Source organism: Diospyros lotus, chromosome 5 (genome assembly GCF_014633365.1).
Source record: "Diospyros lotus cultivar Yz01 chromosome 5, ASM1463336v1, whole genome shotgun sequence".
NCBI classification, from domain to species: domain Eukaryota; kingdom Viridiplantae; phylum Streptophyta; class Magnoliopsida; order Ericales; family Ebenaceae; genus Diospyros; species Diospyros lotus.
In genome coordinates, this window is record NC_068342.1 from 37815460 (window position 1) to 37886873 (window position 71414).

At 37.6% G+C, this 71414-nt stretch overlaps 4 protein-coding genes across 8 annotated transcripts; 3 read left to right on the plus strand and 1 right to left on the minus strand.

Moving 5' to 3' along the window:
* The first annotated feature begins 6012 nt into the window (after nucleotides 1–6012).
* LOC127802647 (kinesin-like protein KIN-12D) lies at nucleotides 6013–21180 on the plus strand. The gene is made up of 38 exons (XM_052338582.1): nucleotides 6013–6256; nucleotides 6372–7071; nucleotides 7152–7307; nucleotides 7396–7479; nucleotides 8511–8630; nucleotides 8728–8841; nucleotides 9026–9118; nucleotides 9251–9411; nucleotides 9505–9579; nucleotides 9676–9763; nucleotides 9846–9904; nucleotides 10027–10090; nucleotides 10172–10237; nucleotides 10318–10509; nucleotides 10696–10800; nucleotides 10952–11187; nucleotides 11267–11336; nucleotides 11417–11482; nucleotides 11578–11625; nucleotides 11711–11790; nucleotides 11890–11971; nucleotides 12289–13950; nucleotides 14064–14528; nucleotides 14758–17517; nucleotides 17648–17755; nucleotides 17847–17968; nucleotides 18058–18145; nucleotides 18286–18360; nucleotides 18431–18676; nucleotides 18765–18863; nucleotides 19059–19133; nucleotides 19272–19330; nucleotides 19405–19516; nucleotides 19635–19745; nucleotides 19944–20114; nucleotides 20218–20283; nucleotides 20394–20513; nucleotides 20689–21180. The coding sequence occupies exons 2-38, from the start codon at nucleotides 6373–6375 to the stop codon at nucleotides 20824–20826; spliced, it is 9135 nt and encodes a 3044-aa protein (XP_052194542.1). The 5' UTR covers nucleotides 6013–6256; nucleotide 6372; the 3' UTR covers nucleotides 20827–21180.
* A 2440-nt stretch (nucleotides 21181–23620) lies between these two features.
* On the plus strand, nucleotides 23621–26921 carry LOC127801251 (uncharacterized). Its single transcript, XM_052336188.1, has 4 exons — nucleotides 23621–23848; nucleotides 24957–25382; nucleotides 26018–26255; nucleotides 26468–26921. Exons 1-3 carry the CDS (start codon nucleotides 23804–23806, stop codon nucleotides 26249–26251), a joined length of 705 nt encoding a protein of 234 aa, XP_052192148.1. The 5' UTR covers nucleotides 23621–23803; the 3' UTR covers nucleotides 26252–26255; nucleotides 26468–26921.
* A 1232-nt stretch (nucleotides 26922–28153) lies between these two features.
* On the minus strand, nucleotides 28154–55190 carry LOC127801216 (serine/threonine-protein kinase SAPK10-like). 5 transcript variants are annotated; one of them, XR_008022985.1, is made up of 10 exons: nucleotides 54632–55190; nucleotides 53381–53455; nucleotides 53163–53264; nucleotides 53028–53081; nucleotides 52830–52922; nucleotides 34582–34674; nucleotides 31704–31808; nucleotides 31523–31621; nucleotides 28782–29104; nucleotides 28522–28668 (listed from the first exon to the last, which is right to left on the minus strand). XR_008022985.1 is itself a non-coding variant. In XM_052336132.1 (9 exons), the coding sequence occupies exons 1-9, from the start codon at nucleotides 54812–54814 to the stop codon at nucleotides 28378–28380; spliced, it is 1095 nt and encodes a 364-aa protein (XP_052192092.1). In that variant the 5' UTR covers nucleotides 54815–55188; the 3' UTR covers nucleotides 28154–28377. The 5 variants fall into 5 exon arrangements, 4 of the variants coding, with proteins under 4 accessions (XP_052192092.1, XP_052192095.1, XP_052192094.1 ...); XM_052336132.1 differs by lacking the exon at nucleotides 28782–29104 and having other exon boundaries at nucleotides 28154–28668; nucleotides 54632–55188; XM_052336135.1 differs by lacking the exon at nucleotides 28782–29104 and having other exon boundaries at nucleotides 28154–28668; nucleotides 54640–54780.
* Nucleotides 55191–56350: 1160 nt separating this feature from the next.
* LOC127800971 (pentatricopeptide repeat-containing protein At2g15820, chloroplastic) lies at nucleotides 56351–59873 on the plus strand. The gene is made up of 2 exons (XM_052335689.1): nucleotides 56351–56991; nucleotides 57798–59873. The coding sequence occupies exons 1-2, from the start codon at nucleotides 56392–56394 to the stop codon at nucleotides 59670–59672; spliced, it is 2475 nt and encodes an 824-aa protein (XP_052191649.1). The 5' UTR covers nucleotides 56351–56391; the 3' UTR covers nucleotides 59673–59873.
* Nucleotides 59874–71414: the final 11541 nt, after the last annotated feature.

The window sequence follows — 71414 nt, forward strand, 5'->3', positions numbered from 1 at the left end:
TGCTATAACTGCAATATGTGTTTTCTCTTAATATTTACTTTAACATGCTTCAGATTAATGCTTACTTTAACCTACTTCAGAAAAGAAAAATTCAAATTAAATATTTGAAAAATATACATAAAAAAGAGTATATGACACTAAATTCATAAAAGAAACTTTTAAAAATTATTGAGAAACCATACCACGGGATGGACATTTTTCTTCCCTTTACTGGAAGGGATAGCCTTTTTTCTTTTTCCTTTGGCTTTGCCTATAATAATAAAAAATAAGTTGACTATATTTATGAAAAAAAAATTAAATGATAAGAAAATGCATGTCCAATGTTGAAGTGACTTTTAGACTTACCTCGCGAATGCAAATAGTATTAAGGTCACGCTCATTGTGAATAACAACATTAATAATTTTTTCTTGAAGAAATCGAATCTATATATGTAAATATTTTAGAGTGATAAATAAAACTTGATACACATAAATAAAAAAATTAGTAAACGGAGTCGATATTACGGTTCGATGTAAATCTCCATCCACCTATAAAGTATGAGAAAAAAAGTATTTTATTAGAAAAAAATTAAATATGATAAGTATTTTTTTAAAAAACAAAATAGGCATTACATTAAATTTATATGAAGAAAAAAAAACTTACATGACCAAAAATAGTAATATTGTCCATAACTGTTGCATTTCAACCTAAAAAACAAATTAGTTGCTACCAAATCAGATAATAAAATTTAATATTTTATTTAAATAAATAATTGTCATGGATATAATAGATGATGAGAAGACGAAAAAAAAAAAAAACCAAAATGATAAAAGGCTAACCTAATGTTTAGAATAGATGTATTTTAACAATCACATTAAAATGATAAAATTAAAATCGAAACACAATTTTATAGAAATCGGAGCATAATTTTTCTAGAGACTTAAATAAGTTATAATTTTGCAATTTGAGAGTGGGACCTATATAAATACATATATTTGGGACCTATATAAACACATTAAATTTTGTAAGATTACATAAACACATATAATTGTATAAAGACATAATTTTATAAGAATGGGACCCACATAAATACATATGGGACCCACATAAATACATATGAAAAAAATAAAAAATAAAATTATAATTCATTTTCGTCCCATAAAATTTTTAAAAAATAAAATTGTATATTGATATTTTATTCTTAGTAAAATGGTTTTGATAATGACTATATGAAAATCAATCTCTATGGATTATATGAATGAGAAAATGAATTTGTAATATAAAATCAATCTCTATGGATTATATGAATGAGAAAACAAATTTGTAATATATGAATTTTGAAGCAATGTATGAAATCATATGGAAGAAATATTGAGTATGGTTGAGTGAGGTTTTATTTCAAAATATATTTTTGATAATCCCAACTTACTTTCAAAAGAATCAAAATGAGGTTTTGTTAAGTTTTGTTAACTAAGAGTGTTAACTCTTAGATTCTCTCTTTACATTTATATCATTCTTATTTTCCTAGCTTTGTGCTAGAGGACTTGCTCGTTGAAGCAAGGGGCTGTTTTCCTAGCTTGTGTAGTTAGAGGGCCTACTTGGTTTAAGTAGGAGGTTATATTTCCTAGCTTGTGTAGCTAGAGAGCCTACTTGTGTAAGTAGGAGATTTTAGTGAATTGGTTCAAAATTCTTAGTGGGAGCTAAGGTAATGGATTAGGCTTGCTTTTACATTCATTGAGCTTTATATTTGTCATTTCATATGTTTAATGTTTTAAATCACTAAAACCTCAATTGGGTCAAAAAGATTTCAAGTCCTATCAAGATTTTTAAAATAGCCAATTCACCCCCCCTCTTGGTGTGTGCCATAGCACCTCTCATTCTAACATATATTTGGGTCTAACTTAATTGTACCCAATGTTAAAAATTGAATAAAATTTTTAAGAAAATATTTGGATAAAATTTTATTAGAGTGAGTCCAATTCAATTTTTTTCTTTTGTTATATTTTTTGGTGCTTCTAATACTAAATGTAAAAAATGTACGCAACACACACAAAATGTAAAAATCTATATACATACACACGCACACACACTGTTTGCAATGAATATATACATAAAATATAGTATCATTCACTGTATGTACATATTTATTCTATACATAGAATGGAGTAATTTGTTGAAACTCACTGCATCCTGCTAATGATATCCATCAACCAAGCTAATTGAATCAAATGATGCTATCAAATATTTTATTATATCAAATTTGATGTTATTTTTTTTTTATCAGAGTAGAAGAGTACAACAACTTGAAGCAGAGCCTGAATACAAATATAGTATCATTCACTCTCTCTCTCTCTTTCGCTCTGGGTGTACAAAACCTGCATCCAAGTATACAACCCAAATGTCCATATCAGAAACCCATACCTGCATCAACGTATACAAAACCTATACCTACATCAACATATACAAAACCTATTGATAGCAAAAAATCAAGCAGCAGTGCAACAAAGAAAAAAAAATCTGGCCACGTAAAAGAGGAAATCCCATTTGACACTATTCTGATCACATAAAATTTCTGAAATTAATATAAATTGAACAGATTGGAAGCTAGAAACACAGAAACAGAAAGAAAATAACTTCGTATCAGAAACGACCCAAAAGCAGAGGTTTGAGACCAACTAAAGAAAACCCCAACCAACTAAACCCAAAACCTTGTTAAGCATTAAAAACAAAAACCCAGAAACTCAGGGAGCTATACTTGCCATCAGAGTTGGAAAAATAGATCATGGACACACACACAAAATACATGTATTTACAGCTCGCTTCTGCCCTTATCTTCAACAAACAAATCATGGACACACACAAAATACATACACGCACACACACAAAATGATACAAAATACACACATATACATACACACGCTCACACACAAAATGCAGAAAATACAGTTACACCCACGCACACACATATACATACACACGCACACAATAGAGCTGGAGGCATGGAGCTGGAGATGACGCGGCAGCGAGGAGGTGGTGATGGAGCTTGAGGTGATCGCGGCGATGAAGAGCTTCAGGCGAGTCGGCCGCGATGGAGAGCTGCCCGCTGCTTGATGGAGAGCTGCTCGCGATGGAGGCTGAGAGGCTGTGGGTGGGTGGGAGGGAGAGAGAGAGGCATAGTGAGTGAGGGATGCGAGTGGGTGGGAGAAAGAGAGAAGGAGAGTGGAATAGAATGAGAGAAACAGAGTGACTGGCAGGAGACAGCCGCAGAGAGAGAGAGGGAGAGAGAGAGAGAGAGAGAGGGGGGAGAAGTGACTGGGCGGGAAAAAAAATGATCTAAGCCATTCATCTGAAAAAATTAAATCTGAGCCGTTGAAGTGTATATATTTTCAAAAACCATCCTGTTTTATTATATAGATGCCTAATTAGATGATAAACTACTTACTAACACTTTAAAAATATAGTTTTCATGCATATGATTCTACATATGATATGTATTCACTATTTACACCCAATTATGAATAACATGGTGAAACTCATCATCTATTATTTATCAAGTGAACCCGTACTATTTAATTCAAAGAGAAATACCAATCACTTATTCACAGTATAATTTATAACCCTAATCACCCTTTGATGACATAATTTATCCTCTTATCTATATGCTAACTTATAATAGGTAATGATATGGTCATATATGCATGCATAAATGATGAATTGAGTTTTAATAAAATAAATATAAACTTCATATTACATAAAAATTCAAGGATGTAGTGCACTTATATGTGAATTAAGTGGTCTAATATGCAATAAAATGTAAATTGCAAGGTTTTGGTGCAATTTAAACCAAACCAAAGGGCATATGCATAATAAACTAAAAATAACAAATCTATATGTAATGACTCAAAAACTTTTTGGGGGTAGAGGTGCAAACTGTCACGTAGAAGTTTAGAGACTTTCCCAAATTACGCTTGCCTCCCATAAGGTTTATTAGAATTGCGCCTGCACCTTCTTTCTTCTCTGGCAACCACCACTATCACTGTTTGAAATTATTGTCAATTGTCAAAAACAACCCCTTATTGAGTGTAGGCCACTTTGCTACTGCCTGGTGCTAGAAAAAGCATTAAAGTTGCCTCTTTATCTTCACTGGCGACTAATTCATCGGGCTAGTTTTTTAATGACACAAAACTCTTATTTATCCCACTTCTCTTTTTTTTTTTTCTATTGTTTTCTTGCTTATGACAAGAATTGAACCTTTTTGTAGGTAAAAATAGGCACCTTTTTTTATGCACATCATGTCACTAACACTTTCATCATCACCGATCGTTACTTGATGCCTCATAGTGTCATTGGTCAACTCTTGGTCGCCACATGACACCTTTGATTCTTTCTATCAGTCATTCTAGTTTGGTCATCCTTTGATCCTCTCACAAATATAATTTTTTATATTTTTCATGTATTTTTGACTTTGATATATTACTCGTTTTAAAGTTAAAAATTTATTCTAAAAGTATCAGTACGCTTTCTTCCATGCTATCTATGGGTGTCATATGATGATTTGATTCGATTAGCAATCTTTTGCTTGAAATGTTGGTTCAAAATTACTTATTCAAGTTGTTCATTATGTCTCAACTAAGTTTTTCCAAATATTTCAAGCTTGATAATTTTCAAACCAGTCGTCGATAATGAAATCTAGTTATACTATTGCATTCTTGGTTGTGTCTATTTCAACAGCCATCTCTTTAAAACTTAAAACTATTTAGATTTGATCTAAGTTCAAAGTAATTTATCCAACCATTACGTTGTATATTCCAACTAATTTTTAGCTTAAATAACTCTTAATCCGCTTGCTTAATTTTTGTTGAACTTGACTCCACAAGTTCATTGCAATCCTTGAAATTACAATGCATGGTATTAAGTTTGACCCGATTTGATTTTATTCGTTCCAATTTTGTGTCCAAAGTCAGTTTTATAACTTAGCGAAAATTGGCCTGCTATTGAAACTTTTAGCTACTTCCACTTAAATAGCTTTTAGCTACTTTCACTTAAAGCTCAACTTTCATGGAAAAATTTTTTAGAGCCAGACAGATTGACAGACAAGCTTATAGAATGTGGGCTAAAAAGACTAAAATGTCTTCGCTTACATTATATTGCACTTTTTTCAATGTAATGTAGGTGATCATATTTTAATCTTTTAGCTCATATTCTATAAACCTGTTTGTCAATTTGTCTGGCTTTGTAGAATAACTCACCTTTGTGAATCTTTATTTTGGTTTCTTGAGTTCCTCTGAAACTCAGTAATTCATCAAATTACTACTAAACTCCTATTTATTTAAAAATAATATATATCTATTGTTATTTAAGTATAGATTACTTTTCCTTTTACCCATAATTTAATAGGGGTGTATCTATGTAAACAGTTTCTTTTTTGAATAGATTAGCTAACCATCTAAGCCAAAAAAATAAAAAAAGAATTTTAGATTTTGAGAAACAACTACAAATGAGTTACTCGATTATGGAAAAAAGAATGAAAGGAGGGGCGGGGGGGACCTGACTATTGTTTGTTTGAAATGAACCAAAATCACTTTTAAAAGGCCTTGTTTAAATTAAATAGCTTTTATTGGAAATAAATTACACTACCCCACTTTTTAATTCCCAAAACTTATTAAACTCACAATGTGATTGAATTGGAACTTTTTAAGGTATTTGGGTAACCAATTTTAAAATGAAGACAAATTTTATACGTTAATGAGAAAAAAAAGGGGTTTAGATAGCCCAAACAGACCCTCTGAGAAAAGGGGGGAAAAACGAAAGCCTCTCAAGAGGGCGCCCCCATCACTTGAAAATGTAGCCGTTAATTGTCATTATTATATACTCTCTCTCTCTCTCTCTCTCTCAAAATTCTCGTCTTTTATTTTGAAAATAGTAGAAGACCCGCTGGACCCACCGGCAACAATTCAAAATGCTAAAGCGGGCCGATGATTTCAAAATCTCAGATGGAATCCGAGCCGTCCGTTTCCCATCCCTTCGTCTTCCTTAAACCTTGTCAGAGAGTTGGATCCCGGACTTCATGTAAACAGCACAGTAGAGAGAGAGAGAGAGAGAGAGAGAGAGAGAGAGAGAGAGGTTCTTAAGGATATGTTCTTGAATCAAGATCTAGGGGTTTCTTTGAATCTCGGTTCATGAATAGCACTGGAAATCCAAGAAAGAACCAGCTAAAACAGCAATTTCAGGAAGAACTCGTGAGCTCGGGATTCTATTTCTGACTTCCTCTTTCAGGTACTCTCTCTTCTTTTTCCTTTTCCTCATTTATCATTCCAAGTTTTCAAGAAATTCATGTTTTCCTAAGAAGTTCTTGGCATTTTATTTTTCTTGATGCTGTTCGGGTTTCTAGAATGTTGCGGGACTTCAAGTTCTTGCGGCGGAATTCGGCCGGAAAGAATTCGAACTCAGAGGAGATCGAGAATGTGCCCTTAAACCCTAGCAACTCGTTGGCCACTCAGACCAGCACCGACTCAACTAGGGCCCCATTGAACGCAATTCAAGAACCCATCCAGAACCATAAGACTGTTGCCAAACAAGAATTGGGGGTTAGGAGTGGCAAGATTGATAGAACGCCCACCAAGTCCAAAGGTAAAGTTTCTGATAATGCACTGATTCGCACACCGGAAAAGCCTGGGTTTTCAGCCAAGAATCGATTTGGGTTTTCAGCCAAGAATGAATCTGGTTGGGCTGCCACTGAATCACGTGATGATGACCGCAGTGATGTAAAAGGGTCTGGAATTGGGGGTTTTGCAAATTTGGCTACTCCTAGGTCCACTAGGACATTGGGTAGAGCAGTTACAAGTCATTCTGAATGCAATTCCACACAAAGTACTCCGACTAAGAGTGTTTCTAAGCCTCCAAATCCGGGATTTTTCCTGGCCAGTGGTTCTCGGCCTCCTGTAAATGGTGGGGTTCGTATTGGGAACTATGCTGCATTGTCTAAAGGGCTTCCAATTTCTTGTAGTTCAATCCCTATTGTTAATTCTGTTGAGGTGCCACATTTTGATCTTAAAGAAGATCCAGCATTCTGGATGGAGCATAATGTACAGGTGATCTTTCTACCTTTGCAATATCAGGTCTTTTAAGTCTTTTGTTGGAGCTTATGTTGGTGGTTGTCAAATGAATTTAGGTTTTGATACGTATTCGACCTCTCAATAGCATGGAGAAAAGTACGCACGGTTATAATAGGTGTTTGAAACAAGAGAGTGCACAATGCATCACTTGGATTGGGCAACCAGAAACTAGATTTACATTTGACCATATAGCATGTGAAACAGTAGATCAGGTTTGTCAATAACTTAATAAGAATGTTGTAGTTCATAATGGAGTTTTAATGTTCATTACCTGAATTTCAAATCACTGGAATTTTGCAGGGAACACTTTTTAGGATGGTGGGTCTACCAATGGTTGAGAATTGCTTATCTGGATACAACAGCTGTATATTTGCCTATGGCCAGGTACTTGAATAAATTTTCTCATTCTCAACATCATGAGTTGCCTTGAAGAATTAGCAGCACCGCTGACTACCTATAAACATGTAGGCGTGATAATTGATAGGATGAAAATGCCATGCGGAATCATAAGTAAGCAATGTTTTGATGTCAATCTTGAAAATTGTTGATATCAACTTTCTGATTCAGGTTGATGTGATGGGTTAATCAAACCTCCTTGTAGTAGAATGTTCTGTGTATTCAAGAAGCAGTTTTGAAGCATAGTTTCCATACATTTAAATATTTAATTATGTATAATATGCCCAAAAAAATGTTGTAGACATTCAAGTGGCATCTGCGTACCTGAACCTTCTCAAATTTCATAACTCAATACAGTTGAGAACTAAGGAGGATGAGGTTTCATTTTTGGTTACTACATTTCAATTCTAGCTGTAGACAAAATCAAATGTGGATTTTCAATCAAATGAAAACAATCTGAATTTCAAACGGTAGAATCTCAAAAACAAGAATAATCCCCAATTTTCTTTCATGTAGCAACTTTATTGAAAGTTGTTGAAAATTTTTTGCTCTAAGTTATATTCCACAGACACTCCTTTATACCAGTCATGGATGGATATAAAATTGTCAATTGATGAGCCCCATTTTCTAGTTGTATAAAATTATTGTTAGACAGGCATCCACATACTGTCCATGTCCTAATGCATCTGTTCAAAATATTTTTTTCAAGTTGAAACAATAAAGTTTTTTGTGTAGCATCATTAGAAATCCATCTAGATTTCTTTTATTTTGTTTGTTAATATGGTTTCTAATTTTTTGTTTATATATCTAACCTTAGAGGGCAAGCCTTGATAGTGCAACTAAGGCTGCTCCTTTGTGACTGGAAGGTCACGGTTTAAGTTGTGGAAACAACTTCTTTGCATAAAATGCAAGTGTAAGGCTCCCTCAAAGTGGGAGCCTCGTGCACTGAGGATGCTGATATTCAACTTCAATCTGATTGAATATTTTCTTATCTTAACATGGCCTGTTTAATTATGCAGACTGGAAGTGGGAAGACCTATACAATGCTTGGTGAGATTAAAGAATTAGAAGTCAAGCCCAGTGCAAATCGTGGAATGACACCGAGGATATTTGAATTCTTGTTTGCAAGAATCAGAGCTGTAAACCAAAAAGACTTGACTTGTCTTGATGATCTTTTAATCTAAGCATAATCACTGTAGCTGCAACTAATTCATGCTTTCCCTTTTTCTTCCTCAGGAAGAGGAAAGCCGAAGAGATGAGAGATTAAAATACAGTTGCAAGTGCTCTTTCTTAGAGATCTACAATGAACAAATCAGTGATCTCCTTGATCCTTCATCTACGAATTTGCTAGTAAGTTTTGTTCTTCCAATTAGCTTTCAAGTCCTTGACTAAAGTAAATTATATTTGTTGAATTGTTAACAACCATCTCATCTAAGAGCTTAAACTATTAGATAGAGGGCTAACTTTATCTTTTATATTATTATTTTTACTCTCAAAAATATTATTCTATTATGTTATCCCCTCTTGTTTGTAGTTACGGGAGGATACCAAGAAGGGTGTGTATGTTGAAAATCTCTCAGAATTTGAAGTGCAGACCGTGGGTGATATTCTTAAGCTTCTGCATGAGGTACCTAAATGCACATATCAGTATTTTAGACCAGTTTGTCTTGCTACCTCTCTTTCTCTGTTTTCCTGGCTGCATGTGCATGGGTACTTAGTGTCTTCATGAACTAATGATCCTTTGATAATTTTGCATTAGGGTTCTTTGAACAGGAAAGTTGCTGCAACTAATATGAATAGAGAGAGCAGTCGTTCCCATAGTGTCTTCACATGCATTATTGAGAGTAGATGGGAAAAAGATGCGACGTCTAACTTACGGTTTGCAAGGTTAAATCTTGTTGATCTTGCTGGCTCAGAAAGGTAATCCACCATTCCAGTCTTGTGAGTTTAATGCATCATTTCGTCTAATGTTGCACCACTGACCTTATTGCTCGCTTTATTGCTTCTTTACAGGCAAAAAAGTTCTGGTGCTGAAGGTGAACGTTTAAAGGAGGCTGCCAACATAAACAAATCATTATCCACACTGGGGTAAGTTTTCCTTATAGCTATGAAATTTGACTGGTTTTGATTCTGTTTTGCATGATCTGAACTCTTGATTTCTGGGTAATAATTTCTTTTTGCTAGTCATGTGATAATGGTGCTGATAGACTTAGCACATGGAAAGCCAAAACATGTTCCATACAGAGATTCTAGGCTTACCTTTCTTCTTCAGGTGAATTCCGATTTTGTACTTCACCTTCATTAGCTGAATGCTGTCATTTATGATTTTCCCATTAACAAAAGAGCAAATGCAGGACTCACTGGGTGGGAACTCCAAAACAATGATAATAGCTAACGTCAGTCCTTCTATCTGGTTAGTGCTTATGTCTTTCTTTGGTCCTTTCTGCATATTTAAACATGATCACTTAGTTGCCAAATCAATTATACCTTCATTCTGATAATTTTCATCCTTTTCCTTTTATTGTCTTTTTCTAGGTGTGCTGCAGAAACACTGAATACTTTAAAGTTTGCTCAGCGAGCAAAACTTATTCCTAACAATGTAAGCTTTTTCTTTTTTGTCGTTGACTTATATGGCTTGATTAAGACCATAACCATTTTTCCTTCTCTTGTTTGTATAAAGGCCATTGTGAATGAAGATTCTTCAGGAGATGTTATTGCACTACAGCACCAGATACGACTGTTAAAAGTTGGTATTGATTTTAAAATTTTATCATTGAAAATTTGTCAGCTTTTCTTAATTGAAAATAAAAATTGTCTCTGTAATAGGAGGAGCTTGCTGTGCTCAGACGTCAGAATGTATCCAGGTCTCTATCATTTGGTCCAACAACAATGGGAGATGTAACTAAACAAGAACCTGAAAGTTCTTGCGACCAAAGAACATTTGAAATGGATCAACAACAGAGTGATCTGACTGGAAGTGAACCTCCTAAGGGCATTCTTAGATTGTCTTCTAAACAGGTAAGGGTTACTAATGTTTATGTTAGACATATACATCTGCCATGTGCAAACACTGATTAACTATTATCCATCAGCCATGTGCAAGCACTGCTTACTTTGAGGTTGTGAAATTGAGTAATATTATGTTATTGAACTAAGCTTTTATTCCTCTTCTTCTTCCGCCGTCCCCCTCGGTGCGCCTTTTAGCTGAAATCATTGGAGACTACACTCGCTGGCGCCTTGAGAAGAGAACAGATGGCTGAAAGTTCTATCAAGCAACTTGAGGCTGAAATTGAACAGCTGAATCGCTTGGTAACTATATCTTGCCTAGTTTTCTTTTCTTTTAGTTAATTTATTTCCCTTTTTGGATAGGGTGGAAAAATACCAAGTCATATGGAGAGAACTGAGAATGTTATTGCCTCGTAAATAGTAATGAAATTCCTGAAGATTTACTACCTCTCAGGTTCGGCAGAGGGAGGAGGACACTAGGTGCACAAAAATGATGCTGAAGTTTCGGGAGGACAAAATTCAACGAATGGAGTCACTTGTGGGTGGCTTGCTATCTGCAGATACTTATTTATTGGAAGAGAACAGTGCACTGTCTGAAGAGATTCAGCTCCTTCAAGCTAAAATTGACAAAAACCCAGAAGTGACTCGCTTTGCTTTGGAGAATATTAGGCTTTTGGAACAAGTTAGACGGTAGTATTTTTTTCAGTATGTTAAATATGGTTCGTTGAAATTTTATTTCCATTTCAGGTCTTGATTTTTGTATTTACAGATATCAAGATTTCTATGAAGAAGGAGAGAGAGAAATGCTTATTACTGAAGTATCTGAACTCCGCAATCAGGTATATTTTGAATCAAAGTGAAAATTTATTTTCCCTCCTTTCTCTTTTCTGAAGCCTGTACAATTGAATCTTGTTTCCAGTTGGTTCATTTTCTTGATGGGAACCCAAAGCCATATAATCATCCAAAAATGGATCTGGCACATCAGGTAAACTTTATTCCGAGATCTTTTTCCAACTGATTTAGAAATTTGAGTTGTTTCTGTTTGGTTTTCCAATCTTAACAAAATGCTCTTGTCAATAGGAAGAAGCTCTACATATCAGGAAAGAGAATGATTCACTCCACTTGGAGGTTGTACATGTTCAAATTTTATTGCATAAACTTTTTGCTTCTTTGAAATGCAAGGCTCAAGTAGATTTTCTTTTTTTGGATTCAGTTGAATAAGACTCTCAATGAATTAGAAGAGTGCAGGAATAACCTAAACTCTTGCTTAGAGAAAAATGCACAGCTCAGCAGGTTGGTATCATGTTTCTTCAAGGTAATTATGTCTTCCATTCTCAACCTTATCTTGCTTATTTATAATTTATGTATTATTTTGTCTTCCTTCTTTTACAGAGAAATTGAGGATCTAAATGCTTCACTCAACAACTTGAAATATGAGACCCATGATCATGATTGCAGTATTGAAATCATAAAGGTAAGTAGTAGGCCTTTTTTTAACTTGTGTTGCAACATGATTTGAATGAGAAATGGAGGAAAATAGGATGCATAGGACATTATTGAAGGAGTCAATAAAATTTGTTCTCTGTTTGCCAAAAAATCTCCCTTTCTTGTATGCCACTCGAAAACAATTGGATTTTCTTGAAAGGCTTAGAGTCATAGGCTCATTTGTTGTATAATTTAACAAAACACTGCTAGTGTCGTGTTTCTTTGACTTTTATCCATTCCTCTTCTCTTTTGATGTATTCCTCAATTCATTTAAGTTCACTTCATGGGTTAATGACTGCTGATCAGGAGTCCATAGTGGAAGCTCCATCTTCAGGTGATCAATCATATGGGACAGTTCAAGAAAGCAGACAGATGAAGCATGAACCTTTGATACACTCAGAAGTCATGGACCTGCAACTGGAGGTGGATATTCTAAAAATCATCCTGAAAGAAGAGAGATTATCTTGTGCTGAAATACAGGAGAGGGAACAGTGCCTGAATAGAGATCTTGAGTTGACAAGTGACAAGCTTTTGCTAATAACCAAACAGTATGAAGATGTCAACGAAGAACTCAAGGAAGCAAAATCTGTCATTGAAGCTCTTGAATCTCAACAAATTCTGTCAATCAATGAAATGGAAGATCTAAGGAATAGTAACAACAATTATGCAGACCGTTTAAGTAGACAGGAGCTTGAAATTTCCACTTTAAAGGAGCAAATATTTTGTCAAGAATTAAGAGATCACCCATCCTCTGAAAATTCAGAAACTGCTGATTCTCCATTAAAAACAAAGTTAAAGAAGATGCAACATTCCCTTGAGAAGGCCAAGAAGCTGAATATGTGGTACCAAAGTGATCGTTCACTTCAGGTGATTAATGAAGAAGAAATGGACGAAGTTCGTAGGCAAGTTGAGGCCGAAACTGCTGAGGTGATAGTTTGCTTGCAGGATGAACTTGCCATTCTTCAGCAGCAAATCCAAGAAAGTAATTTAAAAGAGACAGAGTCAGAACAGAAGTTGGTGCTTATACAAACTGAAATGAAAGAGCTTCAAGAAAAAGTGCATCTATTGACCCATGATAACAAAAAATTATGCCAAGATCTAGAAGAGAGAGGCAATGAATTAAGAACTTTATCTGAAGAATGGGAGTTATTGACAGGTGAGATTGAAGTTGTCCTCGCTGATGGACATGAGGCACTCAAAGATGCATCAGATCAGCTCCAGTTCATTTCTGGGTCATTAACTCAGAAAAGAAGTTTGATCTTTGATCAAGTTGGGAGGATCAGAAAAATCATCTCTGAGAAGGAGCTGTTAATTCAGGAACTCAATCACTGTTTAGAGGATGCCGACAACAGAAGAAGTGACTTGGAGTCCATGATAAGGTCTTTGAGAGGGGCAACCCTCATAATAACTGAAGCACACCAACAAGAATGCAGTGAGAGGGAGAAAGAAATCCTCCTGTTGACCTCTCAGTCGGACTCAAAAAGTTCTACCATAGCCGAGCTGGAAAACAGAATCAGGAAGGCAGAGGAGCAAATTCAAAAGGCATCAACATCTGCAACAGTTGCTTTTGTAGTTGTGAACAGGTTGTCTGAGGTAAATTCTACTCATCTTGATGTAATAAAGCAAAAGGATGCTTCTCTACAAAATCAGGCTGCTGAAATCAATGAAGCACACAGAAAGATTCAGTCTCTTAGTAGGGAGCTGGATGTGTCAGAGGAAAATTGCGGTAAACTAAGAATGCAGCTGTCTATTGAGAGGGAACATGCTTGTGCTATGGAACAGAAGCTTGAAGAAATTCAAGAAAATGACATTTTGAAAGCAAGCGAGAAACTTAGTGAGCTAAGATCTGGTGTTTCAACTCTTAAGTTAAGCATGAACGAGTATTCAGACCAGGTTCAGGGTTCCAATAAAGTTAATGCCCCCAGAGCTTGTGTTCCTATGTCCGATGATGTGAGAAGTGAAGCACGGGTATGCTAATAATTTTACCTCATTGCTAGATTGTTGTTATATCCAATTTTTTGTTGTATCATATACTGTTAGAGGTTACTAAATTTTTCTAATTTATCTGAATACTGTCACAGACAGGCAGTGAATTGAATCAACATGAAGACAACATAGACCGGTCGTATACTGTTGATTATGTGAAAACTGAGAATCCAGTTTGTTCATTCAAGACAAGCAAGAATCTGCTGGGATATTTGTGTGATCAGCAAAACTTTTCTTCTCAAAGAGTTCATACAGATCTAAGCAATCGAGATGCTACCATTATTCTTCTGAAAAATGAAATCGAGTCTGCCCTTGACAGCTTAAAAGGAGTGCATGCAGAGATGGCCAGGCTGCGCAGTGAGAAAGAAGAGGTCAGGACGTCTGAAAAACAAAATCAAGAGAGCACTAGATGTGTTCTGAGTCAGGTGCTCTCACTACAAGAAGCTATGAGTAACTTTGAGAAGCAATGTGGACTGAAAATGGCATCTTTAGATCAGAAGCTGCAAACAGTTGAAGAAATTGTCCAAGAAGTTGACTGTTGCTGGCATCAGGAAAAAGTGGTAAGCCATTGCCATTTCTAGTTCATTTCTCAAGTAATTAATACGGTCCTTCTCCCTCATTGTGTCTGCCAGTTTTGAATTCTGTATTATGTTCTGACTGAAGCAGGCTGACAATGGTGAATGTACACTGTCACACAGTTTTAATGTCTATAGATTAACTCCTGTCATAAGTCTAACAACTGTATTTTCTTTACCCCCTGCTTGCCTTTGCCCTTCCCCATTGCCACAGTTACTCGAATCTGAACTTGGTGATGCAAAAGTAGTTGCAGCCCAAAAAACTGCTGAAGCTTCTTGCATTCTGGCTAAATTTGAGGAGGCACAAGATACTATGAAAGAAGCAGATATTATGATAAATGAACTGTTGATAACCAATGAAACCTTGAAGCTTAAGATTGAGGAGCTGAAGAAAATGGAGGTTACTTTAATTAACAAGCAGGATGTCCTAGTCGAAGAGGTGCAGAGATTGCAATCTACCAACAGTCTCTCCAAATTGAATTTTGAAAACCTTGAAAAACAGTTTAGTTCAGATTTGTCAGAAATGGAAAGGATTGTCCTAGATCTGGAGGGTATAGTTGCTGAGGTCCAGACAACTACTATGGAAGATTTTATGTCTACAGTGGGTGACTTCATGTTCATGAATTCTCAACTTCAAGACTCAATGAAGTTGATGCATTCATGGAATGAAGTCATCTGGTCTGAAATTATAGTAAAAGATTGTGCTGTCTCTGTCTTACACCTTTGTCATATTGGATTACTGTTGGAAACAGTAACTGGACTGAATGCGGAAAATGGTTTGCTTCATAATGGGCTGTCAGACTCGAACTCTGTTATCTCTGAGTTGAGGGAGTACAATTTGAGGTCAACAAGAGAACTTGAAATGTGTAGAGTCCTAAAGGGAAAATTGTTGTCTGACATCAAGAGTGGTTTTGATCGTATCTCAAGCAAAGAAAAAGAAACTGGTGAACTCCAAGACAAGCTTGCCAGTTTTGAGAGGAAAATATTGGATCTACAGTTGCAAGAGGAATTAATGTTGCAGAGGTCTAATCACTTTGGTTCTGAGCTTGTGATATTAATCAAGGAACTAAACCTGAGTAACAGGGATATGTTGGCATCTTTACTGGGCCAAGAAAAATTGCTAAAGGATCGAGAAGAAGTCTTCAAAACTCAGGAGGACAATTTCATGATGGACGTGTCTGCAAAAAACTTTGAGTTGCTTATCCTGTCATCCAAGTTTGAAGAGATGGCTCTCCAAAGTGCCAATGCGGAAAAAGAGAAGGTAAACTTTTCTACAGTTATTGAGAATTTCAAGAAGGAGATTATTTTTCTCATGTTAGATGCAGAACTGAAAGAAAGGATTTTGCTGGATAACGAAGCCAAGATTGGTCGATTGGAGAAAGAAATTGAAGTATCCAAAAGGGAGAGGCAGGATATATTATCAGACTTAAGTGAGAGAAATTTTACAATTGCTGAGATGGGTAAATCAATTGAGGCTTTTGAGCAAGATATTCAATTTCTTAAGGATACTGCTCTGTCAAATGATAGTTTGAAAGGTGAACTTAATGAAGCTACTCAAGAAAAGATAAGGCTGTTATCCGAGGTTCAGAAACTTGAATCTTCATGTGGAAAGATACTAGAAGATATAAAGGCAAAAGAAACAGCTCTAGAAATTTCTTCTAACCATATTTCTGCTCTTGATCAACAGAACAAGTTGCTGCAAGATAACATTTTCTTGCTGGAAACATCATCACAAAAACTTAAAAATGAATTGAAGATGAAAGATGAGGAGGTGACAAAAATGAATTGCCTTGCAGAGGAAAACACATCACTAGAAGATGAATTAAGGACCTTGAAGAAAGAATATTGTTCTGTTCTTCAGGGTTTGGAGGAGAAGAAATCTGAACTTGCATCATGTTTGTGCCAAATTAATTCCCTTGACAAGGAGAACCACAGAATGCTAGAAAAAATTTCTTTCTTGGAGACAAAGATAACCAATTTACAGACTGCTTCCAGTTTGGCAAATGCTGAACTGAATGAACTCAAACTTTCTCAATCAGTTGTCAAGGGTGATTTATGCTCGAAAAGCCAGGATTTGCAAATCTATATTAACAAAGTTAATGCTCTGAAGGAGGAGAACATTTCCTTAAAGAATGAACTCCAATTTCAACAGAAGGAAAGGTTTAAGTTCCTCACTACATCGAGTTTTACCATGGTGCAGAGTTTTGAAGCAGTGGAAAATGTAAACATGGTGGGTAGCAGGATATTTGATGTACTAAATGAAGGGAGTGATGCACTAGAGAGGATGTTTTTAGATATATGCAAAAAATTGGAAATCACATCTAAGTTCGTGGAAGAGGCTGAGTGCTTGGAGAATTTGGCTGGAGAGCTTATGACTGAAAATTTCTCTCTTCAGACTGAGTTGTCAAGGAAGGATGAGGTTCTAAATGGAATGCTATTTGATCTCAGATTGTTGCAAGAGTCTGCATCTAACACCAAGGACCAGAGAGATGAAATTGAAGAACTGGTAGTTTCTTTGGAGGCTTCAGAAGGAGAACTTGCATTGAGAACAAGTGAACTGGATAAAGCTATTGCTAACGTCCAAATGCTTGAAGCTCAATTGCAGGAGAAGATAGGCATTATCTTTTCCCTTCAGCTTGATATCTCAAAACTAAATGAGTCTGTAAAAACAATTTCTACCAAAAACCTTGAGCTGACTGCCAATATCAAAGATGCTGTAGAGTCAAAAAGGTCCATTGAAGAAGAGTTATCAGAAAGAAGGAAGGTAAATCAGACTCTAGAAATGGAACTTCTCGAAGTGGGTATCTCTCTTGGAGAGATGAATAATTCAATTGAGTCCTTGAAGAGTGATTTGGATGCCATTACCAGTGAGAGGAATGACCTTCACACAGAAGTTCAGTTCTTGAAGAAAAAGGCAGAGATGGCAGAAGCTCTGGCTGATGAAAAGGATGCAGTTTTCATGGAAGCTCAACAGGTACATTTCAATTTGAAATATGGACAACTCAGCAAATAACTGTCATCTGTTTTTCACTTTTTTGGCTAATATTAATCTTAATCCTGTTTTTCATGATCATTATAATTATTATTTGTTGTTTTGATGTTAGATTGCTGAAAGCACAAAGCTCTATGCTGAAGAGAAGGAAGAGGAGGTGAAGCTATTAGAGAGGTCAGTGGAAGAGCTAGAATGTACAGTGAATGTACTGGAAAACAAGGTGACCCCTCGAACAATAGGTCTTCTATTATTTTTGTTCATTGAATTTGGACCTTTCTGTCAGCATTCTGATAGCATTTCTACCTTGTAAGGTTGACATCATCAAAGGCGAAGCTGAAAGGCAACGATTGCAGAGAGAGGAGCTAGAATTGGAGCTTCACTCTGTAAAACAGCAGATGCTCAATGTTGAAAGTAGTGATACTGACATGAAAAGGTTGAAGCAGCTTTATTCATTTGAAATTTACATATAGCAGAAACACAAAGCAGTTGCATTAATAGAATAAGGTACCCTTATATATACAGGCATCTTGATGAGAAGGAAAATAATCTTCAAGAAGCTGTTCAGCGGATACAAATTCTTGAGAAAGAAATAGCCACCAAGGACGCAGAGGTGAGTGCATTCTCTTCAACTTCCATGCATATTTTACTTGTATGTTTGTACTTGTAGTGGTTTTTCCATTTATGCAATAACTTTGAAACCCAACTAATTCACTGTAGCTCCATTATGCAAGTTTTTTTCTTGTTTAACAGATTGCAAAATGCAAAGCTCATATTGAGGAGCTGAATTTGCACGCAGAGGCCCAGGCCTCTGAGTATAAGCAAAAGGTATGTCAATCCTTGTGTCTGTTGTTCTCTTTTAAATTGTTTCAACTGAGTTAACTATGTCTGTGTACAGTTCAAGGCATTGGAAGCTATGGCTGAACAAGTCAAACCTGAGGGCCCCTATGCTCCTGCTGTGGCAAATGCTTCAGGAACCAAATTAGAGAAAAATGGGTCAAAATCCAGGGGGTCTGGTTCCCCTTTCAAATGCATCGGTTTGGGATTAGTACAACAAATAAAATCTGAAAGGGATGAGGAATTAACTGCTGGAAGACTCAGGATTGAAGAGCTTGAAGCCTTAGCTGCTAGTCGACAAAAAGAGGTGGGCTTGGTGCATCGTTATGTTACTGCATATGCTTTTGAAATTCACGATGTGCATAATTTCTGTATAATTCTTGCAACATGTCCAGATATTCATGCTGAATGCGAGATTAGCTGCTGCTGAGAGCATGACCCATGATGTAATTCGTGACTTGTTGGGACTTAAGCTGGATATGACCAATTATGCAGTAAGTTTGCAAAGTTCTATCTAATTTGCTGAATTCAATTTTTTTATTTAATTTTGTTCCTGAAATATTTAATTTTTTAAGAGCGAACCGTCATAGTTAATTTTTATAGATTTCTCTACCTAGTTTGACAAACAAATACAAATTCTCTTTCATTGTATTTGTTGCTATGCTTATCCTTTTATTTGTTAATTTCAGTCATTGCTGGATAATCATCAAGTACAAAAGATAACAGAGAAGGCTCAAGTTTATAATGGTCAAGCTCAAGTTAAGGTATAATTGGCTACTTAGCTTCAGTAAGAAACTCTTTTGGACAATTTTTTTTTTTGGTCTTGAATGGTATCCTTTCTCACATAGTGGGATAAAGGTTTGGTGTGTTGTTGTTGTTCTTGAATGGAATTTTTCGTTCAGGATCAAGAGGTAATAAAGCTCAAGCAGCAGCTCAATGAGTTTATAGAGGAGAGGAAAGGGTAAGCAAATTTGAGAATTGATTTTTCCTTTTGTTTCCTGAGCATGTCTAACAGCTTTGAGGTCCTTACACCAGATGGCTAGAGGAAATAGATAGAAAACAGGCAGAGATGATTGCAGCACAAATTGCCTTGGAAAAATTTCGTCAGCGAGATAGGTTACTTACAACTGAAAAGGAAATGCTTAAGGTGAAAAGCCTTGTGATTTTTCTTATGTTGGTTCCTTGACAACAGCAATATTGCTTACCGTAAAATGCATCCTCTCGCTTATTCTGCCTGGTTTACCCTCCTGCTTTGATTTATGTAGATGGAGAATGCTAGTCATAGGAAGAAGATCATGGAACTTGAAACGGAACTAAAGAAGCTCTCTGGCCAGCAAAATCTCCATCAACGGATCCATCATCATGCCAAAATTAAGGCAAGATACCAAGGAAGGAACATATCTGAATTTGGAATTACCGGGCTCTTGGTAGCCTTGAGTGAATCCTGAATTAACTTATGGAATTTGGCTCAGAACACTTTTTGGGCATCTTTGCTTCCTAATTTTAGCAGAATGTCCTTTACTTCTTTTGATTTTGAACTAATGTTCAGCAAGTTCTATGTTTAAATTTAACAGGAGGAAAACAATTTGTTGAAAAGTCAGAATGATGAGCTTAGTGTTAAGCTTCGACGAACAGAGGCTATTCTTACACGTGTCAAGGAGGAGCTTGCTCACTTCCGCAGTACTAATGGGAGAACCCCCTATATCAATTTTGATGAGGAGGAAAGGTTGAAAAACATATTGAAGGTTATAGTTGCTGGAAGGAATTGTTTGGCCATAGCAGAATATACTTTTCCTTGTATTCATGTGTGAGGGAAAGCGAGCTAATAGTATTAAAAATTTGCAACAGGAAAATGAAGAGGAGAGGTTGCAATTAGCGCAAAAGTTAGTAGGCTTATGTACCAGCATTCTAAAGGTTTGTTGAAGTTGAATTTTGGCTTCAATATTACCTCTCAGAAATGAGAAAGTCTAGAATTCCATTAATCTTTACTTGACTTCATCCTTTTGTTTTAACTGAATCTACAGGCTGCTGGTGTAACAAGGGCAGCATCTGATACAGGCGTTTCTGTGGCCGAAGAAGCACTTGAGCAGCTCAAGAACAGAGTTAGTTCACTGGAAAGAGAACTGCAAGACGCCAGATTTAAGGTTAATGAAATTACTTCTCCTCCTCTTTGTCTAACTTGAACTGCTTGATAATCACACCCCCACCCTGTGTTAACATCAATGGTGCCACATTAATACCCATGATTTAACTTTGTTTTTCCTTTTGGGGTTACAGTTTTGTTGTAAACTAACAAAATTCTCATAATTCTTTTAACAGAACCGGCTTACTGATGAACGAATTCGACTGTCTGAGCTCAAGCCACAAGCCTCATCAATGAGCTCAAGAACAGATGAGCATCGTCGACCTTCAGATAGAGTGTCCCAGGCTCCATTTCTGTCCACCTTGGATCGTTAACACTCCAATATCCAGTACTGGAAGAGAGTTCCAGATAAATCATAAATGGTTAGCATTTTGCTAGCATCTGGGCTAATTTGAATTAGGCTATTCTTTCGTTCTGCTGTTGTTTATGAAGATTTAAATCGATTAATTTGTTGTTTGTCCATTCTTTCCACAATAATTATATGTGTATTCATAGAATCTGTTTCATCTTCATTTCCCTTCGATGCCTTGTAAATGATAAAGCATTCATATAGGGCCCACAAGGTCCTCCTGAAATTCACCATTCAAGCCTCACTGATTAATTTGTTGTTCTTTTTATCATCTTATAGTGACAATAGAGCAGTGTGGGTTCAAGCAAAAGATTGATCAGATTGGCAGCAAAGTTCAAACAGAAGATTGAATCATAACTCATAATACATAACAATAACATACAAAGCTTTAGTTTCATTTGGGGGTAATTTGAATGAATTTTATTTTTCCATTTGAATGAATTTTTATTTTCATGCTTAGTCCTTTTCTTTTGCTTTAAACTTTTTTGAACTCATACACTTCTGTTTATCAAATTGTCATAATCATATTATTTAATTATTATTAATAAAAGTTACTTTGAACTTATTATAATAGATAACCTTAATTGTAATCTTAATTTTACGAAAACAAAAACAAAAATTGGATATGATATGAAATGAAAAAAGGAAAATAACATTTTTACAAAAAATAAAAAACAAAAATGCGGGAAAAAGCGTAAATAAAAAAAAATTAGAACTTTTTCGTAAACATAATTTTAATATAAAAAATAGTTATTTAATTAAAAAATAAACATAAATTCCATAATACATTCAAATAAATTCTGAAAAAAATTAAAAATTGTGTTAGAGAAAGAAAAAAATTCCTATCTAATCTCTTCATAGATGGAAGTATATTTTGTGTTTGATATTTTTCTTGATATTACAAAATGATCCCAGAAAATTTTTAAAATTACAAAAATAACTCGAAAATATTTTTCAAAGTTTCAAAAATGCCAAAACAGCTCATCCAAGAAATTCTTGTACTTTATAGATTGTAATTATGTATTTTCTTAAATGACTATGCATCCACTATAATATTTGTAATATAGTCAAAATAACGTATATTAAATAATAAAAAAAACAAATTGTTATGTAAATACGAGACACACTAGATATTCTTCGTCAATGTGGAATTGTATTATAACTAACTTTCTTTAATTTTAAATATTCTTCTAAGATTACAATTCTTTCAAGTTAGTCTCAAAACACTTTTTTAACCCATATTCGCTTCTACATTAATGTGCTAACTCCTTTTAATTTTAAGTATTCTCATTAGATTATAATTTTATATCTTAATTTTTTTAAGTCGATCTCAAAACACTTTCTTAACTCATACTCATTAGTAATATTGGATTAACTCGAATATTATTTGTAACACTAAATAAACTTTTAATAAAAGTGTTAATTGAAACTAACTTATACTTAAAAACACCATAATATATTATCATCAGTATGGTATTACCTCGTGAACCTTCTATTATTAAAAATAATCAACTATGAACCCTATCACTTATCACAAACATACTGCTTCTCAACTATAGAAACATGTATGACAATCTTATAAGGTAAAATTTTTCTATTAACTCAAATAAAATGGCCACTGATGGGTTTCTTAATCCACTCCAGAGATGCACTGTTAACTAAGGTTTTTTTCGGGGTAAACTACAATTTCTTCAGAGTCAAAGTGTAATTTCCTCAACTAAAGTGCACCAAGATCTTTGAGAAATTCTATTCGCAGCCACGTTTTTATTTTTTGCAGTCATATTTTAATATACCTAAGATACTCTCTTTTGAAAACTCATTTTTACTCTCCCACCCACCTATTCATAAAGAAAGACGATACAACAAAAAATATTAAATCCGATACAGTGAAAAATGAAAAAATAAATAAAAATATAACAGTATAACAACACACACATATATATACAGGAAGTAGGAAGCAGTGGCCATGGGGGCAGCCATGGCCGCCGAGATTCACGGCCCCCCGAACCTTGGGGTTCGGGGCGCTTGAAGGTTCCTGAACTCCCAGGTCCAGGCGCATTGAAGGCGTCGAACACTGGGGTTCAAAGTTTAGAAACCTTCAAACCCCCGAACCCTGGCGTGATTCGTGAAGCTTGGCGGCCATGACTATTGCTTCATTCCTATATATGTATATATATATATGTGTGCGCGCGCGTATATATATATGTGTATATATATGTATGTGTCTTTGTATATATTTATATATATAATGTTTGATTATTTATTTTCATCCATTTTTTTTGTATTCATCCACTGTGAATTTTTTTTGTGTTTTGGTAATCGCGTATGGTTGTTGACGAAAGAAAAAGTGAGTGAATAGAATAATATATCTGTGTGTGTCTGCATTGTATATATGTGTTTATATATGTATATATATGTTTTTTATTTTGTAAACTTGTCTCGTGAATTTTGTATTTGTGGATCGAAATTATTGAGATTTGAAGATATGTTATAAAGATGAATGTGTGTGAATGACTATGACCACGTGGAAGAGGGTATTTTTGGAAAACATTGCCTACAAAGAATTATTAACTTGGTTGTAAAAAGTAGTAAAAATAAATTTTTAATGACTACGAATAGCCAAAAAAAAAAAAAAAGTGATTGCCAATAGAATTTGGCCTCTTGCCCTGTTAGGGTTGTTAGGGTAGGGATTTAGAAAATTCCAGATTTAGGGCCGAAGGTGGACAGACGGTTCTGATTCCAGAACAAGTGAAGGTACAGCAACTTTACGCTGTGATCGCCACCACTAAATCTAGGCTCCCTCCCCATAAGCCCTGCGAAGAAGACTGAGAAGGGTTTTGAACTGTTGATATCCTTATCTCTCTCTCTCTCTCTCTCTCTCACACACACACACACTGAGCTTCCCCATTTTCTCTTTCAAATATTCGCTCCTCCTTTCTGAAATGGCGCTCCGGATCAGTTGTCACCCTCTTCATGGACTCCACAAGGTATCTACTGCGCCGTTAGAATTCATCCTTTCACTCTCCGTTGTGTTTCTTAATTCTCCTCTCCCTGTTTGTAAAAAAATTGATTAGTAGATTCAGAAAGTGGGTTTCTGGAGAAATTCAGTCTATATTCATCTGTTAGAAATGAGGTTGTTTTGAAGTAGAGGAAATTCGAGGATGAATTCTATGCCTGTCCAGAGGAAAGTTCTTATGGTGTGATTCTGTTGATTTATTTGTTGCAATTCTTACCGGAAAGCATGTTTTGTCTTATTTTTTTTTATTTAATCAAAAGAATTGAAATTGATTTCAAGATTACATTCTGAGTCAGTTATCTGAAAATCCATGATCCCCTAGCCGTCCAGTGGAAGTAGAGTGTCTTATTGCCTCTCGGGATATGGGTTTTCTGGAGGGGTTAATCAAATGCTTTCATTGTTTGGTGGTGTGTAAATCGTTTTTCTCTTCATTTAGTTTATTTTTCAATCATTTTCCTTATTGCAGCTTGGGACGTGGTTTCTGTTTCTTTTTCACCACAAGAAACCCCATTGCCAAGAGGCAACAAAGTTTATTTTCCATAAGTGAATTAGGCTTTTACAAAGATGATCTGGGATTTTTAATATGCCTATCACACCGGTATTTGAGATATATGTTTAAAATTAAAGATGTAGATAGATGGCGAGTGTAGGCCAAGCTTTATCCTATTAGGAGATGGGAGGACCCTTTGGGATCATTATAAATGCAGGTTAGGTCCCCATTCCACTCCAATCCAAATCCTATCATAACTATAATCATATAACAAAAATGGAAACAAAATAAGATAACAAGATATAACCTAGTCTAAATCTAATTTCTAAAATCAAAATAGAAAACTATCTAAATGTTCCAATCATTATCCCTGTCAGATCCACTATACTGGGTTGACATGTGGCAAGACACCAATCTCAATTTGTTATCCATCTCTTGATTTGGGTAAAAGCAGCTGTATCTATTATTTCTTGGCCACTAGCATATCTTTAGCCCCATATGGACTACATGAATTGTGTTGTGGATATCTGATTGTTCTTTCTGTTGTATGTTTGTTTCAAATTATAATTTTCCTTTCTTATTGCTGCAGGATTGTTTCCAACTTAGAGAGACACACAGCTGCATTTTTGGTCTCACAGCCAATAAGATATGTCAGAACACTAGGCTGAAAATCATATGTGCAAAGAACATGACTGCAGGACAGTCAGATGATGGTAAAATAAATTTTGACACTATAGTAGACAAGGCAAGAAAAGTCTGGGAAAGTTCTCCCCAACCAGTCAAGACTTTCCCTTGGAACAGAGCATTGGAAAATTTTATGCAACTCATCCTGGACCTTGTCTTGGCAGTCATCAAATACTTATCTGTACCTGTACTGGCAGTCTCCTCTCTTAGTGAGATGTCATACTGTGCTCATGAGAGAAAGCTATTCTTAATACCTTTTCCATTGCTAGTTGGTGTTACTATTGCTGGAATCTTAAGAGAGACAGCTGTTGAACTTTCTCCACTCCTCAAGGTTGAATTATTAGAATGAGCTAATACCTCCATTTAATTCTCTTATCTTAATTTGTGCAGTCAAGGGGTTTCTCAGAAGACTCTTTTTTCTTCATATTTGCCATGCTTTGTACCTCTATTTCTTTCTCATTCAATTGAAGTTGACATTTAGCAACCCCCCCTCAAAAAAAAAAAAAAAAAACAACTAGGTGCTTCTAACAATCTAATCACCCCATGACAAGAGAAACGGACATTTGTTTCTTTACCCTATGTTGTTCCCCTATTCTGTTAGAAGAGTTTCCCTGGGATCCCATCAAAAAGTGCTGAAAGACAATGCATAACTTTTTTGTTTTTTAATCTTTTTGGTAATGCTAGGAGAAGGGTTATGTGCCATTTACATTATGCTTACAAAGTACTGTTTCATCTATTGCTCTTCCATTACTAGTGCCGCTGACAGGAGTTCAAGAAGTTTGACAGCCATTTTGCACAATGGCATTTGAAGGCAAATTTTTTTGCCACTACAGATTGACAAAATGTTTGGCAAAACTTCTCAAAGTTCATCATATAGTCTACTAGCATAAATATATAGTGCTTCTTTTATTTTTGAATTAATTTCTTAGTTACAAGTTTTCACTTGGAATTGTTCTGTGCTTGTAGCATCAGGATGCTGAAGTTCCGTGGCATCTGATAGCAATGGCGATTTTCTTCACATTGCTCAAATTGCCAGGGCCATATTACCCATATTGGGGGCGTATTTTTGTTCCACACATTGCAAATGGGGGCCTGTTGAGTACTCTATATTTTGCATTTCTATGGTACAGAAGGCCTGGAAAGACGTCAGAAACACCCCTACCAAAATTCTCCATGAACGAAACGAGTGCAAACATTTGAGCAGGTATGAGTTTCGGCTACCTCTTAACAAATTCTTTCATGAACAAAACGAGCTCGAACATTCGAGTGGGTGTAAGTTTCGGCTTAATTGTTCAGCCTATGAGCATGGGATGCTAGGATGAAGACCTTGACTTCCTAGAATCTTTTTTATGCTTCTCTATCATGCTGATATGGTAACTTGTTTTTGTTTATTCCTTTTCTTTCCTCAATCAATAGGTGACACTTATATGAAGGTGGTGAGGACATCTAGTCATTTGATGGATTGGTTACTGAGAGAACTTGAAGTTTTGACTCTTTCCTCGGACCCTTTGAATGCTGTTCTTGATCAGATAGAACTATGGATACAACATTGTATTGTTGGGACGGCACAGGCAGATCTAGAAGTGGTTAGAATTTGCTAACGGGTGGTTCTTCCTAGAGCTGATTGATCAGAATGAGAACACAGGAACACTGGAAATTTGCATTTTGCTTGTGCAGAGCAATTTAATGCTTGATTGTTCGGTATATACAGTTTGATTTTCGTGAATTTACTGTTTGTTGTTTGCCCGGAAATTGTCAAAAGAAACCAGAGATCCCCTTAAACAAAGCACGTCTAATGTAACTTTGATATCACAACATCATCTTGTATCCATATTCACCCACTAAATATATCACAGCATATAATTCAGTTATAGGCTAAATACATGCAGCATTTTCTTTAACAATTAAAAAAATATAACATTTGATTCATGATGTATAAAATATTATGATTTCATATCTTACGTATTAAAAATTATTATTTTAAGTATTTATTGTGATAAACATTAGTGCGTGTATGAACGCTCTCACGGGGAACATGTCACGCTCTCACGGGGAACATGTCACGTGGATGATTGGTTAATAATATTTGAATAAATTAATTACTTTGTTGTGTTTTTTTAATAATTAAAAAATATAATATAGTATTTGATTCTCGATGTATAAAATATTAAAATTTTGTATATTAACTATTAAAAATTATTATTTTAAATTTTTATCTTGACTTACAATAAACAAAGTTATTGTCTATATTACATAAAACATACGTGTAAAAAATAGAAAATGTCATGTTACAAAAAATCTACATCAATAAGATACATTACATTAAAATTTACTTAGGAAAAAAATATCAAATTACTCATAATTTAAAAAAATCTTAAATCCCAAACACTTAAATCTCTAAATCACTAACCCCCAAAAAATGCCAATTTCTTCTATTCTCAATTACAAACTATAACATAATTAATCTATATATTTTCTCTTGAACTCAATTCCAATGCTCTCTCTCTCTCTCTCTCTCTCTCTCTTATATCATTTTAGAGTTTATATCATTTTTTGTATCTTAGGGTAAGAATTTAAAATAAGAATTTTTAATTATTAAGATATAAAATTTTAACATTTTACACATCATAGATCAAACTAATTAATCTATTTAAATACTGTAACCAATCATTCATGCACGCTAACTTTTTATTATGATAAAGACAAAATAATAATTTTTAATAATTGAAATACAAAATTATGATCATCTTACACAGAACAAACGTTATATTTTTTAATTATTAAAAAAATATCTTATGTATTACACGTAAGCTTTAATACCATTTCAGTATAATGACATGGTATGGTATCGCAATTATGTTGGAATATTTTCACCACATAGTATTGAATCCTAGATTGTTAATAAATAGTCTGTGGTCCACTTTATTAAAAATGAAAACTAAGAAAAAAAAAAAAAAAACTAAAACCTTTATGAAATGACCTTTCACCACTGCCAGTAGAAGGCTGTTGTATATCATATATCTAATCTTTTCCGGTACATACAGTTAGCCAGGGGCCCAACACATTCACAACAACAAATTGCCAAAAGTGGAGAAGCACATAAGAGTGTAATGCAGCCAGTTATGAACTTCTAAGAAAGAGAGCATTTTTGGGTTATATGGTTTACACAACCGTGCCACTGGTACATAACAGTGCAAACATGCCAGCAGGAAAGGGTAACGACTTTGCTCCTACTAGCTTTCACACCCAAATATACAACACAAGATACAGGAAATAAATTCATCCGCTATGCCTGTGTTCTCAACCCTGGTAGGCATGTTTGGCTATCACATCGCATAGATAATTTCTCCGCTGCTATCTATGTCAAGGTCTGGATCAGTATCCAAGTCCTCTTCCATGTCATCGTCGATATCCAAGCTCCCAGTCAGATACTGTCTGAGACTCTGGTTCCCAGCAGCTGGTATGGTTGCCTCTGCAATTATCTGCATGATTTCATCGATACTCTGCATAGGTTGATCAGGCTCTTCATACTGGTTGCTGCTGTTTTCATCCATCAGGTCCGCCGGAAGGTTCTTTAGGAACCACTCATGGTTCCTGATCTCGGGAATGGTTATTCTCTGTTGAATTCAATAGAATTAATGAGGTTAAAACCAGGTCTTTGAAACCTAATTACTGCTTAAGAGATAAAATAGGAGGGCAAACTCAAAAAATCCATGATTCAGCACCTTACCCTGCTCCTATTGACATGCCCATCAAAAAGGCTAACGGGGAAGGGAAGTGTATCAGATAAGGGTGACTACACTTTGTCACAGCTGCTTTATTACCAAATGAGTACTTGATGAGCTATCACAGATACTTACATCCTGAAACACCTTTCCATATTAATCTGCGGAAGAGGGTTTTATTTTTTCCTGGAACTGGATTTTTTTCAGCTCACCATTATCAGGCGTTGAACTTTGCATCAGGAAAATCTCAATCTTAAACTAACACTCTTCTGACCTCCCTACTGGCCACTTCAGAGTCAAGTCACTGTAGTAATAATCCTTATTGCCCCTGGAAATATCGCAATTTACTCAAAAGGATAATTCTAGTAAAAGTTGGATTTATCTCCTAATCTTATGGTTGGAAAATAAAGAGATAAGGCAACATATAGCTGTTACAGCTGTAAATGACAGATTCTATGGAAGCAATCAAGGATGACTTTTATATTAATTAGGATGACTTTTGTATATGAATTGTAATTGATAACTTTTGTATTCTTTCTTTTTGTTTAAGATTCTGAAGGTGTAATTTATGAGGTTATAAATAGAGAATCTAAAGGGGCAAGTAGTCTTAGCTTGCTACTATTGTTACATGGTATCAAAGCCTTTTTTTTTGGAATTCTAATTCTTCCGACCGCCATCCTTAAGGCTTTTTGGTATTGCTACAACCTTCATTGCTGTTCAAACCACTACCTTCGACCCTTCAATCTTTTTTTGGTTTGTCAGTCTTCATCACTGCATCTATTTAGCAGATACCGCCACTATCATATATATAATTTTTTATGCAATCACTCCAAATCCATATGATCTTCCAGTAGAGGATCAACCCATTGATTTCTTGGGTAATTCTCAGCCTACTGAAAATACACCTGGCTCTCATAGTGATCTCCATCCTATCAATTCAGCTTATCAACTCCGTGGAAAGAATTATCTACAAAGGTCTCAAGTCGTCTCTACCTATCTAGAGGGGCGTGGAAAACTATCTCACCTAACCGGCAAGGGCCCTAGCTCTACCGATCCAAGATTTGGGGCATGGGATGAAGAAGATGCTATGATTATGTCATGGCTTTGGAATTCCATGCTACCAGAAATAAGTAGAAACTGCATGTTTCTATCTTTTGCTCACGATATTTGAGAGACTCTCCGCAAAAGTTATTCAATGAAGCAAGATGAAGCAGTTATCTATGAGTTGCGGACCAAGGCTGCTGCTATGAAGCAAGGAGGGATGACAGTGATTGATTATTATAACACTCTTACTAGTATTTGGTCTGAGATCGATCATTACCAAAATAAGACAATGATTTGCTCAGAAGATACTCAAACTCACTCTGCATTTGTGGAGAGAGATCGAATATTTGATTTTCTTGTTGGTCTTAACCTAGAGTATGACCAAGTAAGAGTGCAGATTTTAGGAAATGATCTTATGCCTTCTATTTCAGAAGTATTCTCTATTGTTCGAGGAGAAGAGACACGATGCTTTGTCATGCTTGATTCACCAACATTTGCTGGATCTGCTATGGCAATAAACAAATCCACACCAGCTGCAACAAAAGCAAGATCTACTAAAGGTTATTGTATATTTCTTGGAGGAAATATTGTTTCATGGAGGAGTAAAAAACAGTCAGTGGTATCTAGATCTAGTGTTGAGGTAGAACTAAAAGCAATGGCTCATGGAATTTGTGAGTTGTTATGGCTGTGGTATCTAGATCTAGTGTTGAGGTAGAACTAAAAGCAATGGCTCATGGAATTTGTGAGTTGTTATGGCTGAGAATTATTCTCAATGATTTGGGATTAAAAAGAGCAGAACCTATGAGGTTATATTGTGACAACAAGTCAGCAATAAGCATAGCACATAACCCAGTGCAGCATGATTGAACTAAACATATAGAGATTGACCGACATTTCATCAAAGAGAAACGAGACAATTGCCTCATCACCACACCATATGTCTCTTCAAATAATCAGTGGGCAGATGTCTTCACAAAATGTCTTCCTACAACTAGATTTGAAGAAATTACATGCAAGCTGGGAATGGAGAATATTCACTCATCAGCTTGAGGGGGAGTGTTGGAAATATCACAATTTACTCAAAAGGATAATTCAAGTAACAGCTGGATTTATCTCCTAATCTTATGGTTGGAAAATAAAGGGAAAAGGCAGTAAACAACTGTTACAGCTGTAAATGGAAGATTCTATGGAGGCAATCAATGATGACTTTTGTATTAATTAGGATGACTTTTGTATATGAGTTGTTATTGATGACTTTTGTATTAACTTTTGTACTCTTTCTTTTTGTTTAAGATTCCTAAGCTATAATTTATGAGGTTATAAATAGAGAATAAACCAAAGGGGCATGTAGTCTTTGCTTGCTACAATTGTTACACCCCATATCGTCTCAATCTGTTTACATGGATCCTTGATCTGCTCTGATTTAAGTGCTATATTCAAGAAACACCATTACATTTAGTGTTCTTACAGCAGGGTGAAGGGAGAAACCAAAGTTTGGGATATCACATTAAGATTTATCTGCTGACACCAATGAGTTCAATTTTCTGATTATGCATGTTATGTATGTGAATCCTCCAATTTGCCAGTACTATCATCTTGTGTCTAAAGTAGTGGCTGGCACTTCTCTAATGGTTCTCTTCGAAAGAACCCTTTTCACACAACACAAACAGAAATCAGGTATCAATGAATAATAGCAACTGACCTGTGCCGGATCAGCTACAAAAATCCTTGAGATCAGAAGACGGCACTCGGGGGATATATGAACATAGTCAGGGATAGCGTATTGAACACTCAAAATGCGCTGCACCAAAGGCCAAAAAAAAAAGTTCAAAAAATCCAATTTTGTTGTATTACCTACAGTAATAGAAAATGCAGTGAATTACTTGTATTGTCTTGCGGAAATTCTTAGGATCTTCAGGATCCTCAAAAGGGTATGCACCGACCAGCATGACATACAAGGTAACCCCACAAGACCACACATCTGCTATCTACAATGTCACATTAAACCCAGTAAAATATTAGCAATTCTTTTACATTGAAAAGGACAAATATTTACAAACATAAATAACAGTGCATGGTGAATGTATAAAGGATCACAAATTGATATCCATGCTTTGATGATCACATGACTACTGTAAAACATCGAAGTATCAATCCAATTCATCCTCTATAACACCAGCATCATAAAACTATAGAACTGTCCAGAAAAATGCTGTCAGATCATAAGATGGAAGTCAAGTTAATGGATAATCCCCTCACTTTGAAGCTGACCTTGTTACCAGTGATAATTGTGAAAAATGCTGTCAGATCATAAGATGGAAGTCAAGTTAATGGATAATCCCCTCACTTTGAAGCTGACCTTGTTACCAGTGATAATTGTGAAGTTAATCTTTTAAACTTGTCTTTGTAAGTTACCACATAGCAAAAACTGTTCTGCCAGAACATCTATATATTTTTCCCACAATTCATCACCCAGAAACATATACAAGACAGGAAGTATGAAACTTAATCCCACTACTTTCTCATGGAGCCAAATTATTGCGTAAAGACACGCCAATGGGAAACTTAATCTACCAAAACCACCTCATTTTGCTGGAAATGGACTAATCATGTATGAATAGTATGGAAAATCCTATAAAAGAAGGGGCAAAGTGGATTCGAAAACAAATATCGTTATGTAGTTAAGCATTTCAATTTTTCTTCTGATGACCCTGTTTTCCTTAATTCTGTTATTTTATCAGGGAATTTTGTGATTTTCAGTAAGCTGCACGTGGGTCAATTTTATGTGTTGGAGCAAGCCCAAAAACTAGACTAGTCTCAGTTGAATCCAAGAAACCATGTATTACTTGTGCTGTTAAGTCAATTCATACGTTATGTATTTGACCTCTATAGTTCAATCAATGAATGAAGAAAAATTCTACCCTCTGTGTGAACAATTCCTTAGGCATGATTACCTAAGAACTCAAAATATATTTTCCTAGCCTTCCCTTTTTCGTTTCTCCTCTTGCAATCTCTCATCTTTATTAGATTTATTTCCAGATGCTACTGGCCAAGAATAAATGATGGACATAAATCCCCCACAGGAAGGGTCGGATCCTTGTGAACAAATGCCTATTAATGTATAGCCATATATAAGTCATCAAAAACAAAACAAAGAGAGTATAGACAAAAAGAACAAGAACCAAATGTTCAAGAGAGACAAAAAGGGGAAGCAAGGTGATTCTCTTATATAGAAAAGTGTGGTTTCGGTTCCTACAAAAGCCCCAACGGGTTCTCTCTCACTACGTGCTCCACATGGCACATAGAAGCATTACAAATCACTTCTTAAGTCTCTTCACCAGGGTAGTTGCTACCCCTGCAGTAAGAAAGCTGGCATGGAAGACAGCATAATCCATTGCCCCCCAAACCCCAACATACAAGTGTAACTAAGAACTAATTTGCATACAGACATGCTTCCATTTTAGGTGTTCTTAATTCGGGTGAAGTTCAATGAACTTGTTCTCTAACAAGGACCACATGCTTGTCCTAGTCTCACCATACTGAAGGACAGAGACTCATCATTTTCTAAATAAGAAAACATGGCATGTGTTGTCTGTCCAAATTATCAATAATGACCAATCAATAATCCTATGACTAGGAACATTCTACAAAATAAATTATTTCAGAAGATTAGTCTCCAATTCTCAGCTTTTGAGAATCAATTTTCCTATCTTTATTTCTTTGGACTTTACCAGAGAAAAACATAATCATAACATGACAGATAAATCATGCCTTTAAAATTAACAATTCAATAATTGGAAATTATATTTAGTACAAAGATACATCCCAAAACATCATCATCTCTTAGGGCATAACTCTAACAAGGACAACATCAAATTCCAAATATCAGTTAATACAGAACAATACAAAAGAATATGTGACTGATTCCTTGCTTGATTTTTCTTTTAACCATGCATTAACTCATCATTGAGTTTGAACCTTTATTGATGTTATCTCCAACACCAAAATCTTTGCTTAACTGTCCCAACCATCATAACCCCTTTTCTACAAAAACCAAAATTAAAACTATCACTGTGCTTATAGTTCAAAGATAGATCTTACAAAACTTCTCCAGTCTTCAAATATGTGTAGTCAATCACCTTCCATTGCCAACAAAACATAACAATAAAAGGAATATACAAAACAAATAAATTAATGGCAAAGGAAGGGGGTGGGGGACGGGAAGAGAATTTAACCAATAGCATATAATATTTCCTCCAGTCAATGCTGATGAACCACTCCTGGTAATCCATGCCCTTTGCAGAATGAGCACATTGAAGTTGACAACATAAAATAGCAGCAGATATTTCCTTCACAGATGTTCATATTGAAGTTGACAACTTAGTATAATAAGAGATTTCTCTGAATCGTACCTCTAAAGTATTATGTATCCTTATTCCTTGACCACAACTAATGGAACAATTTTCTCAATAGAGAAAATCTAGTATCATCACTCAGTTTGTATTTGGATTACCATCCAGCTAAAGTAAACCAGACCAGCTACATTATCTCATTGTACATAAGTTCCCAAAGTAAAAGGATGGCCAGACAATCACCATAACAGCCTTAAACTTTAATTTATAAGCCAACCATAGAAAATGAAAATAATATTGCTATGCTTGAGTTGAAGCTGCTAACTATATTTTTTATATGAATATAAAAAAGTAATTAATTCAAGTTCTTTATATCCATGTTTCAATAAAGTAACAAGAGAGAACTTACCTTGCCATCATATTCTTTTTTAAGTAAGATTTCAGGAGCTATATAAGCAGGGGTGCCAACAGTTGATTTTGGTTGTGAATGCAGCACTGAGGACTGATAAAAACAAGAGTCAAAATCACCATAGTAATATCCAAAAAATGAAGAAATCAGATGATTAAAATCACATCAATTGCAGTCTAATATTGCTTCATATGCAAGGTACCCATCTTTCTTCCCTCTTTGTTTCTTTTGTGGTTGGTTTATTTATTTATTTATTTTTTTTCTGGGGGGGGGGGGGGTGTTCAGATGCATAGAAAAATGCACGCATGCAATAATCTGAAGTAAGTCGAATCACAGGAGCTTATCAGGAACTGTAAAAAATAGATTAAAGGATGTAGGAGGAACAAAGAAAATAATTCTCTCAATCACATGAACTGAATATTAGAAGAAGAATACAACATAGGAAAGATAAACAATAAGGAAGGATAGGCTGTACACCATACAAAATTCAAAGATACAGAAAACAAGATTAGGAAATATCTAAATCTGTTCAATATCTTTCTAAATACTGAAGATAGAATCTATGTTAGGTTGGGAAGATTAGACCACAAAATCGTAATCCAATTCCCTCCATAATCTTGTGAATCTTTCAATACTCCCCCTCAAGTTGGTGAATATTTATCTTTCATTCTCAACTTGCCTATAACCTCTTCAAACCTTTTGATAGGAACACCCTTTGTTAATAGATCAACTAGCTGATTTTCTGAAGTAACAAAGGATATGTAGATTTCTCTAGCCTCTTAACTTTTCCTTGATGAAATGGCAATCAATCTCAACATATTTGGTGTAGTCACGTTACACTAGATTATGTGCAATACTAATAGCTGACTGATTGTCATAAAACAACTTCATTGGACCATAACAAGGGATTTGTAGATCATCTAGCACAATTTTTAACCATAATAGTTCACACAAACCAAAATCCATTGCTCGAAACTCGGCTTCTACACTAGACTGGGCCACTACATTTTGCTTTTTATTTCTCCAAGACACCAATTTTCTCCTCAGAATACACAATAGCCCGTAGTAGATCTTCTATCCACAAGAGAACCTCCATAATCAGCATCTGTGTATCCTGTAACATCCAATTCTTTTCTTGATTTGAACAAAAGACCTTTCTCTGGTGTTGTCTTTAGGTAATGGAGGATTCTCCTCACTGCTTGCATATGTTCTTCAATTGGATCATTCATAAATTGGCTCACCAAGCTAACATAAAAAACAATGTCAAGCCTTGTGTGAGATAAGTAGATTTACCGGCGCACTAACCTTTGATGCCTCCCTCCGTCTACCATTGAACCATCAAATTTTCCCGACTTGGGATTTGGTTCTAATAGAGTACCAATTGTCCTGCCACCTAACAATCCAGTTTCTTCCAATAAATCCATGGTATATTTTCTTTGGGGAAGAAAGATACGGTCCTTAGAGTAGGCTACTTCTATGCCCAAGAAATACTTAAGCTTGCCAAGGTCCTATGTCAAATTCTCGGGCCAAATTCTCCTTCAGGTGATGTTGTTCATCAATATCATTCTCGGTGACAATAATGTCATCTACATACACAAGTAAAGCTATAAGATTACCCTGCTTAGAACGCTTAATAAACAGAGTATGATCTCCCCTACTTTGCCAATATCCCATTTGCTTCATAGCCTTTGAAAACCTGACAAACTAGGCCCTTGGGGATTGCTGTAACCCATAAAGAGCCTTTTTCAATTTGCAAACTTTGTTTGATACATCTTTAGTGAAGTCCGAAGGTGGCTCCATAAAGACTTCCTCCTCTAAATCATCATGTAGGAAGGCATTTTTCACATCCAATTGCATCAATTTCCACCCACAACAACTAGCCAGATTCTAACAGTAGTCATTTTTGACTCGGGTGCAAATGTTTTCAAATAATCAATGCCATAAGTTTGTGTATATTCCTTAAGTACCAATCAAGCCTTATACCTTTCTAATGTACCATCTACGTTATACTTCACATTAAACATCCACTTGCAACCTATAGGTTGAATTTCCTTCGATCTAGGCACCATCTCCCAAGTATGATTTTTCTCTAAGACTCTCATTTCTTCTTACATGGCCAGTATCCAATTCTAATTCTGTAATGCCTCCTCTATTGACTTAGGAATGGTTATAGAATCAAGGGAAGACAAGAAACTTTGGTGTTTGGATGAAAGGTGATGATAGGAAATGAAATTGGCCACAGGATGATGTGTGCAGCTCCTAACTCATTTTCTAACAGTAATAGGCAAATCTAAATCACTGTGAATAGGTTCAGAATGAAGAGAAGATTGAGATAGTTCAATACCTAACCTTCGAGTAGATGTTGGTCCTTGCTTTGCATATGAAATAGGCTGAACACTTCTCTTATAGACATAGGGTGAACCTTTAAATCTGGCAGGAGATGGCATTACTGATGGGTCTAGAATAGAAGGACCAGGAGATGATGATAATAATTCTCCTAATGCTCCTGCGTTTGAGGACTCTAGTACAAAGATAATAGGTAGGGTAGATGAGTTAGATTTTGATGTAGAGTGGGGCTAAGAATCCAAAGACAAGTCCAAATTAGGCAAATTGGGCAGAGCATGGTCCCCATCTACTCTCTCCCCTTGGGGACTAGAAAGAAAAGTCCCAAAAAAGGATTGAGTTTCAACAAAAGTCACATCTTTAGACACATAGAATTTGCAAGTGGGAGGATGGTAACACTTATAGTCCTTTTGGGTAGGAAAGTAGCCAATAAAAATACACCTAAGTGCTCTAGGATCAAATTTGTTGTTGTGGTGTTTAGAAATGTGAACAAAAGCCACACACCCAAACACTTTGAGAGGAAGAGATGTATAGAGACCAAATTCAGGAAAGTGAGAAGAAAGGCACTGAAAAGGACTGAGGTGGTGTTAGGACTCCCATTAGTCTTACCTATCAAAGACGTAAAAGGAGAGAAGCGATAAGGGCAGCCAAGGAAATTGGGTCAGGGGCAAAAGAGTCAGAAGTTGGTTAGAAGAGAATATTATTTTACGTGGCTGAAACAGAATAGGGGAGAGATATAAAAGGGGAGAGTGGAGGAGAGAGAAGGTGGTGGAAAATTTGTTGAAGAAACCGTTGGAGAGTGAGGCCCTCTCGAATAGGCCTGATTTCTTTTGTTTTCTTTCTTGTCTTTGCTATTTTCCATTACTGAAGCTACTATAAGAGTTGAATTCAATCAAACAAGAAAGGTTCTATCAATCTGGTATCAGAGCAACGATCCATAGGGGTGACCGTCTCGGAGAGAGTGGGGGATCTGGAGGGAAGGATGGAGAATTATCAACAGTAGATTGAAGGGAAGATGGAGGGACTACAGATGGGATTAGAATCCATGAAAAAAGAATTCCAGAGGGTGCAGAACATTGAGAAAAACATGGCGACGATGATGGAATAATTTGGCTTGCTGATGGAGAGATGGGAGGACCAGGAGAAAGGGAGGAAGGGGAAACAGTCGGGCAAGAACATACCGGTGGGTTCGACACTCACTGGGGAGGCCACGCCGGAGCTGGGAAATCGGCATAGGGAAGCTGGTGGTGAGTTCGATCCATATGGGAGGTCCGATGGAAGGGTCCGACGCCTGGAGATGCCAGTATTTGAGGGTGACGACCCAGATGGTTGGGTGTTTTGGGCTGAGCGGTACTTCGCCGTGAATCAGCTATTGAATGCGGAGAAGTTGGACTCCGCTACTCTTTGCTTTGAAGGAGCAGCTCTTGCTTGGTTCTAGTGGGAACAGCGAAGGCGACGGGTGAGAAGCTAGGAGGAGCTTAAGGCGATGATGAGAAACAGGTTTAGGCCCACGCAGGAAGGCATGGTGGAAGAACGATTCCTGGCGCTCCGGCAGTAGGGGTCCGTCAAGGATTATCGCCTCCGTTTTGAGACCTTGGCTGCTCCTCTCGAGGACATACCAGAGGCGTTGCTGGAAGGCCATTTTATAAATAGATTGAAGGCCGACATAAGAGCAGAGATGAGAGCTTTAAGGCCAATTGGGCTAGAGGAGATGATGGACCTAGCCCAACAAATTGAGGAAAGGAATCTGGTGGTGCGAGGGGGCCATTCCAGTCCAGGCGCAGCCCGGTCACAGGCCCCTGCAATTCCAGTCGCCAACCACCAACGAGTGCTGCTCTCTCCTTCCTCGGTGGTGTCACCCCGATTGACTACCACCATTCCCGGCTCCTCTCACTGGCCACTTAATACCGGTAAGTGGAACAATTCCCCATTTAAACGGTTAAGCGAGAGTGAACTACAAGCTAAACGAGCTAAGGGGTTGTGTTTCCGTTGTGACGAGAAATATATGATTGGGCACAAATGTAAGAACAAGGAGCTGCAGGTGATGGTAATTCAAGAGGGGGAAGAGGAAGATATAGGTGAAGTTGAAACAGGGGAGAATTCAGGGGAGGAAGGTGAAATCGTCAAAACAGGAGAGGTAGTGGAACTGTCCATCAACTCGGTAGTTGGTTTAACCCCTCCACAAACCATGGAGATCAAGGGAAAAATAGGAAAAATAGGAGGCCAGGAGGTGGTGGTTCTCATTGACAGTGGAGCTTCTCATAACTTTATAGCGTTAGATTTGGTGTAGAAACTAGGACTGGCTAGGTCGCAAACGAGGGGCTATGGTGTGATCATGGGGTCGGGCATGGCTGTTCAAGGGGCTGGAGTGTGTAGAGGGGTATTCTTAACGTTGCAAAATGTGGAAGTAGTGGAAGATTTCCTGCCATTTGAGCTAGGGAGCTCGGATGTTATCCTTGGAATGAAGTGGTTGGCCACTCTTGGGGAAACACAAGTGGATTGGGGCTCATTAGTCATGAAGTTTAGAGCAAGGGGGACTACTATCACGCTGTATGGGGATCCTAGCCTTAGCAAAACTTTGGTAACATTGAAGTCAATGATCAGGGCATTTAGAAAGGGTGGAGAAGGGGTGCTGTTGGAATTGGGGAGTTTAACTACTCAAGAGGAAGTTGTTGGCTAGGCAGTTCCTGGCAGCTTGCAGGAGCTTTTAGCAGAATTCGGGCATGTCTTTGAGGAATTGTGTGGGCTTCCCCCACACCGGAGGCGGGATCACATGATTACATTGCAGTCGGGAGTGTCACCTGTGAATGTGTGGCCCTACCGGTACCCCCATCTTCAGAAAAACGAGATTGAAAGGCTGGTTCGAGAAATGTTGACAACTGGACTTATCCGACCAAGTGTGAGTCCGTTTTCCAGCCCAGTGTTGCTAGTCAAGAAGAAGGATGGTGGCTGGAGATTTTGTGTTGACTACAGAGTTTTAAACAAGGCAACCGTTCCCGATAGATTTCCAATTCCAGTTATTGAAGAACTTTTGGATGAGTTGAATGGGGCTGCTATTTTTTCCAAGTTGGATTTGAAATTAGGATATCATCAAATCCGAGTAGCACCTAATGACGTTCCTAAGACTGCATTCCGCACACATGAGGGGCATTATTAATTTTTGGTTATGCCGTTTGGGCTAACGAACGCCCCCGCTACGTTCCAATCGTTGATGAACGAGGTCTTTAAGGAGCATTTAAGGAGCTTCGTGTTAGTATTTTTTGACAACATTCTGATTTACATTAAGGATATGGCTGAACATAAGAAACACTTGAGATGTGTGTTGGGGCTCCTAACAGTCCACCGGTTGTATGCCAATGCGAAGAAGTGTCAGTTTGGGCAGCAGGAAATTGAGTATTTGGGGCACGTCATCTCTCAAGATGGGGTGGCTGCGGATAGCTCTAAGGTTAAGGCGGTGATGGAATGGCCCAGCCCCAAATCCTTACGTGAGCTTCGAGGATTCTTGGGTCTTACGGGGTATTATCGGAGATTTGTGAAGGATTATGGAAAGGTGGCACGGCCACTGACCGACCGCCTCTAGAAGGGTAATTTTTTTTGGGATGAAGTGGCAGAGCAAGCTTTTCAATCCCTCAAATGGGCATGACCAATCTGCCCATGTTAGCTTTGTCGGATTTTTCAAAGGAATTCATGGTTGAAACTGATGCATCAGGGCAGGGATTAGGGGCAATGTTGATGCAGCAGCAGCGCCCAATTGCTTTTTTCAGTCATTCCCTAAGCCCCACGGGTCGAGTGAGATCGGTGTATGAGCGGGAATTGATGGCAATAGTATTTGCAGTGAGAAAATGACGACATTACCTACTTGGGCGCAGGTTTGTTATCAGAACGGATCAGCGAAGCCTAAAATTTCTTATGGAGCAGCGAATGGTTAGCCCGGAGTGTCAAAAATGGGTCATGAAGCTGATGGGGTACGACTTTGAGATTCAATATCGTTCCAGATTGGAGAATCGAGTAGCCGATGCTCTCTCACGCCGCCCTTCTTCTGCCACCTTGATGGCCCTTTCCATTCCCCAAATAGTGCAGCTAGACCAACTCAAAGAGGAGGTGAAAGGAGATGCTACACTCCAACAGATTGTTAGAGAGCTGCAGGAAAATCCTTCTAGCAGAACCCACTATGCACTGGTGGATGGCCATCTGCTATTCAAGGGCAGATTGTATCTTCCTAACGGGTCAGAATTAATTCCGTTAATGCTGAAGGAAGGCCATGATGGACTAGTTGGGGGTTATTTCGGCTTCCTCAAGACTTATAAGAGGGTAGCCGCCAATGCGTATTGGGTGGGCATGAAGAGAGACATTCAGCAATATGTTCAGCAGTGTCAAGTGTGCCAGCAACATAAATATGAGGCTCTCTCACCTGGTGGACTGCTGCAGCCACTTTCGATTCCTAGTCGAGTTTGGGAAGATGTGTCCATGGATTTCGTCGAAGGGTTGCCTAAGTCAGCTGGGATGGATACTATCTTGGTGGTTGTGGACCGCCTAAGTAAGTACGGACACTTTATTGCCTTGAAACACCCTTTTACAGCAGTTAGCGTTGCTGGGATTCTTGTGAAGGAGATAGTCCGATTGCATGGGGTTCCAAGTTCTATAGTCTCTGATAGAGATAAAACATTTGTTAGCCATTTTTGGGAGGAGTTATCCAGGTTGCAAGGCACTAAATTGAGAAGAAGTATAGCATACCACCTGCAGTCCGATGGCCAAACGAAGGTCCTAAATCGCACTTTGGAGACCTACCTTCGATGTTTTTCCTCCTCCAAGCCCAAGGCATGGTGCAGCTGGCTATCGTGGGCGGAATATTGGTATAACACTTCTTTCCATGTCTCATCGAAATTGACCCTATTCCAGATAGTTTATGGGCATGAACCTCCCCTACTTTTGAGGTTCGAGAAAGGCACCACAACTGTGTTGTTGATTGAAAAGCAATTGATGGAACGAGATTCTATTTTGGAGGAGCTGTAGTCCCAACTATTGCCCGCACAAGAGAGGATGAAGGAGACAACCGATAAAAAAAGGAGGGATGTGGAATTCAAGGTGGGTGACTTGGTTTATGTTAAACTTCGTCCCTACCGGCAGAAGACCTAGGCTATTCGGATGAATGAGAAGCTGTCTCCTAAGTTCTATGAGCCTGACGTAGTAGAGAAAAGGATCGGGAAGGTGGCCTACAAGCTATCCTTACCACCTTCGTGTGCAATCCATCCGATATTCCATGTCTCCCAGCTTCGCAGAGCGGAGGGAGCAGTGCAGGAAATAGCTGACTTTCCCGACTAGCTAACAGCTGAGTTGGAATTGAAGGTACAACCAGAATTCTTGTTGGGGTTAAGGTTGGGCTGGGGAAAAAATCTACGGAGCCTTGAGGTCCTGATACAATGGAAGGGGTTGCCACCCCTAGAGGCCACTTGGGAACCCTATCAACAGATCCTACATCAATTTCCAGAATTTCACCTTGAGGACAAGGTGAAACTTGTGGGCGGGAGTATTGTTAGGACTCCCATTAGTCTTACCTATCAAAGACGTAAAAGGAGAGAAGCGATAAGGGCAGCCAAGGAAATTGAGTTAGGGGCAAAAGAGTCAGAAGTTGGTTAGAGGAGAATATTATTTTACGTGGCTGAAACAAAATAGGGGAGAGTTATAAAAGGGGAGAGTGGAGGAGAGAGAAGGTGGTGGAAAATTTGTTGAAGAAACTGTTGGAGAGTGAGGCCCTCTCGAATAGGCCTGATTTCTTTTGTTTTCTTTCTTGTCTTTGCTATTTTCCATTACTGAAGCTACTGTAAGAGTTGAATTCAATCAAACAAGAAAGGTTCTATTAGGTGGTTGAGCACTTTAGAAGGAACTTGATTTATCAAATAAGTTGCAGTGAGCACTGCTTCACCCCAAAAAGATTTAAGAATTGCATACTGATGCAAGAGAGCTCTAGTCACATTAAGGAGGTGCCTCATATTTCTCTTAACAACTTCATTTTGTTGAAGTATCAACGCAAGAGAATTCGTGGATGATACCCTTTTGCTGAAAGAACTTATTTAAGTGGTGATTAAAATAATCTCTTACATTATCAGTTCTAAATCTTTTAGCAGAAACCCCCAATTGAGTAAGGATCATTCCATGGAATAAAGGTAGGATGTCACTGATGGCTGTCTTATCTTTTAATAAGTACACCCAAGTCATTCGTGTGCAGTCATTAATAAAGAAGATAAATCACTTAGCCCCAAAACAATTGGGAACTTTAGAGGGCCCCCACACATCTGAGTGTACCAAAAAGAAAGGAATAGAAAAAAGTTTATTACTAATAACATAAGGCACTCGATGATGTTTAGACATCTTACACACATCATAATGAAAATCAGTAACATCTAAACCCTGAAACAAAGTAGGAAACATAGTCTTTAACAGATGAAAATGAGGATGTCTTAATATAAGATGCTAAAGCCAGACATCAGTCTTGGTAGAGGTAGATTGAGAGGAGCAGTCTAGAGTAAGTTGAGCTCCTGTAGATGGCTCACAGTTCCTTCGTAAGTAGTACAATCCATTTTGTGCCTTAGCAACACCAATCATTTTCCCTGTGGCCAGATCCTGAAATTTACAAGTATGAGGAGAAAAGATCACATGGCAAATAAGATCTTGAGTGAGTTTATGAACTAGAAGTAAATTGGTAGTAAGACTAGGCACATGAAGCACATGTTGGACAGGTGTGACGTTCCTAGGGTTTTCCAAGGATGTAGAATGGAATTATGGAAGAGTTTGGGAGTGAGAGAATGGAAAGGAAGGGAGAAACAGAAGAAAGAGAGGAAATTCGGAAGAATTGAGGGAGAATTAGAAGAATTAACATAAGGAAACAAAATTCAAATTCATTCATAAACTACCATTATCTACTTCTACAGCCTATCATAGGCTGTTACATCCCTTCAGTTAATAACTAACTGTAGGTACAACATCAAAACAGCCTAAGGTACAACAAAGACAAATACGTGTAACAGAAAAATTACTCCTAAGGAAGGGTTCAAACCCATACTTCCTTCTCCGGCTATAGGAATCGTATTGCCATTAGCTACTGTAATTCTTTTGGAGCTAGTTATTGGTTTATATGTCTCAAACACACTCAAGTTAGGAGTCATGTGATCAATAACTCCAGAATCCAAGATCCACAACTCATTCTTAGCAGTGTGTGAGGCAATAGAGAATTTAGAATTAAAACACATACCTGCTTGGGCTAAAGAGCATGATCCTCCTTGAAGAGTCTTTAGGAAGGATTTCAGCTTAATGATTTCTTCTGCATTTAACTCTCCCAGATTTGAGGAGACAGTAGGATCGGCTTTCTTAGCTGGTTCCTTTGGTTCTTTAGTTGTAAGATACATCTTTGTTGGACTCTTAGGCTACAGATTCTTGAATCCTCCCATTTTGTTCAAAACAACCTCTTTTCCATGCAATTTAAAGCATGTCTCCCTTGTGTGTTTTGGCTTCTTACAATAGGAACACCATAAGCCCTCCTTGTTTTGCTTAGAGGAGAACATATCTTTACCTTGTTGTGGCTTAGACCATGATCCCTACACCTTGTTAGACACAATTGCTGACCCTTCCAGATTATGATCATTAAACATAGCTGCCCTTCTATGCTCCTTACTACGTACTATAAAAAACACCTCATTCAAAGATGACATCTTTTCCCTGTTAAGGATTTGTGCTCTTACTTAATCAAACTCATAGTTAAGCCTAGCCAAGAATTCCATTATTCTATCTCTTTCTAGCATAGAGGTTAGAATAGTAGCATCTTCACTACATACCATTTTAATGTCCTGATAATGGTTTAATTCAAGCAAAAAACCATTCATCCTATTGTACTAATCAGTCATAGACAGGGATCCTTGCTTTGTGTTACTAATTTTTGTCTTTATTTCATAGACAGCTGATGCATCTTGCACTTTAGAATAAGTTTTCGTAATTGTATCCCAAATGTCCTTAGCTGTAGATAAAAACATATAGCTCTTGCTCACCTCGGGTAGCATTGAACTCCACAACCATGACATCAACATTGAATCTTCTACATCCCAAGCAACAAATGTCGGATCCGAGCCTTTAGGTACTAGACCAGTTAGGTGAGCAATCTTTCCCCGACCCTTCAGAAACGTTCTCACCAGCTGAGACCATTGACGGTAATTCCCACCATCTAGGTGGTATGAATGGTGCATTCTAGGCAGCTCTCTGGTAGGGGCACCACCAATTGGGTGTTCGATTGGCATAGCTTCTCCTATTGAGATGGGTGAAGCCGTATCAGAAATTTTGGACATCATACGGGATTACAAAAAATAGTGAAGGAAAAACATAGTACAACCGTGGCAATGAAGGCTCACAAAGAATGATTCGAGAGAATTGGCTCTGATACCATATATGTTGATTCTCGTTGAATTTACAAAAGGAAGAAAAAGGAAGGGTTGGTTCATCATTTGGTAGGAGAATTGAATGTGATGTTCTACCCTTGTGCTTAGTTTTGATGATGAAAAACATATGTTATTAAATCCCTAAGTCATGAATCAAGGTGGTGGTTTTCAACAAAATAAATTTCAAGTGCATTGTTAAAATGAAAACCAAAAATATTTATGATTTTCTATTTTAGTTAGAGATTTGCAAAGTCAAATTTTTAGTTTTAAAAAGAATCTCCTTGAAATCGTTGGTCAAAACAATTCTAAGGCAAAAGACCAACTAGAACATGTTTTTGAAAGTGTGTTCATTTTAGAAAGTGTTCATTTTAGAAAACTATCTCCTAGTATTTTGATATCTAATATCTCTTAGTAATGAAATGGTTTTGATGAATGTCTATATAAAAATCAATTTCTATCACGTGGATTATATGAATGAGAAAATGAATTTTTAGTATATAAGCTTTGAAGCAAGATATGAAAACTTATAGAAGAAATATTGAGTATGATTGAGAGTGATTTGAAAAACTTGCTTGTTGAGAGTGATTTGTTTCAAAATATACTTTTGATAATCTCAACTTGCTTTCAAGATAATCAAAATGAGGTTTTAAAAGAATCGAATAAGGATGTATTGAAAATTCAAGATTTTCTATAGAATAGTCGACTATCAGGATCATTCTGTCGACTATGCTTCAAAATAGTCGACTATTTTTGATGTTCTGTCGACTATTTAAGCATCTGTCGACTATTTTAGCATCTGTCGACTATCGAGTAAAAATAGTCGACTATGCCTTTTGATCTGTCGACTATTTTTGTTCATAAGTTTCAAAAATTTCTTCATATCTCAGCATCTGTCGACTATTGGAATGTGTCTATTGACTATTGAAATTTTGTGTTATAAAATAGTCGACTATTCGTTTTGTCTGTCGACTATTTCTTGCTTTAGTTGTAAAAATAGTCAACTATATATTTCTTCTGTCAACTATTTCTTTTTGCAGAAAGTTCCAACGGCTATTTTTTCAAATCCCAACGGCTCCAAACGGCTATATTTCTCTTCAACTTCGTGGGACACTTATATATACATGTCATAGATGATCAAGAGAAGGCGAATGGATGGGAATGAATTGATTTGAGCTTACAGTTTATATTCCTTTGTATTTACAGTATTCTGGGCTTTCATTGTTATACTTTTCTCTCCAAGGCTTTATTCTATTATTGTTAATACATTCATTTAAGCCTTGTTTAATCTTGAGAGACATTGTAACTAAGAGATTCATCTCTTAGATCCTCTCATATTCTACATTTCTTTTTCTTCCTAGCTTGTGTAGCTAGAGGGCCCAATTCAGTGGGAGGTTTTTGTAATTCCTAGTCTTGGACTAGAGGACCTACTTGGTTTAAGTAGGGGGTTTTAGTGGATGGTTTGAAAAATCCTTAGTGAGGAGCTAAGGTAGTGGATTAGGCTTGGGTTAAGCCGAACCACTATAAATATTGGTGTTCTTGTGTGCTTGTGTTCTTTAAATCATCTTTATCTTTCCAAGCATTCCTTAATTCCTCACTTGTTTCACTCTTGTCATTTTATATGCTTTACGTTTTAAATCATTAAAACTTCAACCTGTATTAAAAAGTTTTTCAAGTTATTTCTACCAAGTTTTTAAAATAACCAATTCACCCCCCCTCTTGGTGTGTGCCATAGAACCTACTGTTCTAACAGAATGCTATTCTAATCTTGTGTTTTAGAAATTTCTAAATCCAGATTAGGGTATTTTCTCAATTTCAGCTTAGGAAACTTTCCTAGAATTTTGTACAGGTAATCTTTCATTATTTCATTTGTTATAATCTTTCCTATGTTGTAATTCCTCAACCCAATCACTAGGGGTGTATTATCGTGTAAATGATGAATGAAAGAATTCCATTCTTACATGGTATCAGAGCCAATAGTATCCACCTGTTCTTTCTAAAGCCTAGTGTGCCTTCATTGCACCCTCCCAGTTATCATTACCAATTCAACCAACTTTTCCTCTAGATATGTTAGAAATTTCTAAGGTTGCTCCATCAATGACAATAGGAGAGAGAACTCCGTTTGATCAGCCAACTGGAAACCCCTCCACCAGTGAGCTGCCTAGAATGCATCATTCCTACCGCTTATACGGCAAAAACCCTCTACAATGGGCACAACTAGTAAGGACCTTTCTAAAAGGCCGAGGGAAGATTGCTCACTTAACTGCACTAGGCCCCAAGACCTCTAATCCCACATTCACAGCGTGGGATATAAAGGATTCCATGATCATGTCATGGTTGTAGAGTTCCATGCAACCCAAGGTAAGAAGAAATTGCATGTTCTTGTCTTTTGCAAAGGATATTTGGGATACTGTTAAGCACACCTATTCTAAAGTACAAGATGCCTAGATGGTTTTTAAAATTAATACAAAGATAAGTAGCACCAAACAAGGGTCTTTAGATGAATGGATTTTGTCTTGAACTTGATCATTACCAAGATATTAAGATGGTGTGGTAAGGATGCAGCCACCCTTAATCATATTCTTGAGCCGGACAAAATTGTGGAATTTTTGGTAGGACTTAATACTGAGTATGATCAGGTTAGGGTCCAAATTCTTGGAAGAGAAAAACTACCATCACTTAATGAGGTGTTTTCCATAGTCCGAAGTGAAGAGTATCGGAGAATAGCTATGCTCAATGAATCTAGTTCAGAGGGATTAACCATGATGTCCAATAAAGGAGAGGGAACTAGATTTAAATCTCAATCAAGGAAGCTTGATGTGCATTCAAAAACTCAAAACAGAAAGGGTTGTGGTGCACCTACTGTAAGAAACCAAGGCACACTTGGGAAACATGATTTAAACTGCATGAGAATAAGGTTGTTCTAAATAAGAAAGGAGGTTTCAGAAGTTCAGCCTAAAAAAATCAGGCCTATCTCTCAAACAAGGAGCAAGAGAAAGGTTCCACAAATAAGGCAGAATCCACTAGATCAGAGCTTAATCAATTGAATGCGGATGAAATCAATAAGCTCAAGAATTTTCTCAAGATGGAACTTGCTCTCTTGCACAACAAGGTACTTGTTTCCACTCTGATTCTTTTACTACTTCACAAACTGATAGGAATGACTTATGGATTCTAGACTCAGGGGCCACTGACCATATGTCTCATCATCTAAATGTTTTTGAATCCTATAAGCCTTTGGGAACTTCCAAACAAATAACCATAGCCAATGGAACTTCAATCCCTATAACTGATCAAGGCAAGGTCATTGTTAGTCCCATTCTTCCTATCAAACAAGTTTTGCATATACCTAATTTAACTACCAACCTAATTTTTATCCATTAGCTTACTAAAGAACTGAATTGCCGTGTTATTTTTTCTCCTCATATGTGTGAATTTCAGGTACTAGGCATGGGAAAGATGATTGATGTTGTTGAGGAGCATAATGGGCTATATTACTTGAAGAATGAGAGTGTTTTTCCTAAAAGGGATGAGCCCAGGCTTGCTTGTTCATCTCAGTCTAATTCTGATCTCACCAACATCTAGCTTCATCACTACTGCCTTGGACATCCTCCTTTTCCCTTACTAAAGACTATGTTTCCTACTTTATTTAGGACTTTAGATCTGTGTACACTTCATTGTGATGTGTGTGAAGTTTCAAAGCATCATCGAGTATCTTATCCCATTAGCAATAAATTATCTTCTAGTCCTTTTTCACTAATTCATTCTAATGTTTGGGGACCATCTAGGTGTCACACCCTTAGAGATGAGCTAGGGTATGAAAGGAAAATCGAGAATATTAAGAGAAGAACTTGGGGGAGAGATCAATTGGGAGGGAGAGAACAAGAAGAAGATAAGGGAGGAGATCACCGAGAGAGAGAGAGAGAGAGAGGGGGGGGGGGGGGGAATATTAGAGTGAAACAGAATATTCAATTCATTCTCATCATACCTTATTCCTATAACTAAGACAATATATTGTTATGGTCCACTGTAGGGTATGGGACTTATCCCACATTAGAAGTTTAGGCTCTTGGTGTGGGGTTTATAATATCTTGGGCACCCTCACCTTAACAGCTAGATTTTGAGGGTGGGTTCTACCCAAAGGTTACAACAATGGTATTAGAGCCAACCCTATGGCTCCCAGTGCAAGCAAGCGACGACAGAGGTGACACCAGCATTGTAGCGTTTGCCTAGGACTGGCAGTGGCTAGTGCACAGCCTGTCGTCGTGAGCGCTGGGCTGCGGAGCGTGGTGGTATGTTATGGTCCACTGCAGGGTATGAGACTTGTCCCATATTGGAAGTTCAGGCTCTTGGTGTGGGGTTTACAACCTCTTGGGCACCCTCCCCTTAATAACTAGCTTTTTATGGCGAGTTCTAACCGAGGGTTATAACACTAGGATACCTAACTATTCTAAGGCTAGATGGTTCATCTCTTTCATAGATGATTATACTCGGATGACTTGGATATTTCTTTTAAAAGACAAAACTGCTATTAGTACTGTTCTACCACTCTTTCATAAAATGATTTCCACTCATGTTCCTAAACATTTTTTGGGAGAGGCAATCCTAACAGTAGCCTACCTAATCAACTAAGTTCCCTCTAAACTTCTAAGCCATTAGAGTCCTTTTCAATATTTATCCTCCTACTTTCTTGACATTGGTCCGCATACCCCTCTTCCTCTTGAAGTGTTTGGTTGTGTGTCATTTGTTCATATTCCCAAGCATCACCGAGATAAACTTGATCCTAGGGCTCTTTGGTGTATCTTTATTGGCTATTCTCCAACTTAGAAAGGCTACAAATGTTACCATCCTTCCACTAGAAAATTCTATGTGTTTAAGGATATTACTTTTGTTGAATCTCAACCCTTCTTAGGCTCCTCTAGTCTTGGTCTCCAGGGGGAGAATATGCAGTACGGTGACCAAGGTGTTGCGCTTCCTAGCTTGGATTTAGTTCCAACAAGCTCTAGTGAGACAGAAGAGAATGCTCAGCCTATCTCACCTGCTCACTCACCAAGCTCCAGTGAGCAAGACATACCTAATCGAGCAAATCAGTTGCCATCCCCGGTTAGGTTTAAAGGCTCTCCCTATGTGTTCAAGAGAAGACCTCAGCCTATTCTACATCCTCAGCCTGAATCAACATCAACTCCCAACCCAAGTACTGAAATCATTCAACCCTTGGTTTCTTCTAACTCTATTCCTAATGATTTGAATCTCCCTATTGCTGTCAGAAAAGGGGTTATAAGTTGTACTCAACATCCATTGGCTAACTATATTTCTTATCATCGTCTTTCCCAAAAGCATAAAAGCTTCTTGACTTCCTTAGATACCATTGCCATTCCAAAGACAATTGATGAGGCTTTAAAAGATCAAAATTGGAAGCAAGCTATGCTAGAGGAGATGAGAGCATTGGAGAAAAATCAAACTTGGGAGCTGGTACCAAGACCAAAGGGGGGTGGTTCCAGTAGGCTACAGGTGAATTTTTTATCTGAAATATAATGCAAATGGTACATTAGAGAGATATAAGGCTCGACTAGTGGCTGAAAGCTATACTCAATCCTATGCAATAGACTACCTTGAGACCTTTGCTCTTGTGTTAAAGATGACAATAGTGAGAATACTCCTATCTCTAGCAGCATACTATGGGGGGTGGTAGTTACAACAGCTTGATGTGAAGAATGCTTTTTTATATGGGGATTTAGAGGAGGAAGTGTTCATGGAACCACCACTAGGATTCCATAAAGAAGATTCAAGCAAGGTATGCAGGCTTAAAAAGGCTCTCTATGGCCTCAAGAAGTCACCACAAGCCTAGTTTGATAGATTTTCTAGGGCAATGAGATCCATAGGTAGTAAAGGAGATCATACCTTATTTATTAAACACTCAGTGAAAGGGAAGGTGACAGTCTTGCTGGTTTATGTAGGTGATATAATTGTTACAAGTAATGACGTTGTAGAACAGAAAGTCCTTAAGGACAACCTAGCCCAGGCATTTGAGATTAAAGATCTTGGTGCACCCAAGTATTTTCTGGGAATAGAAGTGGCTTATTCTATTTGACAAAAACAAGTCTCCTGGGAGGAAAATGAGTCAACACTCCAGTGGAACCTACTATTAGATTGGGAGAAAACACTAGCAGCCAACCAGTGGACAAGGGAAGATATTAGAGATTGGTGGGATGCTTGATCTATCTCTCACATGCTAGAGCTGACATTGCATTTGTTGTTAGCCTAGTAAGTCAATTCATGCACAACCCAACTGAGGAGCATATGCAGGTAGTGAGAAGGATACTATGCTATCTAAAAACAACACCAGGCTAGGGCATTTTGTTCAGGACAGGTGCTGAGTTGGATATTAAGGGCTACACAAATTATGCAAGCTCCCTAACTAATAGAAGGTCCACAACTGGGTATTGTGTGTTTCTAAGTGGAAATCTTGTATCCTGGAGAAGTATGAAGCAAAGTATTGTGGCCAGATCTAGTGCTGAAGCGGAATTCAGGGTCATGGCCCTTGGTTTATATGAGTTGTTATGGCTAAGGATTGTTCTAGAGGATTTTGAAAATCACCATCAACAGTCCAATCAAGTTATTTTGTGATAATCAATTAGCCATTAGTATTACTCATAATCTTGTTCAACATGATAGGACAAAGCATATAAAAATAGACCGGCATTTTATAAAGGAAAAGTTGGAAGTAGGTCTGATCCATATTCCCTATGTTCCATCTGAAAAGCAAGTGGCTGATCTACTAACAAAAGGGCTGGTTGCTAGAAGGGTTGAAGACATGATATACAAGTTGGGAATGATAAATATTCATTCACCAGCTTGAGGGGGAGTGTTGATTCTCGTAAGATTTACAAAAGGAAGAAAAAGGAAGGGTTGGTTCATCATCTGGTAGGAGCATTGAATGTTGTTCTAATCTTGTGTTTAAGACATTTCTAAATCCAATTAGGATACTTTCTTAATTTCGTCTTAGGAAACTTTTCTAGAATTTTGTATAGGTAATCTTTCCTTATTTCATTTGTTGTAATCTTCCCTATGTTGCAATTCCTCAACCCTATAACAAGGGATGTATTATTGGGTAAAGGATGAATGAAAGAATTCCATTCTTACAATGTAAAAAATAGATTAAAGGATGTAGGAGGAACAAAGAAATAATTCTCTCTATCACATGAAGTGAATATTACATCCCCTATTAATAGGGAAGAAGAATACAACATAGGAAAGATAAACAATAAGGAAGGATAGGATGTACACTATACAAAATTCAAAAATACAGAAAACAAGATTAGGAAATATCTAAATCAGTCCAATTTCTTTCTAAATACTAAAGATAGAATCTATGCTAGGTTGGGAAGATTAGACCACGAAATCGTAATCCAATTCCCTCCATAATCCCGCGAATCTGTCAACAGGAACACAGGTAATTCAGAAAGGTAGAAGGGTAACAGGTACCTTAGAATACCCAAAATCGCAAATCTTCAGCCTGGGAGCTGGGCTTCCATCCAGTAATGTGTTCTCCAATTTCAAATCACGGTGGCATACTTGCTTCAAGGAGGAATATAGAAGACTAAATGAAATAAGCCACTAACTCTATATTGTTAAGAAAAATGCAGTAATGATAACAAGGACAGGGAACTTAGATTTAAATACCATTGAATGGCAATAGCTAACTCCTGATATAAGTTGTTGGAAAAAAAACCGTGCCTGCAGAACAATTAGATGTAGATAAAAGGCAAAGTATGTGGATGTCCAACCAAGAAATGAGATGAATTATTGGATAAAAACCTCATCCTCACTGAATCTCCCAGCATTGCAAATCCTCTCAAAGAGCTCTCCCCCAGATGCAAATTCCATCACAATAGCCAGATGTGTTGGTGTTAATATGACCTAATGTACGAGTTGCAGGATTTAACTCAAGCTCATTTCCACTGGGAAAAGTATGTATAGAAGAAAACAAGTATGCACACACACAAGACACAAATGGATTCTAATAAAAAACACACCTCTCTGAATCTCACAATGTTGGGATGCCTCAACGATCTGTGGTTAATGATTTCTCTTTGCACATTCTCATCTATCTGTTACACAAATTCTCTTAAAGAGATAAATAAAACTGTCACTGTATCATACTATAAAGAAATGGGTACAATAAGGTTCCACAGCTACCATATCACAACCAAGCATGTCCAGCAAGAATCATACAGTCCATTGTAAATAGTAGAATAAATCCAACTCTCTAAGTTGATCGAGTGAAGATTTCATCAAGGGTGTAAGATGGTGAATTTCCAGGGGGGGGAAAAAAAAGAAAACTCTTGTTGGGAATAACTCTGCGATAACTAGTTCTTGCACTCTTCCTCGTATCCAACTAATTGCACCCTCATCTTAATCGTAATACATTAAAGAAACTAATATTTTAGCTACTGAATTGCCAATATTAATTGGAGCATATATTACAGAATATGGTTCCCTTCCATTCCAAAGAACTGAATTTAGCTATCCAGAGTCATCAAAAAGTTAATTCTAATTATTTTCTTAAAAGTTCTCTCACTACAAGCATGACTCAACTATAATGAACTAAAATCTAAAGGGTTGGAGTTTTAATATCACTGTTAAAAACGGGGCATAGTGTGCTTGAAATTGGTGTTATGGCATTTGAAGGACAACACACGTTGTGCCATTGGATGTGTAATTATTAAATGAAAATTGCTCTCAAGATTCGATCTTACAAATTTCATCGTATACAAATCGGACCATAGTTTAATTTATTTGGAGCATTTAAGTCACTGTACCCATTTTCATTCTATTGATCCATGTAACATGGACTAGATAAAAGGGTAGACAGGAAACACGCATAATCAGTATAACAAATCATTAACTCTTTTGAGTTGTCTGCTATTGTTCTTCTGAACAATAATAGACAATTTTTTGCTGAATAGAGTATCCCTTCCCCGTGTTTGTCAATTTTTCTTTCTTTAAAGAATCAGCAGTTAAAGGGGATTGCTAATATTAACAACTGCCAACCACCAAATATGGAGCACAGCCAATTACAGGACGACAGTAGAGATGGTGTGGCCATTGTATGTTCATTTTACCTCGTTCCATCCATTTCCCAGCAACCAAGCGCAACACAAGCGTCAACTAACTCCAACTCCTCACTTACCATAAACGAAAAACAATAATAGCTTACCAACGAGAAACTTACTTTAGAAATGTCAAAACGGCAATGAACTAGAGACAATATCCTGGACACTGACCTTCTCACCTCTCTCGATATACTTCACGGCGACGAGCTCGCCGGTGTGCTTGTCCCTCATCAACCTCGCGACTCCAAAATTCCCCGAGCCGATGTCCCGGACGAGCTCATACCGATCGCTGTCGTGCATGATCGGCATGTCCATCCCGGGACCAACCGTCACAGCAGCTCGATCCATATCCATCTTCCTCCTCTTCGCTTGTCCGCTCTGCTTCTGAACTCGAATTATGCTCGGTGGAGAGGGAGGGGCTCGAATTTCATGGAGACGACACCCTAGGTGCGAGCGTGGCGCGAGATCGATCACAAAATGATGGTTGTTGGAGGAGATAGGGATTGGAAGGCGTTGGGAGCCCGTGAAGGCTTTACTTGCTCGCCGCCAACAGTCAACAGATTAGGGTTTCTTTTTGGGACTTTGAATTGCGTGGGGACACCTCCACGGCGACGACGACGACGGCGGCGGCGATGCAGAGAGAGAGAGAGAGGAGAGAGAACACGTGAAGCTGTTGCCGCTTTTTCACTTGCACAGGGAGAGAGAGAGACAGGGGGAGAGAGAGAGAGAGAGAGAGTCATTGGATATTAATGACGAAGAGATATTTTTTTTATTGATTTTTCCCTGTAAACGGTGACGAGAAATACAGTTGTCGTCTCGTCTCCGAATCAGTGTAATTTTGGGGGTGGCAAACGGCAATAGACATAAAATAAAATAAAATTAATAATGCATTTTCTGAAATGACGGATATGCCCCTAGACCAACCTACCATTTTGTTCCATTCTATTGATTATCCTTTTTTATATTATTTTAAAAATTGTAATTAATGTTTTACTAAAAAGATTATTCAGCAATTTTTGTTTGAGAAACGCTACAAACAACGTATCTAACAAAATGAATAAATAAATAAAAAATGGTGAGGGTGGTGAATGACGAATGTGCCCCTGCGGGAGGCGGATAAGGTTCATAAAAAGTCGCGACTGACTGCAGGCTTTTATTTCCGCCGGATCATCTTTAATGAGAAGTGCTGTAATTCCCTGTGGGCTGGAACAGGCTTCGGTTTGTGGACCTCAGTTGATCATCTCTTCTGATCGTCGTCTCCTCGCCCCCTTTTTACAGAAAAATAAAAAATACAGGCCACGTAAGTAATTGCTCATGGCCTGCGTCAGTTCATTTGACTATTTTACGATCCTTGAGTTTTTTGTATTTTTATTTTTCATTTACTAAAATAAAAAAATTGACATTTTATAACAAATAGGATATATTTTCAATTTGGGCCCATGGTAGTCGGCAACTCCCAATGGGCCATGTTTGGACTGGGCTTACACCAAAAATAAATAGGCCCGTCCAATTGGGCTTGCATTTTAAGCTTTATATTTTTTTTTCAAAATATTCAAAATGAAATTAGCATTAAATTATAATATCTCAAACCAATAATTTGTTGACACGTATCACACTAATTTTTTTTTTTGTTAACAAACCTCATTCATTTCGGTTAGATACTGACGCAAGCTCTATTTTTTCTTTTTTCTTTTTTTTTTTCACATAAGAGTCAAATCCAATGGCCGTACCATGTATTAAATTAATATAATATATTGTGTTAATAATATAATTAAATTCATTAATGATTGTATTAATTGTTTAATTAGATCATTATTATCGATTTCACTTTACAATTATCGGTAATTTTGATAGCGAGACACACAGAATAATTTCTCATTTGGGCTCCCCGTTCGTCTCCGCTATCACTCCCTTCCCAACCCAAAGCAAGGATGCTTCTGAGCGGAGCTCATGAGCTATCGCCCTTCGCTTTCTCTCTCTTCTCCACCCATAGCCCCAATCCAAACCCTAACTCTAAGAATGCCATCGCCTCCCACATCCGCGCTGCTTTCTCATTCCTCCTCCACCGCCACTGCCGCAGCCGCCCCGCCTCCGTCTCTCTCCTCACTCACTCGGCCCCTTCTAGTCTCTCCTTCACAATCGGCCTCTTTCCTTCATTTGCGCTTTCCGCTGTGCCGCCGAGTACATTGGTCCAGCACCTGGCGGACGAAACTGATTCCGGCGGGGTCCGAGAGGACTCCAGCATGTCAGCGAGCGATGAAGCTGAATTGTTCAATTTCAATGTTTCTTTGGAGTCGAATGACTTGAGGAGGCAGTGGAATTCGCCGAATCTCGAGGTTAGGGAGCTGCAGGAGCTTCCAGAACAGTGGAGGAGAGCGAAGTTGGCGTGGCTGTGCAAGGAATTGCCGGCGCATAGGCCCGCGATGGTGTTTCGGATACTCAGTGGACAGCGGAAATGGATTCGGCAAGAAGACGCGACCTATTTAGCGGTGCATTGTATGCGCATTCGTGAGAATGACACTGGTTTCAGGGTATTTCCTGTTCTTAATTTTATTCATTTGTCTAAATTCAAACTTTGCTATTTTTCATCCATTGCATCAACCAGAACTGGAAAAGGATGGTTACTTTACGCTCCAACTGGAGAAAGGAAAATAGTTTGCAAATTGGCTGTATGCTTTCTACACAAACTTCATCCTTGATATTGAAAAATGTATAATCTTGCTAAAAGGATGCCTCTTTATTGACGATTGAATCCGATATTTTTGGCTATTACGAACAGTGGAATTAGCAAAAGCAAGTAAAATAGATATCTATGATGAGATATTGGAATTTGGACTGTGGCAACTTTGGGGTTGAAACACAAATTGTTGTAATCTCTTTTTTCTTTTTAGTTACTAATCAGCTAATTGAGAAATCATTATTGCTGCTACTCTAGAAGGTTGTGAAAAATCAAAATCTGATTAAACTATTTTGTGCCAACATGAAAATTTATGAACAGGAAAATTCGTGCTGATCTGGTATCAGATCTGTTTGATGATTATCTAATTCGAAACATGTTGTACTGTGAATTTCCATATTTTTATCATGCTTTCTTTGAATTTCATAACCCTGAGTTTTGGTACTCTTGGCACTGCGTGGTTGAGACTTGGAGGCAATTGAATTGTAAATTACATCACTACTTTGGTCCCTTGAAAATGTAGCCTTTGTTCATATGCTTACTTTTATGTTCTTTAAGCAAATGAAAAAAAGATAACTCATTTGTTATTTCCTGTCATTCTATAATTACTGCTGACTTTTGTACCTTAAATTATCCTTTCTTTAAAAAAATTATTTTCAGGTATACAAATGGATGAAACAACAAAGTTGGTTTCGGTTTGATTTTGCTCTTGCCACTAAACTGGCAGATTACATGGGCAAGGAACGAAAATGTATAAAATGCCGGGATATATTCGATGATATAATCAATCAGGGGCAAGTGCCTAGTGAGTCCACCTTTCATATTTTGGTTGTTGCATATCTAAGTTCTCCAGTTCAAGGTTTCCTAAAGGAAGCTTGCAGCGTTTACAATCTCATGATTCAACTGGGAGGCTATAAGCCCCAACTAAGCTTGCACAATTCTCTGTTCAGAGCCCTCGTGAGTGGACCAGGGGGCTCATCGAAACAATATCTTAAACAGGCAGAACTCATATTTCATAATTTGGCAACTTTTGGATTTGAAATACATAGCGATGTTTATGGTGGTCTCATTTGGCTTCACAGTTACCAGGACACCACAGACAAAGAGAGAATAGTGTCATTACGAGCAGAGATGCAGGTAGCAGGGATTCAAGAAAGCAGAGAAGTTCTTTTATCCATCTTGAGAGCTTGTTCTAAGGAAGGGGATGTGCAAGAAGCTGAAAAAACTTGGCTTGCACTTCTCCACTGTGGTGATCCTGTCCCTTCTCAAGCTTTTGTGTATAGAATGGAAGTTTATGCAAAGATCAGAAAACCTCTTAAATCTTTGGAGGTATTTAGGGAAATGGAGAAGCGGTTAGGTTCTGCCAATGTAGTGGCATATCATAAAATCATAGAGGTCTTATCTAATGCTCAAGAAGTGGATGTTGCAGAGTCCCTCATGAGAGAGTTCATGGAGAGCTGCTTGAAGCCATTGATGCCATCTTTTATTGATCTGATGCGAATGTACTCAACTTTAAATTTACATGATAAATTGGAGTCAACTTTCTTGCAAAGCCTTGGGAAATGCCATCCCAATCGAACGATTTATAACATGTATTTAGATTCATTGGTAAAAATTGGCAATATTGAGAAGGCCGAAGAAATCTTCAACCAAATGCTTAGTGATGGGGCTATTGGTGTTAACGCTCAATCAAGTAACTCTATGTTAAGAGGCTACCTCTCTAATGGAGAGTATGCAAAGGCAGAAAAGATATATGATTTAATGTGCCAGAAAAAATATGATATAGAATCCCCATTGATGGATATGCTTGATCATTTTCTAAGCATGAGCAGGAAAGTTGTGAAGAAACCTCTGAGCTTGAAGCTCTCAGAGGAGCAGCGAGAGGTTTTGGTGGGTATGCTGTTAGGGGGATTGTGCATTGAATCAGATGAAGAGGGAAAAAGGCACGCAATTGTTTTTGAATTCAATGAAACATGCAAAACACATTCTGTATTAAAGAGACACATATATGGCCAGTATCACGAGTGGTTAGCTTTGAGTAAGCCAAATGAAGACAGTGACGACATACCACATCAATTTAGTACAATATCACACACTTATTTCAGTTTCTATGCTGACCAGTTCTGGTCAAAAGGCCAGCCCAAGATTCCAAGGCTAATTCATCGGTGGTTGTCACCACGGGTTCTTGCATACTGGTATATGTTTGGAGGCTACAGAACATCATCAGGGGATATTCTGTTGAAGTTGAGAAGTAGTCAAACTGGTGTTGAGAGGATTGTGAAAGCACTGAAGGAAAAATCTTTGAATTGTCAGGCAAAAAGTAAGGGTAAAGTATTTTGGATAGGTTTTCTTGGGAACAATTCAACATGGTTCTGGAAACTCGTAGAATCTTATGTTCTTGATGATTTGAGAGATTTTCTAGAAGCAGGTGGCAAATCCCTGAATAAAATGTCAGAAACTCAAGTCACTGCATTTGGTATTCAATCTAATTCCGATGGGGGCTCATACATTAACAGAAACCAAGATAATCAGTAAGACTTCTTTTTTCATTTCATGGTTTGTGACTCGGGTCATATTAGTGTACAAAAATGTAAGTTTCAGTTTCACAATTTGATGCTTCTGTGAACTTCTAGAACCAGCTATCCTTGTTGAGAGTTCTATGTATATACTCCACTATGCAAAGACAATTTTGTTCTGTAGTTGAACTAAGGAATGAAAATCATGTTGTCATCTTCATTCTTTGTTCAAGGCATGAATTTTATAATATATTCTTTTTTCCACTGAGCTTAATCTTTATTTGGTAACGAAGTTTCTATTCACAGATTTTTAGATTGTCATTTAAGTTTTTCCCATTTGGGGCCATCCTTTAATTTTTGGTTTTCTCAGGATCTTTGGTCATCTTTTGGATACTGCTAATCTGCAGAGAGTCTAATATGACACTGTTGGTTCCTTGCATGAGTGTTTTTCACATATTATGTCACCAAATTTTGATGATTATCATATAGGTACCGTAGTAGAATTGTAGCCATCTAGTATTCAATATAGATAAGTAATTGAAATGTTTTCACTCCTTGCTTAAATATCTATGATCTATTTGTCAAACTTATGGAAAATCGAAGCTCATTTATGTTAGACTACAAGAGTGTATGCCATACCAATTTTACCAAAAATCTATGTCATGTGTGGCCAACGGTTTCATCTCTATTGATTGATCTAAAAAGCAACATTATTTGATGGTAGTTTCTTCAAGGACAAGGGTTTTGTGTAAAAGTTCATTACATAACATTCTTAAATATTGAATTAGTAAGTTGAGCAGAAAAGAAGTCGATTGCTCTTGTTAAGCCTTGGTGCAACAATAAGGTTGCTCCATTGTGACCTGGAGGTAATTGGTTCAAGTTAGGAAACAACCTCTTTGGTAAGCAAGGGTAAGGTTGTGTACAATTGACCTTACCAGAGCCTGCAATGCGGGAGCCTCGTGCTCTATGTTAACCTTTTAAACTAACACATTTACCAACTTGGTCTAAAAGTTTGTGTTTCGCTTTCTTTGTCATTTAGTTGATATGCAAGTCATTGTTGGAACATATTCAAACTCATTTAACATGGAATGTCTAGCCACTTGCCATTGACTAATCAATTTAACTCCTCTGTGGAAATTACAAAATGATCAAGCTAATGAACTATGCTATGACATATTGGCTGAGGGTAATTAAGCAAAGAGTTAAAAAGAGAAACCAAGGTCTTCGACAACAAGTTGGTTTTATGGCCCTGAACAATGAAAGCTGTCAACTTGTTGAAATTTTTTATGAAAATGTCTTAAAGAAAAAAAGATTTAATGCATGGTGTTTATATATTTCAAAAAAGCGTATGATAAGAATTTTTCTTAAAGAAATCTTGTGGTGATTGTTTTTGGAAAGGAGTTTGGGTTGCGTATATATAAATTAGTAAAGAGATATATCACATAGTAGAAATGTGTTAGGACTTGTGGAGAGATACTGAGAATTTTCTAATTGTAATTTGATTACGTCAAGAATTGTTCCCTTAACCTAGTGATGACTTGGCTCAATAGGAGTGGCTGAACTCAAGTCAATTAAAGTTTTGTTCAATTTTAATCTCTTTCTAGTTTGTGATTGATTGTTTGATATGAGTTATAAGAGTCTTAATAAGACCACAAATGGAAATAACTGGTGAGTTAGAGTTAATACCGTTGACCCCATATAGGGATTAACCGATTAAGGCTTGATATGTTGTGTAGTTTTATGATTAATTACATACAAGTTATAAATGTAAATTACAGGCATTCAACAATCACAGCATTCAAAGACAAAGAGCACAAGATTTATAGTGGCTCAATGCCACTCTCACCCGCAAGATTGATCTTGATCTTATATTCCACTATCCAATATCGAGTTTTTTCTCACCCAATCACACTTAAAAAACTTGTCATCCCTAGATTCACAAGCTTTAAGCAACCACTCCAACACAATGGTGAGCAACCACTTGCCTTCAAGCCAATAAATTTCTTTTCTTTTTTTTTTTTCGCTGAAAAATCAATAAGTTTTTAAGTAAGAGTAATAGGATCATTCACACTTCAGACAAGATAAAGCACAAATATAAACAAGAATGATAAAACGTTGCAACCTAATAATGAAGATTCAGGAGCTTTATCTTATTCTTCAGATCTGGAATATCAACACAATAGCAAGCCCTGTTTTCTCTTAGCAGGAATGTTCTTTCAACACTAGTAAACATAGAGCAGTATGGTTGAATGTGTTTGATACTGCGTGTTGTGTCTTCAAAAACATTTGGAATGAAGTTATATATCAAGTTGTCTCTTGAGAGGTTATTTAAGTTAGGACGCTCCCAGTCAACAACTTCATTTTACAGTTTAAGGAAGCTTACAAACAATCACAAAATTAGAGAAAATCGTTGTTAGCGCCTGATAGTCAACTGTTGGTCAAATGATGATCAACTGATCAATACATACAATCTGTTGTCCAAAAGGCCTGTAGATTGTTGGGCCGACTCATGAATTAAAATGGTGCAGCATGAAAAAACGAATGCAAGAGAGATCGACTCTTCCTTTGAACAGCCGACTTTTGGGTTGACTTGTCATGCCTTGGTCTTAATGAGTGCAAGGGACCTTTCCCTAAAGGTCAACTACTTGGTACAACAGTTAATTGATGGTCGATTATCTTTATCCGGTGACCTAAGTACCTTAACTGTTGATATTAACAGTTGACAGATGGTCCTTAAGTTTACAAGGTATATTTTGGAACAGAAAAACAGGGAGCATAACTGATCATCTGTTTGTCCAGATTATTGGTTTTCTTTTGAAAACAGTGACCAAAATACCTCCACTATTCCATCCAGTAGTCAACTGCTAGCCACGGGCACACCTGATCTTTTGGCTATTCATAGAACATTTAACTGATTTGGTCAAGTGATGGTGATTCCTAAGGCTTTTCTATGCACTTCTAGACATTAAAATCTTATCTTAGCCCTTAGAAATATGTCATGGTTTTAGGAAGCATGATTAATGCAACTTGGCTCAACAAGATCTACATTGAGCCTTTATCTTTTTACTCTAAGGATGGATGAACTTGTTGCCACGAACCCTAATTTGGTTATTGTAGAAAATCATGTGATTAAGATTTTGTACTTAGGTGTACAATTATTTTTTATCCTTAGGTGTACAGTTAATTTTTATCTTTAGGTGACAATTTTTCTTCCTTAATCGATTCAGTTTTTCCCTTCCTTAACTGACTTCATATAGGCGATTTCTCCCTTATAATCTCTATATATGTATGTCGTATCAAATGAAAAAGAGAGAAATTTTTATGTCCAAAAACTATATGGTATCAGAGCAGTGAGACGAAGAGTTTAGAGAGAGAGCAACGAAGATGGTGAAGATCTCTATCATTGTCGACCACTGCACATCTCCTTCATCTCTTGTCATCTCTTTTAACTTTGTCCGCTATAGTCATAGCCCTAGCCACAACCGTCATCGTCGTCGTCGCCGCCGCCGCCCTTAACCGCAATCACAACCGCCATCGAAGGGATAACCAACTATAGTCACGACGGAGAAAGCAAAGGGTCGCAGAACAAAGAACAACGGGAAAAACAAAAGAGTTTGCAGCACAAAAACCAAGATCGCCATCGCCATCGTCAGAGAAGATGAAAGGGCACAGCCCAGTGCCGTACTTTGGCATTGAAGATGGTAGATGTTTGTTGTAGGTGGACTCACAAAAAAGGCAAACAGTCGCGCCAGAGAAGGTCGATTCGCCAACCATAAGGTCATCATCATGTGGTCATTCGATGAGGGCATTTGCGACTACCCCTACGACCACTGCCTTGTCACCAGCCTCACCAAATATCCTAAGACGGTGATTTGCACGGACTTAACCAAGAAAACCTAATAGTTTTAAAAAAATATATATTTGTCTGCCACGAATGAGTTAAACAATGGGTATGGCAAGTTGTCTTTATTTTTCTGGAGGTTGCTGCTTTAGCATTTGTGGTGGCTTCATCTTATTTTAGTTGTAATGGTCATTGCTTCAACCCAAGTATAAAAAAAAGCATTGTAAGGGCTATTGTTTTAGCCCAAGTGTAAAAAACATTGTAAGGGTTATTATTTGATCCTATGTAAAAGCATAGAGTGGTTATAGCTGAACTTGTCAAAAGCTACCATTGTAAAAGAGGACAATGTCCGCCTCTCATAAAAGGCACTTGATAGAAAATTTCATCCTTCACAAGATGGCACAAAAGAATGCCACAAAGGAGAAGTATTCCAACCCTGAAAACATATCAAGTCGAAGTAAATTTCATCGTCCATGAAACGGCACAAACAATTTAGGATGCCGCAAAGGAGACGTATTCCAACACTGAGGACATAACAGAGGTATTGTCAAGTAAGACCTCTCAGTTACCCAATATCTTAATTGTCTAACTAGATATTGGCAACAACTCAACATGTTCAAAATGACCTAAATAGATAGGCACTTCATAAAGAAAATTGAAGGTGGATAAGGATCTACTAATGACCCAGTTTAAAGATTTAAAAATTCAAATTGGGCTTTCCTAATATTTATAGCTCAACTTGAGGGGGTTTATAGAAAATCGTGTAATTACAATTTTGTACTTGGGTGTATAGTTATTTTTTATCTCTAGGTGACAGTTTTTCTTCCTTAACCAATTCAGTTTTTCCCTTCTTTAACCGACTCCATATGGTTGATTTCTCCATTGTAATCTCTATATATGTATGTCCTATCAAATAAAAGTGAGAAGTTTTTCTGTCCAAAAACTACAGTTACAATGAGGTGCAGCTGATAATGTTGATGATGATAGATGAACTCGTTCAGCACATTTAAAAAGAGCTGTTTTATTATATCTTAACTTTTAGATGGCACTTTATTGGTGCATGAGATTAAAAAAGAAAAGTTGTGAATATTAAAATCAAATTATAGATAAGTAACTTAGAATTCAAAGCTTTTAAGTTAAGCAAATTAAAATTCAAATATATAAAATGTAAGTTTTGTAAACTAATAGTGTGGATGATGTTGTGATAAGAGTTCAAGTTCAAGCTATTTCATGGATAGAGAAAATCAGATATCTCGGATTGTTGAGGTTACTCACAAAATCAAGGCAATATAACTAAACGGAGAAGTGCTTTTATCTTTGTTTTATGAAAACAAAATGTTAGGGTAGTTGCATTCTGACATGTGCAAAATATGAACTTTATTGAGTTGAGGATGTTATGATGGATGTGCAACTATATAAAAAAAGACAATTTAAAATGAAATTTTCTGTAATAAGATTATCGTGCCCATTGAAGAAAAGATGCACGCGGGAGATAAAAACCAGTACGTGCACAAGAAATAAAGGGGGGAACCAAAGAAAATTTGGTTAGAAAGTTGTAGGAATGGCAAGAGATATAATGCCCTTGCAAAATTGCCATAGATAGAGATGATGGGTTACCTGAAATCCAATAACCAGCCTTACCTTGTGGAACTAAGGCTTGGTTGTTCTTATCACTGAACCTAATGTGTACCATATGAGCTTCTCTTGCTTCAGTTTTTGAGGTTGTTTTTTGCAACATCTTGTTGATGAATATGAATATGATTAGTCGAAAGAGGTTAAAATAGTTATTCCCCTTGTGTGGTTCTCATTAACATCTCCAAATAAAAGAAGCACGGGAAAGAAAGTCTAGATGCTAAAAGCAAAATAATTTTCAAACTCAGAAATTAACTAGAAAAGTGTTTCTTTCTGGTATGCAGTTTTAATCCATCTTAGAGAAAAAATTATGTTGAATTAATGGTTACTTAATGTGTCTGATTATCACTTTTTTAAAGAGGAACAATATTAGAGCAAAATTATGATTCTGGAATTTTGTGTGTTCATTTATTAGTTTATGTCAAGGAATCCATATTTGTATTCCCTTGGAGGCTTATCCAACGCAACGACAATGAGAAGCAGTCAGGATAACTGGGGGCTAACTTGCATGTTAAGTAGATTTAGTGTTGCAGTTGGTTCATCAAGATAAACACTACTGTATAATTCCTATGAAGTGCAGTGATTCATATTCACACCATTTGTGCTCTGGGTGTCTAATCTGCTGAATCCATTGTGCATAGCTAAGTGTGAAGAAAGTGATTCAAATTCTGTGTGTATAAACGTGTGTATATATGCATATATGTGTATGTATTAATGAAGAGAAGAATAAGAACACAAGATTTACATGGTTCGGCGCAAGTCTACGTCCACGGGATGGAAAATCTCAAATCCACTAAGATGGAATTGTTTGTTTATAATGGTTTCTCCCTTTACTCTCTCTTCTTTTCTATACATACAGAAATGATCTATATATATATAAGAGAGAAAATAAGACCCTAATCTCACTAAGAGATAACGGGCCCAATATGGGCTTTGGGCTTTGGAATTAGAGGCATAACCCAACACTAAGCATAACTGTTTTATACCGTATCTTTTTCCCTTTTTTCCTACGACGACCAAGGGTTTTGAACTTTTCACAACCCCTTGTGAAGGAGGAGTTTTGACTTATAGACTGCTACTACCCTTGTTTTGATGTCTCCATCTTATGGGAACATTCAGATCTCAAATGGGCCTCACCTTGTTTTCCAGCAAGTAAAAATTTCTGCACCACTTTATTTCCAGACACAATATTCATGGCCTATACGAATACGACCTTTCTAAGTTCTTCGGTTAATCATGTGTACCTCTGTAGTCTGTATGGCATATGAGCATGATGCAGGTATCATCAATTATAGAAGATGTGAGCACAGAGCACTCTTGCCCTGATGGTAAGTTTTTCAGTTTTTTTTTTTTTTTTCCCTGGATGAATTCCTTGCTATCTGAGGTTCAAAGATTACAGTATATGCAGAATTTGCACATTCTTCCATGAATGTCTTGTTTTCTTTTATTGGATGTTGCTTGGGAAATTTTGAGAAAGCCTGATGTCATACGGTTTTAGCTTCTCATTTTATGATCTGATTCTTGAATGACAATATGAACTTGGCCAAGTGGATGTTATATGTGTCAGTTACTGATTTTGCATGCCCTTCTCTTTTTAACTGCTTTCTTTACTTTGACAATGGGTTTCTGTGCATTATGTAAAGTTCATTTATCATAACTGGAGAATCAAATGTGACAAGAAGATCAAAGAACTCTTTTAGGCTGATTCCTTGCTTCATGTTTGAAGGCCTTCTGGCTACTCAAATGAATATCATCAAACGCATAACAAACAAAGTTACATAGACCGAAGTTAATGCAAGCTCATAATGCAAAATACACGATATGTCCAAATATTTTGCATTTAAGTAAATGGAAATAAGGTTTGCAAAGTCAACCAATTGTTTCTGTGTTATCCCTCATTATCTTCTTTGGCAGGATTGTGAGGCGCGATCTTTATGATCCCCCTATCTGCCAGAGGATTCAAAATAATATCAGACATATCCAGGCCTACAGTACCCTTGGCCTATTTACCTGAAGACAGGGAATGTGATATGATACCAGATAGAAATCCAACAGCAATCAAGTATCAATAGCTTTCAGTAATTTTCAGCAAGAAAGCAAGAATAATCCTGGGCATTCGAGAGGCCCTTACTCTCCCCAAATCTTCTATCAAAAACCAGCTACCTTTCTCTCTCTTCTCCCCTGCTATTTATACCTCTCCAACCCTCCTTTCTAACTGAAAAACCAGCTACATTTCTCTCTTTTCTCCCTTGCTATTTATACCTCTCCAACCCTCCTTTCTAACTAAATTCCCTTGCACATGCTGATTATTCCCTTGGCATGTGGATTACAAAACTACCCCCCATGCGCACATGCTGGTTGTTACACCTGAATGTGTTGATTCCCTATTCTAACATTCATGCATGCTGTTGTTTGTGGTGTCTTTGGTAGGTCCGGTACTCCGGTGGCCTATCATTACTCCCCTCCCGCACTTTCACCTTATCCTCAAGGTGAAAAGTAGGAAATTGTTGTTGAATCATATTGTAGGGCTCGCAGGTTGCCTCTAATGGGGGTAAACCCTTCCATTGGACTAAGACATCCAGCCCACGCAAATTAGTACCTCTTCCAGGCCGAACTCCCAGCATCGTTTCAGGTTCAACCCTCATCTCTAAATCTGCATTCAGCTAGTGTGGAATATCCACTCTTGCTCCCCCTTCTCCCCTTGCCTCCCTTAGTTGTGATACATGAAAAACAAGGTGAATATGGCAAGTGTGCTGGTAACGCTAATTTGTAAGTTACTGGCCCAACCCTCTGCATAATTTTAAATGGCCCATAGAACCTAGGAGCTAGCTTCTCATTAGGATGGACAGCCAGGGTTTTCCTTCAGTAGGGCCTTAGCTTCAAATAGACGAGGTCACCCACAACAAATTGAATATCTCTTCTTTTCCAATCAGCTCCCCTCTTCATGATAGCTTGAGCTCTTGACAGTTGGTTCTTGAGTTCTTCCAGGGCTTGATCTCGCTCCAGCAGTAGCTGTTCCACTACAGACACAGCCGTAGTTCCCTTGTCAAATCTGATCAAAGCTGGCGATTCCCTTCCATACACTGCTTGAAAATGAGTTACCTTTGAAGCAGTGTGGTATGAGGTGTTATACCACAATTTAGCCCATGGAAGCCACATATACCAGCCCTTAGGCCTCGATGATGCAAAACAGCATAGGTACATATCTAGGGTCCTATTGAGGACCTCCGTTTGCCCGTCCATTTGTGGGTGGTAGGCCGTACTACGATGAAGTTTAGTACCTTGAAGCCGAAACAACTCCTCCCAAAAATGGCTCATGAATACCTTGTCTCTATCCAAAACAATAAACCGGGGCATGCCGTGAAGCCTCACTATTTCTTTGACAAAAATCCCAGCCACCGCTCCTGTTGTGAATGGATGTTTGAGACCAATGAAATGCCCATATTTGTTGAGTTTGTCCACCACCACAAGTATAGAATTCATATGGCTCGACCTCGATAGACCCTCAATAAAATCCATGGCTATCTCATCCCAAATCTGACTTAGAATAGGAAGAGGTTGTAGAAGACCCCCCGGTGTTAACGATTCATACTTATTTTGCTAGCAAACGTCACAATTTCTCACATATTAGCGTATGTCACGCTTCATACCAGCTCAATACACACTTGCTGCAATTCGTTTATATGTTTTCAAGAACCCTGAATGACCTCCTACACTTCCGTCGTGACCCTCATGGAGCAATAATGGAATTAAGAAAGAACCCTTAGGCAGGAGCAACTGCCCTTTGTAAAGGAGATGGTCACCCACTAGCTAGAAATTTGACCGAGAAGTCGGATCCTGCTATAACTTCCTTATAATCCCTTGTAAGTAGGCGTATTTCTCCACCTCTTAGGCTAGCTAGCCTAGTTGAACCACCTTTGGAACCTTTAGAGCTAATAGGGCCGCCGAGTGACTGATTCTTAAAAGGCTATCCACTGCCTTATTTTCTAACCCAAGGTGGTAGTGTATCTCAAAGTGAAACCCCATCAACTTCAACATCTATCTTTGATATTTCGGGCTCACCATTCGTTGTTCCAATAAAAGCTTCAAGCTTTTCTAATCTGTCCTTACAATGAACTTTCTTCCCAAGAGGTAATGCCTCCATTTTTGAACTGTAAACACCATGGCCATCAGCTCCCTTTCGTAAACCGATTTTTTTCTCTCTGACGTCTTAAGAGGATGGCTGAAGTATGTAATCGGTCTGTGATTCTACATCAATACAGCCCCTAACCCTTGCCCTGAAGCATCAGACTCAATGACAAATGGCTGATCGAAATCTGGTAGTGCTAGAACTGGAAGTGACACCATCGTTGTCTTGAGTTGCTGAAAGGCTTGCTCAGCTTCCCCATACCAAAAAGAAATTATTCTTCCTTAGTCTCTCTGTGAGGGGCCACGTCATCTTGCCATAATCTCTTACAAACCTCCTATAGTACCCCGTGAGATCGAGGAATCCCCTCAATTCCTTCAAAGAAGTGGGTGTGGGCCAGTCCACCATGGCTTGCACCTTGCAGTGATTAGCCAACACGCCTTGCTGGGAGATGACGTGGCCAAGATATTCAACTTCCAACTGACCGAAGGAGCATTTGTTTTTGTTTGCAAACAACTGATTTTCAGCCAGCACCTTCAGAACACAATGCAAGTGCTGCACATGTTGTTCAAAATCTTGGCTGTAATATATATCATCAAAAAAGACTAACACAAATCATCTCAAATACTCCCTAAACACATCATTCATTAAGGATTGGAAGGTGATCGGTGCATTCGTCAATCCGAAAGGCATGACAAGGAATTCACAGTGGCCCTTGTGTGTTCGAAATGTAGTTTTTGGCTCGTCCCCAGCCTTAACTTGAATCTGATGATAACCAGATTTGAGATCCAGCTTCGAAAAAACCTTAGCCCCATGTAATTCATCTAGCAGCTCGTCAATTACTAGAATTGGAAACTTGTCAGAGATTGTTACTTTGTTTAGGGCCTAGTAATCTACACAAAACCTCCATCCCCCGTCCTTCTTTTTAACAAGCAGCACCGGGCTGGAATAGGGGCTGTTGCTTGGCTTTATAATTCCAGCTGCCAACATCTCACGTACCATCTTCTCAATCTCGTTTTTCTAAAGATAAAAGTAACGGTAAGGCTAAACACTAATCGGAGGAGTGTCGGGTAACAGGTTGATGGCATGGTCCTTGTTTCTGGTGGATGGCAGTCCCTTCGGGTTGGCAAAAACCCTTGCAAACTCAGCCAATAATTCCTCTAAACTCCGGGGCAGTCCCACTTGCAATTCATTGAACTCTGCAGCCACTTTTCCTATTTCTAGCAATACTCCCTCCTCATTTTCTTTAAACGCCTTCATCATAGATTTTAGGGAGACTAATGTCTTACTTAAGCTAGGGTCACCCTACAAAGACATAGCCATTCCCCCCACCTGGAACTTCATGGTCAGATTCCTCCAATCCACACTCATTTTCCCCACCGATGCCAGCCACTTCATGCCAAGAATGACATCGGAACTCCCTAACTCGAGTGGAAGGAAATCTTCCACTATCTGCAGATTATTAAGGATCAGTTTCACCCCCTTGCAAATTCCCGCTCCCTGTACAGCCATCTTGGTTCCCATTATCATCCCATATCCCGTCGTTTCTGTCCTAGGCAAACTTAAACGTTGCACCAACTCGGACGCTATGAAGTTGTGAGTAGCTCCTCCATTCACAAGAACCACTACTGGCTGCCCTTTTATGTGTCCCCTTAGCTTCATCATTTGTGGTGTACTCAATCCCATAACCGAATTCATGGACAACTCAATCACTTCCCCCCCATGGCCCAGCTCCTCATCACCCACCTGCACTGTTTCTTCCTCTCCTACCGCCTCGCCCATTTCTTTGTCATAGATCATCAAAACCTGGAGCTCCTTGTTTTTGCACCTATGATCTATTGAATATTTTTCATCACAACGAAAGCAAAGGCCCTTCTCATGCCTAGCCTTCCATTCGGCCTTACTAAGGCGTTTAAAAGGAAAGCTCCCAACATTTCTAGAGGTGTGATACCTGGGTCCTGCTTGGGTTACCGGCTTCTTCAATATTTTGTGCCACCACCATGATCCGATCAAGCCCCCGAGGTTGCAGCACTCTGATCTCCGCTCTTATCACCGGGTTGAGACCGTTTAGGAATTAGCCTTCCAAAAACGCCTCCAGAACATCTGGCACGGATGCAACTAACATCTCAAACTACAACCTATACTCCTTAACAATTCCCTCT

Coding starts and splice junctions, on each gene's coding strand:
- LOC127802647 (XM_052338582.1), top strand. CDS start 6,373: ATGTTGCGGGACTTCAAGTTCTTGCGGCGGAATTCGGCCGGAAAGAAT. Junction 10,801..10,951: donor TTGAACAGCTGAATCGCTTG/GTAACTATATCT, acceptor ACTACCTCTCAG/GTTCGGCAGAGGGAGGAGGA. Junction 18,677..18,764: donor CTGCTAGTCGACAAAAAGAG/GTGGGCTTGGTG, acceptor CAACATGTCCAG/ATATTCATGCTGAATGCGAG.
- LOC127801251 (XM_052336188.1), top strand. CDS start 23,804: ATGGCGCTCCGGATCAGTTGTCACCCTCTTCATGGACTCCACAAG. Junction 23,849..24,956: donor CTCTTCATGGACTCCACAAG/GTATCTACTGCG, acceptor TTATTGCTGCAG/GATTGTTTCCAACTTAGAGA. Junction 25,383..26,017: donor AACTTTCTCCACTCCTCAAG/GTTGAATTATTA, acceptor CTGTGCTTGTAG/CATCAGGATGCTGAAGTTCC.
- LOC127801216 (XM_052336132.1), bottom strand. CDS start 54,814: ATGGATATGGATCGAGCTGCTGTGACGGTTGGTCCCGGGATGGACATG. Junction 53,265..53,380: donor ACATTGTGAGATTCAGAGAG/GTGTGTTTTTTA, acceptor CTCGTACATTAG/GTCATATTAACACCAACACA. Junction 53,082..53,162: donor GGAGATTCAGTGAGGATGAG/GTTTTTATCCAA, acceptor ATTGTTCTGCAG/GCACGGTTTTTTTTCCAACA.
- LOC127800971 (XM_052335689.1), top strand. CDS start 56,392: ATGCTTCTGAGCGGAGCTCATGAGCTATCGCCCTTCGCTTTCTCTCTC. Junction 56,992..57,797: donor AGAATGACACTGGTTTCAGG/GTATTTCCTGTT, acceptor AATTATTTTCAG/GTATACAAATGGATGAAACA.